Source organism: Pan paniscus, chromosome 6 (genome assembly GCF_029289425.2).
Source record: "Pan paniscus chromosome 6, NHGRI_mPanPan1-v2.0_pri, whole genome shotgun sequence".
Classification (NCBI taxonomy): domain Eukaryota; kingdom Metazoa; phylum Chordata; class Mammalia; order Primates; family Hominidae; genus Pan; species Pan paniscus.
Window position 1 is genome coordinate 186,878,577 of NC_073255.2, and position 72,089 is coordinate 186,950,665.

General features: G+C 43.7%; 1 protein-coding gene across 2 annotated transcripts; it reads left to right on the forward strand.

Moving 5' to 3' along the window:
- Positions 1-17,918: 17,918 nt before the first annotated feature.
- GIMAP8 (GTPase, IMAP family member 8) lies at positions 17,919-45,494 on the forward strand. 2 transcript variants are annotated; one of them, XM_003815049.6, is made up of 5 exons: positions 17,919-19,537; positions 33,167-33,830; positions 37,316-37,361; positions 40,503-41,129; positions 43,191-45,494. In XM_003815049.6, exons 2-5 carry the CDS (start codon positions 33,195-33,197, stop codon positions 43,877-43,879), a joined length of 1,998 nt encoding a protein of 665 aa, XP_003815097.3. In that variant the 5' UTR covers positions 17,919-19,537; positions 33,167-33,194; the 3' UTR covers positions 43,880-45,494. The 2 variants fall into 2 exon arrangements, with proteins under 2 accessions (XP_003815097.3, XP_063462485.1); XM_063606415.1 differs by lacking the exon at positions 17,919-19,537 and adding an exon at positions 20,230-20,533.
- The last annotated feature ends 26,595 nt before the right edge of the window (positions 45,495-72,089 follow it).

Below are 72,089 nucleotides of genomic sequence, written 5' to 3' on the forward strand. Positions count from 1 at the left end.
CGTGCATTCCAAAACAGTTTCACAAGGCTATAAGGAAAAGAAGAAAATTAGGCAACTATTTTGTATACTGCTTATAAAAAAATACCGTTGATTTTCTTTCCTAGGTGTAATTAGCTTTTGAGTGGGAAAGCTTGTATTCCCACTTTGAATATTCTATTCAAAGTCGAGGACAGTCAAGTACCTCACATTCTAGAGAGAACATCAACAGTCCTCTTGGCAGTTATTGAAAAGGGACAGACCAACTCTGTCACCCCACTCTCCCTTCATCGGCCCACACTCAATACCAACACCAGTCTGGAGTGCATACTTGGAAGACTTGAAGGGGGAAAGATGTGAGGAGGCGCTGTTGGAACCTTGAGCTGTGGGGAAGAGAGGCTTTGCTTAGGTGCTGGGGAGACTCCAGCTCCCGCTTCAGCCCTGTGTCTGGGCCTGCTCCATGGTGGTGCTGAGGCCCTTCTGTGCCTGTGAAGCTGGACTATGAGAATTTTGTCTTTCTTGTGACTCCCTTTTCCACAGATCTTGGAGTTCAACAGGACACACAAGTCCTAGAACATTTAAAAACATAAGTAAATCCCCCTCCTCCTCCCACCTGGAGAACTTAGAATCGTCATGCCAGCTTCTGGAGGCAATGGTCTTCAGATCCGCTTGGCTGTGGCCAAACTACAGGGTGTCATGGAGAAACATAGTCTGGTGGGAGGGGGCAGATGATGAAAGCAGAAGGCAGGAAAGACAAAGACTTCTTGGTGTTATCTTCCATGGTGAGTGTGCAGTTTCCATATTCTCCAGCTATGAACTTGAACTCAATGGGAGAAATCTCCCAGTAAGATGTTATGTGGGTTGTGGCCGAGTAGGGGTGGGTTGGTCACTGTGAACTGTCTGAGACTCTCCTGTCTTAACATTGGAGAAATGGAGACTTGAAGAGGGGAAGCAAATTTCCCTAGATGACTTGGGAACGCTGGGTTATGGGGAGTTGGGTTTGAACTTGGACATTCAGTTTTGAATCCATGTGCTCACAGAGGGGTAGAGAAGGCTCTAGGGCATGAGAGTCAATTACTCAGCAGAGAAGGGAAAGGGAGAAGATTTCACACATTCCTGCCCTTCTGAGTTGATTTCAATCCTATCTGAGTAATAGACATCATTATGGTTAATATTTGTCTCTGATTGCTCGTCTTTGTTTTGATTCCCCCTGAATTAAGGATTCAAGGGCAAGTAGTTTATTTGAGAGTGGATCCCGAGAAACCCTGGTGGGGGAGTGGGAAAGTGAGAAAGAGAGGAGGCCACTGGAGGGTGACTGGTAAGTTCATTTCCACTTTGGGCCACTGAGCTTGATCCTGCTGGGGAACCCTGGCAGGTGCGTCTCAGATGCCAACCATGGAGCAAGAACACAAGGGTGTTCTTGCCATCTGGCCTTGGTGGCAGCATCTCCCAGGGGCACTGTGTCCCTGGTGCTCTGGTCTGTGGAGAGTCATAGGTGCTCTTGTTAAGCATCTGTGTGCATGGAGAGGAGAGTGCTTGGGAGGGATAGGGGGTGGCATCAAGGGCATCTGCAAACCTCAGGCAGCTGGAGGATGGCCAGGTGGCTGCCTCTCTGTAGCTCGTGTCCTGAAGTGTCTTTCTGTGCCCACTTATTTGTGCTTGACCTTGGGCTGCAAGTTTCTGGATAGTTACAGGGGGTGGCTCCAGCCACCCTGTTGGGTGTCTTACCCTGTCCAACCCCTGATCTTTATTGTGGACCAGGCTATAGACAGATCTTTGTCAGCTGCCCCTGTGAGTCTTCTGTGCAGACATCTTCCTGTGGAAGAGTTTGTCTCTGGTCACTCTTTCAAGTCTCTGCTGTGGCCACAGCTTTCTTATCTCTCACTTTGGGGATCTCAGGAAATGAGACACCAGGAGGTGTCTGCTGTACAAAATCCTATTTGCTCAAGGAAACTGCATATCTCAGCTCATGTTTCTTAATCATTTTTCTGATTCTAAAAAGTCCATGACAAAACTTCGATAGGAACACAGTTCTAGCATTTGGGATTGGAGGAAGAAGTGTATTCAGCATTCTACCTTCTTCCTGATTCTGTGAGTTTAGACCTGCTTCCACTTTCAATCTCTCTCATTGCAGGCTGAAGAGGACTGGCCTTTCAGTGGCCCTCGTGGAGCAGTAGGAAGCTGAGCTGGACTCTCTGCCACATCGTTCGGTTCCCACAACAGCCTGGTAGGTCGGGGTAGTCACTTCCATTTGGGAGATGAGGAAGTCGAAGGAGAGAGCTAGAGTGAGCCAGAACTTAGGGCTGATCACAAATTGGATGAGTAATTGAGATAACTAGGATGGCCCCTAGCTAAGGCTGCAGGCAATGCCCCAAGGAGACTGTCACCTTTTTGTTACAATTTTCCAGGGTGTGATAGGACTTAGGAGGATGGTGTGTCTGTCCCTAGGACTGTAGGTTGTTCTGGAGAAAAACAAAATTTTAAGGACTTTTTCTTTGTGCATATGCCTCAGGTAGGCATCATGTGGGCCTAGGCAATAGGACCTAGGAAGGAGACTCCCCTGTTCCCAGGCCTGCTGCTCCTACTAAGGAGGCTGAAGGGTCCCCACCCCAACTAACCACAGAGTCAGACGCATTCTTCCTAACACACCTTCCTCCCGACCCCCCAGCTTCCCTCTTTGTCACTGAAGTCATAGACTTTTTTTTTGAAGAATTATCAACCTAAATAACAAACGGAAGTGATTCTCCAAAGATGATGAATTTATTTGGAAATGAGCAGCGTGATTGTGATACGGAGTGCCCGTGCCACAGCAGCCATGGGCGCATCCAGGAGGCTGAGGCAAGGGGAAGCTTTTAAGGGCACAAGGAAGACTGGGTGTGGTGACTCACGCCTGTAATCCCAGCACTTTGGGAGGCTGAGCCGGGTGGATCACTTGAGGTCCGGAGTTCAAGACCAGCGTGATAAACATGGTGAAACCCCATTTCTACTGAAAATACAAAATTAGCTGGGCATGATGGCACATGCCTGTAATCCCAGCTACTTGGGAGGCTGAGGCAGGAGAATCGCTTGAACTTGGGAGGCAGAGGTTGCAGTGAGTCAGGATCGTACCATTGCACTCTAGCCTTGGCAACAAGAGCGAAACTCGGTCTCAAAAAAATAAAGGCAAAAGGAGGAGTGCACAGGAGTTGTTGAGTTGTTTTTGAACAAAGAGAACATTGGTTACTTGGGCACAGGAGTTGAGGTCAGTTTCTTAGTGGAGACAGCATGTGAGGTGAGAGTGCTCCAACATGTGGCTGGCCGTCCAGTGACTCCTGTGGCAGGCTGCAGTTGGGAAGGCCCTTGGAAATAGTCCTTATTACAGGCATATGTGTGTCACAGCCTTCAGAGAGTCTTCGTAATAGTCCTTTTTTTTTTCCTTTTCTTTTTAGAAATGGGGTCTTGCCTTGTTGCCCAGGCTGGAGTGCAGCAACGTGATCATAGTTTACTGTAGCCTGGGCTCAACTCCTGGGCTCCAGTGATCCTCCCGCCTCAGCCTCACAAGTAGCTGGGACCATAGGTGTGAGCCACTGTGTTTGGCTGTAATTGTTGTTATTGTAGGCTCATGTGCATGAGGACCCTCCCTTCTTAGGCTCCTAACTCTACTTTGCTTGGGTTTGAAACAAGTGACTCCAGCGTGAAATGGACAACTGGCACAGAATAGAGCATTTCAAGGGTAGATTAGATGGCAACTTAAAAAAAAGGTAAAGAAAAATTAAAGAAAAAATTAAAGGTAAGGAAAAATTTACACTTTCTAGGAACTTCACGGAGGAAGGGAAACATGAGACAAAGAAAGAGAAGTGGTTATCAGAAACTAAACTGCACGAGGCTTGTGAGGTTTCTCATGTTCCTCCTGGAACTTCCTCCCAGACTGTATTCTGCCATCTGCTCTGGGGTCATGAGGCAAAGGGCCCCTCTCCTTTCATGGCCTAGAAAGCGTGGCTCTGAGCCATTCTTTGGGCTGAGGTGGGTGTCTGGGGTGCTGGTGGGGACAGCCAGGCCCTGCCTTCCTGGGTACCTCTTGCTGCTTGTCAGCAGGCCCTGCCCTCCATACTGTGAGGGATTGAAGGATTAACTCCAATTCTTTCCTGTCCTCCATTCATACCCATGCCATTGTTCATCTTGGGCGGACTGTATTTCCCTGCCCATTGAGTTTTGGTTTGGTCTTGTGACTTGCTTTGGCCACTAGAATGGGGCAAAGTGAGAGGGTTCCCGTTCTCAGCCTGCCCCTTGTAAGACCCTGCAGGCTTCTGCTGGCCTCCTGGGTTTCTGCCCTTGCCTGGGGGCTTTCCCTGGGTGGTTTCGGTTCCTTCTACTTGGTACCTGAAATGAAGACACGTGGGACAAAGCCACTCCAGCTGACCTAGAGATCAACAAGATGAAGCCAGTAGACCCACAGATGACTGAGAAATGTGTTTATTGCTGTATCTGTGCCATGTCGATTTTTGTGGTTGTTTGCTGTATGTCACTATTTTGGCAATAGCTATATATTCCCTTTTCCTTCTTCTCTGTGCTCTGGTCTGAATTAATGCCTCTTTGTTTCATCTCATTTCCCATTGCTTTTCACTTTATTACAAAAGCACTGCAATTTATACATTGAAGCAGAAAAGAAGGGTGGAATCCCCATAATTCCATACCCTTCCGTGAATACAGTGGTGTCCAGACTGTTGGAATATATTCATTTATTCTCTCTTCATATGTACATTTAAAAGATGAATCAATTCTTTCTTTTTTTTTAAAGCAAATTGTTTCATTTAACAATACATGGTAAATACACTTGGTGTTAGTGCTGTCCTCAGGGTTCTGTGGAGCGTTTTACAGTCTTCTTTTTAGCACCCTCCTAAAGATGTTGAAGGAGGCGGGTGATGGGGTTGCCTGACTCCTTCACCAGGAGCATCCTCACATCCATCTCTTTCACACATTGGGGTTTCACATGCGCGTTTATTTGCAAAACAGGGCTCTGCTACAAAAATCACCAGTTGAAAATCACCAATCTAAAAACTGCTTTTTATGTGTTTTAATGATATACCACGCAACATTATTATAACCAATCCTTTATTTGAAAATTTAGGTTGTTTTGGGTTTTATAATTAAAATCACATGCTTATGGCATATATTTGTGTATACTCTTAATTATTTCCTTACAATAAATTATTAGAAGTGGACATATAATTTCTATAAGTGTAGGTATAAAATCCTGGCAGTAGAATTTCTAAAAGTGGAAAGCATATGTTCATGTAAAGGCTGCTAAATTGCCAAAATACCCTCCCCAAACCTTATCAGTTACTCTTCCACTGGCAGTGATGCCAGGTAGAACCTCTGACTGTTTGGCAAATGAACGTTTGTATCTTGTAGCTTTAAATTACTGTTCTTTACTAATTAAATGAGGCTATTTCTTCATATAGTTATTACCATTTGCATATCTTGTCTTGTGAATTTTTTGTTTATGTGCTTTGAGCATTTTTTTTGACTAGGATGTCATCTTTTTCTCATTGATTTATAATACCACTTATATATGCTATGTTAGAAAGAATGCTGGATTATAATTTGATGTATTAAGATGGTCTGGCTGGCATTACAGATTAGTAGAGAGTAGAGGATGAAATATCCAATAAGCAGTGCTAGGACAACTAATTATTTATATGAAAAAATAAAATTTTGTATATATAATTTTTTAAATTATAAGTTTTATAATTATAAATTATAAAAATAAGAACACTCTGTTGCTCAGGCTGGAGTGCAGTGGTGCGGTCTTGGCTCACTGCAACCTCCACCTCCCAGGTTCAAGTGATTCTCCCGGCTCAGCCTCTCGAGCAGCTGGTAGGTGAGCCCCACAATGCCCCACTAATTTTTTGTATAGAGATGGGGTTTCACCCTGTTGGCCAGGCTGATCTCGAACTCCTGACCTCAAGTGATTCACCCACCTCGGCCTCCCAAAGTGCTTGGATTACAGGCGTGAGCCTCTGGGCCGGTCATAAAATTACATTTTTATCTCACTCTGTTCACAAAAAATTCCACTGTGAAAAAAATAAAGCTTCCAGAAGAAATATGAGGAAGATTTTCCAGTTTTTAAGGTACACAAGAAAAGCACAAATCATAAGAGAAAATATTGATAATTTTGACCAGATCAAAGTTCTGTATAACAGAAGACATTATAAACTACATCAAAATACAAGCCACAGACTTTGAAAAGACACCTGCAAAGCATAAAATAGTGAATTATTAGTACAGATGCTCCTTGATTTATGAAGGGATTATGTCCTGATAAACTCATTGTAAGTTGAAAATATAAATGTAAAGGCATTTAATATATCTAACCTATGGAACATCATAGCTTAGCCTAGCCTACCTTAAACATGCTCAGAACAACCACCCGAGCCTATAGTTGGGCAATAGTCATCTAACACAAAGCCTATTTTATAATAAAGTATTGAAAAATCTCATGGAATTTATGAAATACTGTGGAGCGTTATGAGAAAGTATTGTATTGCGTATTGCTAGTCTGGAAAAAGATCAAAATTCAAAATGCAAAGTACAGTTTCTGCTAAATGCATATCGCTCTCTACTATTGTAAAGTTGAAAAATTGTAAGTCAAACAATCCTAAGTGTAAGTCAGGGACTATCTGTACATAGAACATAGAAAAATGGATGTGGTGTCTCACACCTATAATCCCAGCACTCTGGGAGGCCGAGGTGGGAGGACTGCTTGAGCTCAGGAGTTTGAGATCAGCCTGGGCAACATGGCGAAAGCCCATCTTACAAAAAAATACAAAAATTAGCTGAGCATGGTGGTGCAAGCCTGTAGTCACAGCTACCTGGGAGATTGAGTTGAGAGGATCACCTGAGCCCAAGAGGCCGAGGCTGCAAAGATCCGAGATTGCACTACTGCACACTAGCCTGGGCAACAGAATGAGATCTTGTCTCAAAAATAAAGAAGAAGAACATATAAAAATGTGGAACATAAAATATAGGATATAAGAAACATACAGCATATCAAATGCCTATAACTTAATAAGGAATGTGCAGACAACCCAATAAAAAATTGGGCAAAGGATATGAACAGGCAAGACACAGAAGACATTTAAACATTTAAAGCATGCTCATCCTCACAGCTAATCAAACAATCTGATACCATCTCACACCCACCAGTCTGGCAATAAAGTCTGATAATACCAGCTATTGGTGAAGATGTAGAGAAATGATAACTATCAACCACTGTCAAACACAAATGTAAGTTTTTATAAACAGGACAGCAATGTGATGATATCCAGTGAATTTAAAAATGTGCATTCCCTAGGACAAAGAAATTTAACTTTACAGTATAGACTCCAGGGGAGCTCTCATCTGTATTTGTGTTAATTGTAACCTTATTTGTAGTAGGAAAAATTGGAAGCAGCCTGTAGGTTCATCACTGGAAGGGTATATAAAGGGTTACAGCTGTATCTGAAATATTTTCACTTAAAAAATCTGGAGCAAAAATGACAAACTACTTAGACTTAATGAGCTGGGTGTTGAGTACACGGGTTATTTTCCATGCTTGTTCACACACTGTGCAATACCTTGTTTTAAAAAGATGATATTGTATTAGGAACCCAGGAATACCCTGATCCAGCTCCAGACCACAGTCAATACTCCTTATTTTGTCTAGGCTGACCCTGGGGCTGGAATCTGTGGCACCTTCAAAAAGAGTGATGTGGAGGGTAGAAAGAAGCGTCACCTGTGGCAGGAATTGCAGAGCAGTAAGGAAAATGGCCATAGGGAAATCTCATTTGTTTTATGACAGTTTTGAGATATAATTCACATGCCACAAAATTCAACCATTTAAAGTGTACAAGTCAATGGTTTTTAGTATATTCACAGATATGTGCAACCCAGCACCACAGTCTGCCTCATAACATTTCTATCGCCTTATATAGAAACTCTGTACTTTAAGGATCACTCTTCCTCCTCCCATCTCCTCCCAGCTCTAAGCAACCACTCATCTACTTTCTGTCTCTATAGGTTTGACTAATCTGAACATTTGAAGTAAATGGAATCATATAATAGGTGGCCTAATGTTTTCAAGGTTCATCCATGTTGGATCATATATCAGTACTTCATCCCTTTTTGGGGCCAAATAATATCCTCTTGTATGGAAATACTGCATTTTGTTTATCCATTTATCAGTTGATGTTGAGTTGTTTCCACTTTTTGCCTATTATAAATAATGCTGCTACAAACATGCATGTACTAGTTTTTGAGTAGACATGTTTTCCTTTCTTTTGGGTAAATATGTAGGAATGTCATTGCTGGATCATTTGATTATGTTTCACCATATGAGGAACTGCTAGACTGTTTTCCAAAGTGACTGCACAATTTTACATTCCCACCAGTGATGTATGAAGATTCCAATTTCTCCACATTCTCACCTCTTCCACATTCTCCTGATCCTCACTCTCTTGTTATCTGACTTTCTGATTACAGCCATGCTTGTGGGTATGAAGTCGTGTTCTCTTTTGGTTTTGATTTGCATTTCCTTTATGACTAATGATGTTACACATCTTTTCATGTGCTTATTGGCTATTTGTGGGACTTCTTTGGAGAAATGACTATCCATATCATTTTCCCATTTTAAAAAATTGGGTAATTTGTCTTTTTATTATTGAGTCATAACATTTCTTTATATAGTCTAGAGACAAGTTCCTTATGAGATATGTGATTTTCAAATGTTTCTCTCATTCCGTGGGTTGTATTTTCACTTTTTAAGTAGTGTCTTTTGAAGTACAAAAGTTCTGATTTTGATAAAGCCCAATTTATCTATTTTTTCTTTTGTTGCTTATGCTTTTGATGTCATATCTAAGAACCTATTATCAAATCCAATCATGAAGATTTGCGCCCATGTTTTCTAAAAGTTGTATAGTTTTAGCTCTTATGTTTAGGTCTTTGATCCATCTTGAGTTAATTTTTGTATATGGTGTGAAGCGAGAGTTCAATGTCATTATTTTATATGTGGCTATCCCATTATCTCAGTATGATTTGTTGAAAAGACTACGTTTTTCCCCCATTGAATGGTTTTGGCACTCTTGTTGAAAATTAATTGACCACATATGTGAGGGTTTATTTCTGGACTCTTAGCTCTATTTTATTGATTTATATGTTTATCCTTATCTCAGTGTCACACTATCTAGATTACTGCTGCTTCGTAGTAAGTTTGGCAATCAGGAAGTATGAATCCTCCAGTTTGTTCTTTTGTCAGAGAATTTTGGCTAGTCTAGGTCCCTTGAATTTTTATATGAATTTTAGAATTAGCTTGTCAACTTCTACAAAGAAGCCACCTGGGATTCTAATAGGGCTTTCTTGAATGTATAGATCAATTTTGGGAGTATTGCCATATTAACAATCTTAAGTTTTTTGATCCGTGAATATGGTATATTTTTCATTTATGTAGACCTTTAATTCTTTCAACTATGTTTTATAGTCTTTAAAGTATAAATTTTAAACTTTTATTAAATTTATTTCTCTTGTTCTTTTTGGTGCTATTATAAATGGAATTGTTTCAACTTTATTTTCAGATTGTGCATTGTTTTGAGATATAATTGGTTCTGTATATTGACCTTGTATCCTGTAAGCTCGATGAAATTACTTATTAATTCTAATAGTTTTATTTAGTAGATTCCTTAGGATTTTCTGTGTAGAAAATTTCTATGTAATTTGTGAATAGAGATAGTTTTATTTCTTCCTTTCAAATATGGATGCCTTTTTTTTGTGTGTGCTTAATTGCCCTGGCTAGAATGTCTACTTAATGCTGAATAGATGTGGCAAGAACAGCCATCCTTGGCTTGTGTCTAATCTTGAGGGAAAGCATCCGATCTTTGACTATTAAGTATAATTTTATCTGTGTGTTTTTTGGTAGATTCCTTGTATCAGATTGAGGAAGTCTCCTTCCATTCCTAGTTTATGAAGTGTTTCATTACAAAAAAGCATTAGATTTTGTCAAATATTTGTTCTGTATCTGTTGAGATGGTTATGTGTGTGTATGTGTGTGTTCTTAAAAGTCTTTTGATATGGTGTAGTACATTAATTGATTTTCAGATGTTAAACCAACCTTGCATTCCTGGGATAATTCCCACTTTTTCATGGTGTATAATTCTTTTTCTATATTTATGGATTTGGTATGCTAGCATTTTGTTGAGGACTTTTGCATCCACACATCTATATTCATAAGAGATATTTGTTGTTCCCTTCGCTTCCCCTTCTCCTTCTCCTTCTGCTTCCTCTTCCCCTTCCCCTTACCCCTTGCAGGTCTTCAGGAGTGCCTTTCACCAGTCCTTAGTCCTGGCCCACTGGCCTCTTGGGTCTGCCTTTCTTTTCAGCTTCCACAGGGAGCTTGGGGTGTGGGAATCTGCTCTGAGGCTCCTGTGCTGCCTGCCCAGGATCCCTGGGGAGCCACTTCTCTCAGGGGTCTCCCAGCACCTTTGCTGTGCTGCTGGGAAGTGGGATGTGGCCCCTTCTCTCAGGGCTTCCTGGCCTGCCTCTCACTTGCCTTTCTCATTCCATCAAGTATGTGGGTAGCGGGAAGGGGAAACTCTGGGGCCTGAGGGTACCCCCTACCTTCATCTTCCTGGCCATGTGTGTACTCACATCCCCTCCTCTGGCCATCTCTCTGAGGCTGATGCTGTTGGAAACAAGGTCAAGGCGCCTCTCAGGCCTTTTCTTCTTCTGATTCTATCCCTCTCTTCCGGCAAAGAGCAGGAGCCTGCTAGTGCCTACATGGGAGGGCAGGGCCACCAGGGCGACAGTGTTGTGTGTGCGAGTGGAAGCACAGGGAGCTATCTATTGTGATGAACCCCAGCAAGGAGGGAGGAATGTGGCTACGAGCGATGCCTGGATTGCTGCTTGATTTTTCTAACACTTTCCTACTTCTCGCCTGCAGATGAAGCAGCAGCAGAAAAAATGGAAGCCATTTTGGTTAACGGGTCACATCTTAGCAGTTGGCAGCGTAAGAAGCGGAAGGATCCACTGGTCAGAAATGGAGATTGAGGAGAAACTGAGAGCACGGAGGGCTTCAGGGGAGAGCCTGTCCTTTGGAAAAGCAGGCAGTTTGCACTCGTGGTAGATGAGTGGGGAGGCCGCTGAGTCTCTCTGCCCCTTTGCACATGCTGCACCCGTTTAGTTTGACGTCGTGGAGAGCTCCTCCAGGCACGGGCTGTGTGAAAGGGTTTAAAAGTTTGGGGGCATGGCTGGGGGTCCCCGCATGAGGGGTGCTGTGTAGGCTCCCATCTTTTCTGCCGGTCATGCTGGGAGCCAATAGCACCGGCTCCTGACGTGGGGACTTGCCCTGTGCCATGACGTGGGGACTCGCCCTGTGCCCTGCGCCCCGGTTCCTGCTGGTTCTGTGCCTTCTGGACTCATTTCCTTTCCAGGGTCCGCAACCGCTTCCGACACAATCACTATTTTGGCTGCGGCCACAGCTTCATTCGCTTCAGCTGTGAGATTTTCTCAGCGCAGAGAGCACAGGGAAGCTGGGAGGAGTGCGCCTAGATGGGTAAGGACGGTATTTTTGGCAGCAGTTCCGGGGACCCTCCCCTGATCAGCCTGCACTTCCGCCCTGGGTTGAGGGGAGCATTTCCAGCGAGGGGGTGAAGAAGGGAGAGCAGCTGGGGAGAGCCAGGGGCTGAGGGCCCTTTGCTTTCTGAAGTGTGGCGTCATCACGGGTGCTGAAGGAGACACAGGGTGGCTGCGTGATCAGTCTCTGCCCTGGAATCTCTGTGTTCAGCCCGTGTCGTCTTCTTAGGAGTGAGGGAAGCTCCCACTGGAGAACACTTTCTGGTCTTGAGCCCCCCGATCTCTTGATCCCTATGGCAGTGAGCCCCGACTCTTGCTCTGGTCGCCACTGCATCATCTGTGGGTGTTGGCAGGAACCTGAAGGTGTTGGAAGGGGTTGAGGGTAACGCATAGCCTGTGCTAGAATATGTGGGGGAATGTCCACAGGAGACGGGATGGAAGAGAGAGAAGAGGACGCCCCTGCTTCCAGGGGCAAGTGGGTACAACCAGAGGATGGGACAATGTTCCCCTGGAGAATGGCCCAAGCTCCATCTAGACCTGGCTGGTCCCAGTCCCAGGCTTGTCCTAGGTCCTTGGCATCCGTGCTGGTAGCAACCCCAGGGCCACCCTCAGCGTCTCATGACGTCTACCCTTCTCTGGCCCCTGTAGAAATTATGTTCAAGAGAAAACACCAGGGGGTCACAATGATAACAACAATAACACCACCACCTGTGCCCCGTGGGTGTGAGGCTGTCATGGAGAAAGCAGAGCTCCTGAAGGGGCCTCAGCTGAGAAAGGGCTAGAATTTCCTGTGTGGGTTGTGGGGAGTGACTATGGAATTCAGAGGTAGAGCGGAATCTACTTGGGCTGTTGTGGCAGGAACCTAGACTCCAGAGGGACCCTGGTTAGGCTCTCAGAGAAGGGAGCCCCAGAAAGTGAGCCAAGGAACGGGCCTTTGTCCCCAAGGCTGGAGCCACAGGCTCTGTTTCCCTGGCCAGAGGCAAGGGGGGCCCTTTGGGGTCTCATGGTTCAGGTGGCCTCTTCTTTCTTAGGCCTCTTCCTCCAGATCCCCACTCACCCCACGGGGCACAGCCCCATGTGTGGAGTCGGCCTTGACTCTGCCCTTCAGTCTCCCTGCCCAGAGCCGGCTGCACCGGCTGTCATTCCCCAGTCCCGCTTCCCGCAGGCCCCTACCCAGATACTGATGCTGTGGCACCCACCACCACATGGGGGACCCTGGGCAAAGCGTTAGTGCTTGACAGACATTGGGTCCTCCGGTCCCCCTCCAGTGCCATGAGCTAACAGTTGTATCCCCATCACACAGATGACAAAACTGGGAGGCAGCACGGTTCATGAGCTTGTGCAAGTTCACACAGGGCGTGATTGACGGGGCTGGGATTCAGATGCAGGTAGGACACTGCCTTATCTCAGGCTCTGCTGCTCCCCAGACTTCTTGGCCCTGACGCTCCTTTCGAGGTTACGGAACTCTCTTGAATGTCTCTGTTGGCTGCAGCCAGCCAATTAATTACCCTGCATGAATGGGGACTATGGGTGACAGTTTCCTCTGTCCCAAGTTCTGGCTGAAGTCTCCATTCTATTGGGTTAGGGGCCAGATGCCTGAGGACCTGCAGGAGGCCAGGGCTGCATGCTGAATGAGAACTTTACCTGGGCCACCAAGTCCTTCTGAGCACAGGTGCTGCTCCCTGCAGTCAGGACATGCTGGCCGGGGTCTCTGACCTTCACCTGGAATGCTCCTGGAAGCCCCTGTGTGACAATCTCCACCACAGTCAGCTGCAGCCTCACAGGCCTTGTGTCATTTCCCGCTATAGGACCAGGGAACCAGGCTGACCAGAAGACCTACGAGGAGAAATAGAAAGCTTGGGAGGTTGAAGTGGAAAGCCAGGTGTCCATTTCTCTGCCTGCAGAATGAGTCCCCAGGGAGCCCAGCAGCCACGGCAAGGTGTCAGGGGCCCTGTCACAGCTGCGGGAAGGCCACATGGGGGGCAGCTGTGGGCATGGGGCCAGAGCCCAGGAAGCTGTGGCTCTAGGGGAGGGTTTGTGCCCCTGGGATGTCTGAATGCAGCTCTGGGGTGGGGCCAGCCTGGGCCTGGAGCTCCTGCAGACTGGTCTAGTGCCAGGCCCGGGGGAAGGCAGAGTCAGAGACTGGGGGACTTTGCTTCTGCTCACTGTGTCTCCAGTGTCAGGAGCTGGCTCAGGACTTGTGAATGTCCACATCAGAAGAGGGGCTTAAGCCGTGAGGATTGAGGCCTCCCTCCAGACCTGAGTGGGTGGGGAGGGGAGAGGGTGAGGGCAATGGCCACACCTGCTCCATCCACTCCCTGGAATAAAGGAGTGGTGTTTTTTTCATTCCTCACTCACTCATTCTTCCATCCCTGGTGTGCCAGGCCCCGTTTTGGTGCTGGAATAGAGTCATAAGCAAGACAGACATAGTCCCCACCTTCAGAAAGCTTTTGTTTGGTGCAATGGTGTGGAAATGCATCTTGAATATTACAGAGGAACAATTTGGAGTGGAGCTCAAGTCATTCCAGAAACTCTCACTTTTTAAAAATTTTATTTTATTTTGTATTTTTGTATATATTTTTTGAGACAAGGTCTTGCTCTGTTACCCAGTCTGGAGTGCAGTGGTGCAATCATAGCTCACTACAGCCTATACCTCCTGGGTTCAAGTGATCCTCCCATCTCAGCCTCCCAGGTAGCTGGGACCACAGGTGCATATCACCAAGCTCAGCTAATTTTAAAACTTTTTTTGCAAAGATGGAGTCTCTCTATGTTTCCCAGGCTGGTCTTGAAATCCTGGCCTCAGGGGATCTTCCCTTCTTGGCCTCCAAAAGTGTTGGGATTACAGGTGTGAGCCAACACATCCAGCTGTCCCCACTTAAAATTTTTTTTTTTTTCGAGACAGAGTCTCACTCTGCTGCCCAGGCTGGAGTACAGTGGTGTGATCTTGGCTCACTGCAACCTCCACCTCCTGGGTTCAGGTGATTCTCCTGCCTCAGCTACCCGAGTACCTGGGACTACAGGAGTACCCCATTAAGCCAGGCTAATTTTCTATTTTTAGTAGAGACGGGGTTTCACCATGTTGACCAGGCTGGTCCTGAACTACTGACATCAAGTGATCCACCTGCCTTGGCTTCCCAAAGTGCTGGGATTACAGGGGTGAGCCACCGCACCCGACCCTCACTTTTTATAGGTGAAAAAATATGGAGAATTTGGGGAAATCCCAGGAAGAAGAACCAGTAGTGAGGTGCTGGGAAAACCCTGGGATCATATGAAGTTGCTGTGGAATTTTACAGGAATTGCCCCTCCCTCTCTGTTTGGGTGATCCTTCTCTTTTGGTGGATTTTTTCATTTCAAAATCAGGTCTCTTGCCAGCTTTTAACTACCATTGACTCATAGTTTTTACCTTCACAAAGCTGTTTGCTACCACTATCAGTCACTCAGAGTTTAAGAACTTTCTATTTCCACTCCTGATTATTGTCTGTGGGCCTCTTATGACTGCCTGTATCTCTCTAGAATCTTCCAGAAGCAACTTGACTCTTTTAGGCCTTTGCTGCCAGCTAAGAAGGTGAAGAAAAGTCACCGCTGCAATAAAAAGAGGGCACTTTGTCTTACTTGGCAATAAACCACCACCAGCAGCAGCAGCAATAGCAGCACCCCCACCCCCACCAAACCCAAAACAAACAAGAAAAGAAAAAGGAAACCTGTAAACAAAGCCCAGGGGAGCTGTGTTGAATGTAGGTACAGAGTGGGGTTGAGGGCTGCAGCTGGGCACAGGGTGCCTGCGCTCCAGCAAGAGTGCAGGCTGGAAGAAAGTCATTCTTTATCATCTCATTGGCCCTTGGATGGTGTCGAGAAGATTTAGCAATATTTTTATCCTCTTTATTTTTAGTCGTTTTCAGTGAGAGGATTGGCATGAAGAATCCTTGGGACACAGGAATCAATCAAGACCTTTGGATGCCCCTGCCTGCTCTGTCTCTAGAAGCCTCAAGCCCAGCATCCCCACGCCGACGTGCTCATCTCTAGCAAAACACCAGCCTCTCAGCCCTCTCTCCATAAAGGCCACTAGAAAGTACTGTGATGCCAGGCTGCTCCACATCCAGGCAGCCTGGGTGACCACTGCCCTTTATGAGAATCAGAAAAAGGTGTCTCCCGAGTAGTTGGAATTACAGGTGCGTGCCACCATGCCTGGCTAATTTTTGTATTTTTAGTAGGGATGGAGTTTCACTATGTTGGCCAGGCTGCTCTTGAACTCCTGACCTCAAATGATCCACCCGACTCGGCCTCCCAAAGAGCTGGGATTATAGGAGAAGCTAAAAGTTTTAAAATAAGTATATTATTTCTGAATTACTATAACAGACATGGACTCCATTTGAACAAGATACTTAATTCCATCAAAAAATTGTCAAAATATACAAATTTAGTCACAAGACACTTTACTACCATCTACCAAAGCTGTAGTAAACACACACATTTTCCATCTTTGAAATGAAATAACCTATAATAATGTTTTCCAAAATAACAAAGATGTCTCTGCAGTGAATAGCACTCCCTTTGATGTGGCAACTGGGTCAATCGTGTTAACAACTGTGAATTCATCTTTTTAAGAAATTCTTTTGTTGTTTCTTTTCTTTTCCGCGACAGTCTCACTCGTGTTGCCCCGGCTGGAGTGCAGTGGCGCTATCTTGGCTCACTGCAGCCTCCGCCTCCCGGGTTCAAGCAATTCTCATGCCTCAGCCTCCCGAGTAGCTGGGATTATAGGCACGTGCCACCACACCCAGCTAATTTTTTTGTATTTTTAGTAGAGACGGGGTTTGACCATGTTGGTCAGGGTGGTCTCGAATTCCTGACCTCAGTTGATCCGCCGGCCTCGGCCTCCCAAGGAAGTGCTGGGATTGCAGGCAAGAGCCACCAGGCCCGGCCTTATTGTTTCTATTTGTAATAAATCTGTTCCCCTTGCTGCTGTCTCTGCGTTAGTTCTCCTCATTTCTAGCTTGGGTGCTGCAGCAGCCTCTGACTGGTCCTTCTGTCTCCAACCTGACTGCGTTTTCCCGCACCTGCGGGGCTGTCTTAGGGCCCCGATGCCGGTGGCGTTTGCCATTCTCCGTCTGCCTGAGGCGTCCTCCCTCCGTCATCTGACAGGCAAATGTTACAGCCCTTCAAGACTTAGGCATTACCTTTCCCGCGCGGCCTTCCCTTCACTGTGCCTTACAATCTTCTCCATGGCAGGACATAGTGAAACTCCGTCTCTACCACTCCGTCAGTACCTGCCACAGGAAATGGCGGGTTTACGGATTTGTTTATAAGTTTATTTCCCCAATTGGTTGTTTTTCCATCTTGCGGGGTTTACATCGTCTCCTCCTCACTTGCGTGGCAGCCTGGACGCATCTCTATCACAGCACATTACCTCGTTTCGTGACCACAGCGTAGTCTCTTCCCCATCCTCAGACTGAGTTAGGGCCCCTTTGAGTCAGGTATTTGCCTTGCTAATCTTTGTGCCCTCTGTGTCTAATACGGTGCTTGGTCCTGGTAGATTTCTCCTTGCTTGCATAACATGTGTCTTCCTGGCTTATTCGATTTCTGGAAGTCTAGAACTTCTCCCCAGTGTTTCACCTGCCTGCTGAGTCAGGGCTCTCGGCCCGCTGGGGAGCATTTTGCAGCACTTGTCATTAGCCACAAAGCCACTAGGGGGCAGGGAGCCCCCATCATGCCTCAGATCGGTGCCAAACCAGAACCCGGCAGCCTGCCTTCTGCACGGAAATCAATTCTCTAGGAGCTGATTTGCTGAAAGATCATTTTGCAAAATGGTCAACTCAGCAAATAATTGACTTGCTGAATCTTTGAGGAGTTATTTGCAGCTTCAGTTTTACTTAGAGCAATCCCTGGATGCTTAATATTTCATTTAAGAATGAGTGAGCCTTTTCTTCTCTATTTTGGGGAAACAGTTTCTTGCTGAGCCTCTGCCTCTGTTAGTACCCCAGCGGGGATGAACTGCAGTACCTGGCTTTGGGTTTTTGTCTTTTCATTATAATGAGTTGGTTTTATGTGCGTTGACCTACTATAAAGGAAGGGTGGGGTTCTTCCAAAATAGATCCTCTTTCAATGAGGAGGCAGGTAGAGTGGGACATGGGAAGGGCTTTGTCAGCTTTCCCAATCAAGATGTGTCCTGTGTGTCCCCAAACCTCTTCTTGAGCCATCCCAGCATAACCAGGGTTTCCCTCAGGTTCATAACAAGGTAGAGCAGTCCTCAAGACCAGTCCAGGGGGAGGGTGGATCCCTCGGGATGTGATAGGCTGACAGCAGCTCCCCAAAGCCTGTGGTTTTGACTACTGTAGAGACTTCATATCTGAAGCATGCCCCTCTACTTCAGCCACCCCCACTGCTCCTCCTTCTGCAGGGTCCCTTTGGAAAGCTCAGCACCACCTCAGACATTTGGAAAACTGACTTGAGCTCCAGTCCCTTGAGGCCCTAGCCTCTGCATCCTGTGAAGAGGGCCCTGCTGTGCAGAGTGCAGAGGGTCCCGCACTCACTTGGATGAACCTCTAGGGCATTCTGCTCAGTCTCAGAAGGGCAGACACTGTGGGACTCCACTCACATGAGTATCTGACGTTGCCAAAAATCATAGAAACAGGCCGGGTGTGGTGGCTCACACCTGTAATCCCAGCGCTTTGGGAGGCTGAGGCAGGTGGATCACTTGAGGTCAGGAGTTCAAGACCAGCCTGGCCAACATGGTGAAACCCCGTTTCCACTAAAAATACAAATATTAGCCGTGTGTGGTGGCGGGAACCTGTAATCCCAGCTACTCGGGAGGCTGAAGCAGGAGAATTGCTTGAACTCGGGAGGTGGAGGTTGCAGTGAGCCGAGATCACACCATTGCACTCCAGCCTGGGTGACAGAGCAAGACTCTGTCTCAAAAAAAAAAAAGAAAAATCATAGAAACGGAAAGTAGAACGGTGGTTACCTGGGCTGGGGTTCGGGGAGGTGAGTTGGGGTGTAATGGGGAGAGTTTGGGTGCTGCAGGATGAAAAGTCCTGCAGATCTGGCACACAACCATGTGAATGTACTTTCTACTGTGGGCTATACACTTAGAAATGGTTAGGATGGTACTATTAATGTTACATCATTTTTACCCTGGTAAACATTTTTTCAGAAGTCTTCCTCCGTGTTTGACTTCCTTATGAAGTAGAGACCAGGGAGTTTGGACACTATGTTCTTTCACAAAAGGGATTTCATTTTGTGAAATATTTGAAAGCATCGAAGTCTAGCATTTCACGTTTTGCAAGCTGGGGAAAAGCATTCATTCCCTGAGAAGCAGCGTTGGTCTGTCAGGCTTGGAGTTCCCCGGGTTGTGGGTTTTAGGGAAGGGAAGGGAAGCGAGGAAGGACTTGTGAGAGGAAGTCCTAAAGGCCACTTAAGGGCACAGAGAGGCCCGGAGCTGGCTTTGCTCAGAGCTTGTAGCGGCGCCACAATCTCTGTCCTCTCAGGAACAGGAACTGGCTTGACGTCCTTTTCCTGCCCTATCCAAGCCCCTGTTCTTGCAGCCCTTCTGAAGCTCAGCCTGGCACCGGCCCCGGCGCCCCAGCCCCTGGCCAAGCCTCTGCTGTCATTTCTCCTCCCTCCTCTCAGTCTGCAGCTGCGGGACGGGCCGGGCTCCTCAGTTTCTGCTGTGTTGTGACCCCACGAGGCGCTCAGCACCCAGGGAAGGCGCGTGTGTCCCCGATGCTGGCTCCTCCCTGAGCCCCGACGGCTCTTGAGGTTCTGAGCCTGTGGCCAGCACAGGGAACTTCCTCTCCGACTGCATTTATGCCTCTGTGGATGTGAAGGCTATTTCTAGAAATCTCTTCCTTTGCAGAAAACACCCGAAACCCTCCTGCCAGGAAGACCAGGGCCTGGGAAGAGGGTCACTCTCCGGCCATTCTCCCCTCACCCTCCTCACCTTCCTCACATCCTGTGCCCTGGGGGACCAGCAGCTGCTTCCACCCAGGTGAGAGATGGAGGGATAGAGCCAGGTGGATTGCGGAGCCTCGGAGACTGTGGGACGCCATGGGACACGACCGCAATGCATGTGTGACATGTGCACACGTGTGTAGATGTGTGTGCGCTGGTGCATGGCTGTGGGGGAGGATGGGCTTGGCACCAGGAAGGCAGCCTGCTCAGCCATGGGAGAGGAGGCTGCCTGTGGGGTTGAATGGCAGGGACCCTGGGAAGCTTTCCTCCTGGTCCAAAGCGTGTCTCCCCAGCCTGCTGGGGAGTAGATTCGGCAGGATGGGGACAGAGGCACATTCCCAGACATCTATGAGAGTGGCTGTCCTAAAAGAAGGCGTGTCGGGGAGTGGGTGTGAGCCCTGAAGAGGAGGAGGGCTGAGACTGGCACAAGGGAGGAAGAAGCAGGCGGAAGGAGCCTGTCAGATGCCCCATGAAGCTAGATGGTGCCGCAGAGCAGCCCCCAGGAGGAAGCCAGCGGAGCTCCTCCCGCAAAGCAGGGGGTGGGGGATGCTGATTTTTCCACATCTGCTTTTCTGATCTTTCCTGCCCCTTGCACAGTTAGGATTCTGTGAACTGGGCATTGGAGGGGTCAAGACCTTACCAAAAGCAATATTTCTGATTTCACCTACATTTCAGCCAACCTGGTCCTCAGCAGTTAACCTCTTCCCTTCCTCTTGATGGTTGCCCTGCTGGGCTGGGTCTAAGGTCTTCCCCACGCTGGGCTCTGGAGGCATCTCCAACCACCCTGCTCTGTAAGTGGGAACTGCGATTAGATGTGGGATGAATCCCCGCATGGCTGGATGCTGTGCTCAGATGCCTGAGTCCACGTTTGCCTTGGGCTGTTTCCTGAGAAGGAGGCGGAGGCTGCCTTTACAGTCTTCAGTGAATTATAGGAAGAACGCTCTCTTTTTCTCTCAGTTGCTCTGCTGGGGTCTCCAGAGTGGCCTGGGAAATTGAGCAGAGGGAAATGTGGGCTGGCAGAGCATGAGTGAGGGTGAGTTTGGGTACCTTTTTGTCCTTAAGTGCACTTTCTACATGTTGGGGTGAAGTGCTACTGGCTGGGAAGCTGTATGTGTGGTAGGAGTGTGCATGTGTGTGTGTGTGTGGGTGTGTGTGTGTAGGTCCTGACATCATGTGGAGCTGCAGGCAGGAGTCCAGCCAAGACTCATTGGTTTGGTCGTACTCTGCTGGGGAACCAAGCAAGGCTGTGTCGCTTAATTGGGAAAGAAATTTCTTTCTTCTTCAGACCTGTGGGAGGCCTCTGCTTCCTTCAGCTTGCTGTTTTCTCACTAGTGTCTTTTTTTCTTAATTTGCAGAGACATCTCACTTCACTTGCATATATATGTGTGTGTGTATGTATATATGTATGTATATATGTATATATGTGTATATATGTATATATGTGTGTGTATATATGTGTGTGTGTGATATATATATATATATATGCGAGTGGAACTACAGGCACCCACCACCATGCCCGGCTAATTTTTGTACTTTTAATATAGACGGGGATTTCATCATGTTGACCAGGCTGGTCTCAAACTCCTGATCTCGAGGGATCTACCTGCCTTGGCCTCTGAAAGTGTTGGGGTTACAGGCGTGAGCCACTGCACCCGGCCTCCCTCTCAGTTCTAAAAACCGTTTTTCTTCTTTTCTTCACATTTCTGTCTCTCCTGTGATCGTTCATTCCTTTACCTCCACGTATTGGGCATATACTACATGCCAGGCACAATGTCAGGGCCTGGGGACACAGAACAAAACAGGCATGTTTGGAGTTTCAGCACATGCTGTTATGGAGCTTTGTACCAAGGGTAGTACAGAGAACATTTAGACATTTAAAAATAAAATTAATAAATAATTATAAAATATAAATAATATCAGATAGAATCAATGTTATGAAGAAGATTGAGGAGAGAGAGGAGATAGGGCATTAGTGAGAGCTTCTCTCCATAGGGTGTATCTGGGTGAAAGATGCTCTTAGAAGATCCCCGGTGCTGATTAGGTTTGAACCCACCGGAAATATTTTTCCCCTGGTGGACCAGTTCTGAGGTTCTGAGGTGTTTGAGGCTGCAGTGGGCTCTGCCCCGTGCCGTGCAGCCATCCAGATGATTCCAGAGAGAGGCCTCTGCCAAGGCCCTTGTGGGCTTTGCCTCGCCCTTTTCGAAAGTGGGCCCTGCCACTGCCTTTACTACCTCCCTGGGTCATTCCCTGCAGTGCAGCCTCTCCCCTGACTGCCACAGACCCCATTTTTTGAAAAGGTATGAACCACCAAATCGCTGCACAGAAAAAGGGCTTTCCCACTCTTCACTTTCTTCGGCATATCTGCTGCATTTTGCTTGTTCTTCAAGTCAATAACCATCAACTCAGAAACAAGTATTTATCAGATACTTTCTTTATGTTGTAGATACAGTGGTGAGAAAAACAGAGCAAGTCCTTATTCTCATGGAACTCACCTGTAGTGGTGGCAGACTAAAAAGCACTAAGCAACTAAATGCAGATGTGAAGGGTGACAGTAGTGGGTGTTGGGTACGGGGTGGGGGGCACAGAGGAGTCACGACTCTTAGGGTGGCAGTGGTGGGTGCTGGGTATGGGGTGGGGGTGCCCGTGGGGCATAGAGGGGTGGACAGCTCTTAGGGTGGCAGTGGCGGGTGCTAGGTATGGGGTGGGGGTGTCAGTGGGGCACAGAGGCATGGACAGCTCTTTAATAGCAGGTGGAGGCTGGAGAGGGCCTCCTGTACCAAGGGGACAGTGTGATAGAGACCTAAGGGAAGTGCTCAGGCACATGTCTTGCACATGTCTGCAAGGGACAATGCCCCAGTTCAGATGAACAGCAAGCATGTTTGAAGTACAGCGCAGGCTGATGTGACTATGGCACACAATGTGAGGGGAAGGGGGTGGGAGATGAGGTCAGAGGGCAGCTGGGCACAAGGTAGGGTCTCGTGACCACTATAAAGGCTTTGTCTTTTACTTTGAATGGGTGGAGAGTCACTGGGGGTGGGGGGAGGTTTAGAATGAAGCGTGACATTACCTGTCTCTTGTTTTAACAGGAGAGGAGAACTGTGGCTATTGATGGACAATAGACAGCTGGAGAAGGGTGGAAACAGGGGAGCAGTGTTAATATTACTGCAGAAGTCCAAAGAGGAGCTGATGACCAGTTCAATCTGGAAAAGTTAGGAAAGGCTTGACATGGAGCCTCAGAGTCCTTGGGCTAAGTGATGGAGAATGGGTAGGAACGTTCCAGGCAGACAGGAGGATGGGGTGCAGGCAAGGGTGTGCTGGACCATCTGGGAAGCTGTAGCTAAGGTGTCAGTGGAGAGATGGGGCCTTGATTGTGGAAGGTACCACAGTAACAGGCTGCACATTCTTTTTGAGCCTACAGGAACACTTACAAAAATTTCACTAAGCCAAAAAGCAAATCTCAACCAATGACAAATAGTTTATACAGACATTGTTCTCTGGCCACAATGCAGCATTTGAAATAAAAAGGTAGTAGATGTCTCAATACATTTTTAAATTTAGTAATCATTTACCTTTGGGTCAAAAAGAAATCATACTTGAAATTAGAACATATTTAAAACTGGTCAACAGGCCGGGCGCAGTGGTTCATGCCTGTAATCCCAGCACTTTTGGAGGCTGAGGCGGGTGGATCACCTGAGGTTGGGAGTTCGAGACCAGCCTGACCAACATGGAGAAACCCCATCTCCATTAAAAATACAAAATTAGCCAGGTGTGATGGCGCATGCCTGTAATCCCAGCTACTCGGGAGGCTGAGGCAGAAGAATCGCTTGAACCAGGGAGATAGAGGTTGCAGTGGGCCAAGATCGTGCCATTGCACTTCAGCCTGGGCAACAAGAGCGAAATTCCATCTCAAAAAAAAAAAACAAAAAACAAAAAACTGGTCAACAAAAAAGAATGGAGGAAAAAACAACAAAAAATGGAGGGTGCTAGAGGAATGAAGACACAGACACAGAAACAGAGTGCAGAGTGGGATCAGGGGGCTGACAGCCTTCACAGCTGAGAGCCTCGAACAGAGTTTCACCCACCTATTTATTGACAGTAATCCTGTGATAAATATCTTTTCTGCAGTTTATAGATTAACTAAAAGTATTCCTTAAGGAGAACAAAGGGACAGGCTGTGGCTTGTTATCTGCAGCAGGAATATGTCCTTAAGGCACAGATTGCTCATGCCATTGTTTGTGGTTTAGGAACACCTTGAGCGATTTTCCACCCTGGGTGGGCCAGGTGTTCCTTGCCTTCATTCAGGTAAACCAGCAACCTCCAGCGTGTGTGTCATAACCATCATGAGCATGTCACAGTGCTGCAGAGATCTTGTTTATGGCCAGTTTCTCATGGCCTGTTTATGGACAGGCTTGGGGCCTGTTCCCAGCAACAATGCTTAAATTATGAAAGAAAGGGTTGATAAGAGTGGATTAAAATTTAGTGTTTTTGTGTGTATGACAAAAGACATATTTAGAAACCTAAAAATAGGCCACAGACTGTGAAAAGATCTATGAGATGTGTAGAATCAACAAAGGTTTAGTAACCAGAACATATACATCATTTCTACAAAGCAATAAATTATACTAAATATCCATAGGGACAACTGGGAAAAGAATATTAACTAAAAATTCACAGAAGGGCCAGTCCAAATAACCAACAAGCACATGAAAAAATGTAAAACGTAAACTCTGACAGCTGAAAACATTCGTGAAATACTGTTTTACCCCTGTCAGATTGGCAAGATCTTGAAGGTCTGATGAGATTAAGGTCTGAAGAGATGCAGACATCCTGAGGCCAAAGCCCCAGCAAGCTCCACAGGCTCCACCTTGCTCATGGGCAGTTCTTTGAGCTGCACTCGGCCACTCTCCACTCCAGCTGCACTGCCTTCCCTGTTCCTTCCCCAACAGGCCCTGGCCTTTGAACTTGCTGCTCCCTCTGCCTGCAACACTCTTTCCTCAGAGAGCCATACGCCTGGCTCCTTCACCTCCTCACCACTTCTGTCTTGCTTAGATGTAAGGCACTGAGCACTTTAGCACCTTTCCCATGTGCGTTAGCCAGGGTTCTCTAGAGAAACAGAATGAATGATGTGTGTGGTGTGTGTGTGTGTGTATGTGTAAGATACTTATTTGAGGAATTGGCCTTCATGATTGTGGAGGCTTGATGAGACCAAAATCTGATAGGGGAGGCTAGCAGGCTGGAGACTCAGGAAAGAATTGCAGTTTAGGTCCAAAGGCAACCTGCTGTAGAACCAGGAAGAGCCAATGTGGCAGATGAAGTCCAAAGGCCATCTGCCAAATGATTCCTTCTTGCTTGGGGCAGGTAAGCCTTTTATTCTAATCAGGTCTTCAACTGATTGGATGAGGCCCACCCCCACAAGTGAGGGCAATCTGCTTTACTCAGAGTCCACTGATTTTAATGTAAATCTTATCGCAAAACACCCTCACAGAAACATTCGGAATAATGTTTGCCTAACTATCTAGGCTCCATGACCCAGACAAATTGACTCACAAAATTAACCAGCACATGTCCTCACCTTATCCATCTGGAATCCATACACTTCTCCTTAAACGACACTTAATCTCCCAATTAAAGACAATAACAAGGTCATAAATCCATCTAACATGATACAACTGTCCTGCATACAACTGATATGCACTAATTCCTTCTCCAGAAAAAGAAATAAAGTCTTTTTATCCTTCTCTTTGATATCCTGTAACTTAAGTACTATGATGTAAAGTTAACCATACTTACATATTATAATATAAAATCAATACATCTTTTGTTACATGTTAGAGGGATAAGAGAGGGAAGAAAACAGAGATATTTTACACATATACATTCATTACAAAGTAAGGAGGAAATACTCATAACAATTATAATCCTCATTCCTGTAACTAGTCATGTGGTCATAACTGGTATTGATAACTACCTCCTTTTACCACCCATGCTGTTTTCCCTTTACCATCATCAATGAGCTCAGCTGGTTGTGGTTCTTTATCTGGGGAGGTGGAGGGTGACCCAGACCTTTATTCCTTAAAAATCTGAGTTATTAGTAGCCCTGCCTGGATTGGGTTGTAATTTTCCATTGACTTTAATCACAGGACGTGGCTACACTAAGAGATGCCCTAAGGGATTTCCTGTATTCCATATTCTTTCTTACCTCCATTGTAGAGTAGTAGTCCAATTTCCCCTTGTTAGTAAGGATCAATCACCCCACCCAATACCAAAACTCCCTTCTTGATGTTGATTGAGAGGCATGAGGAGCCCAAAGTGGCCAGGTGGCATTCTTAACTTCTAGTTCAATGGAGTCATTGTTGTATCTCCAAGTGGAAGCATTTCTTTTTTTGGAACTAAGACCTCTAGGCCAGCATAAGACCTTGAGGATGCAAAGCAAAAATGTTGCTAGTGGGTCACTAGGAGTAATAGTGAGTGGTACCACTCCTGTTTCTACCCCTTGATTCCTGGATCCATGAATCTTGGCTATGGGAGAAACAGCATCATATATTGGATGCTGATCCAGAGCATATAGAGCCTCCTGGAGAACCTTGCCCCAGTCCTACAAGGTGGTATTGTCACGTAGCTGGTGCTATAACTGAATCTTCAGAAGACCATTCCACTTTTCTATCAATTCAGCTCCTTCAGGATGGCAGGGAACATGGTAAGACCAGTGAATTCCATGAACATGGGCCCATTGCCTCACTTTATTTGCTGTGAAGTGAGTTCCTTGGAGTGAGTTCCCGTGAAGTAAGCCTGTATGGAAAATCATGGCAATAGGTAAGGCATTATGTAAGCCCAAGGATTGTAGTTTTGGCAAAAGCATTGTGTGCAGGGAAGGCAAATCCGTATTCAGAGTAAGTGTCTATTTTGATAAGAACAAAACACTCCCTCTTTCATGACTGAAGTGGTCCAATGAAATCAATCTGCCATAGGTAGCTTGCTGATAACCCTGGGGAATGATGCCATTTCAGGGACTTGGTATTTGCCTCTGCTGCTAGTAGACTGGGCACTCAGTGGTGGCCATAGCCAGATTGGCCTTAGTGAATGGAAGACCATGTTGCTGGGCCCATGTATAATCTCCACCTCTGCCATCATGGCCACTTTGCTCATGAGCATATTGGATGATGTCAGGGGTGGCTGGGGGAAGAGGCTGACTGGGATCCACAGAATGGGTCATTTTATCCATTTGATGATTATTTTAATAAAATCTTCCTCTGCTGAAGTCACCCTTTGGTAAGCATTCATATGGGACTAAATGTCTTCATGTTTTCTTCATGTTTTTCACCCATTCTGAGAAGTCTACCCACATACTTCTTCCCAAGACTTCCTTGTTACCAATTTTCTAATCATGTTTCTTCTAGGTCCTTGACCATCCAGCCAAACCACTGGCCACAGCCTATGAATTGGTATATAATTATACTTGCCATATCTCCTTTTAAACAGAATGAACAACCAGGTACACTACTTAAAGTTCTGCCCATTGGGAGGATTTTCGTTGACTACTGTCCTTCAGAAATGTCCCAGATTGGTGCTATAGTGATGAAGCTGTCCACTTTGGGTAGTGCCTGCATATTGTGCAGAACTATCTGTAAACCAGCTCTGAGTTTTCTCTTCCTCTGTCAATTCATTGTAGGAAACTCCCCTATGAGGTCATGAGTGCAGATTGGGAGAGAGAAGGCAGTATAGCAGGAGTAGGTATCATGGGCATTTGGGCTACTTTTTCATGTAACTTGTGCATTTAGGGCCTACTTAGGCCCAATCTCATATATACCACTTCCATTGGATGATGGAGTCCTTCCGTGCACACCCGACTTTACTGTATACTCAGGTTGCACGTCAACTTGGTGGCCCATGGCTAAGTGTTCAGTGTCTACTAAGGCCCAGCGGCAGGCCAAAAGCTGTTTCTCAAAAGGTGACTAGTTATTCATAGACAATAGCAGGGCTTTGCTCCAAAATCTTTAGGGTTTGTACTGTGAGTTATCTATAAGGGCCCGCCAAAGGCTCCACACAATATCCCATATTGGCTACTGATACCTTAAGCACCATTGGAGCTAATAAATTATATGCTCAAACCATATCAGGATAATGCTGACATAACAGATGGTCTAGCCTGGAAAATTCTCTATGTGCTTATAAGAAGAAAGTGCATTGTGTAGCTGTTGGAGGAAATGTTCCGTAAACATCTGTTAAGTCCACATGATCTGTGGTGTAGATTAAGTCCTATGTTTCTTCATTAATTTCCTATCTAGATTATGTGTCCAATGTTGAAACTGGGGTATTAAAGTCTCCACCTATTATTGTATTGGGGTCTATCTCTCTCTTTAGCCCTAATAATATTTGCTTTACCTGTCTGTATTAGGTGCACATACATTTATAGTTATTATACTCTCTTGCTCAGTTGATCTATCATTATATAATAATCTTCTTCGTGTCTTTATGTTTTTTATTTAAAGTCTATTTTGTCTGATAAGTATAGCTACTCCTGCATGTTTTTGGTTTCTGTTTGTGTGCAATACGTTTTTTTTAATCCCTTCACTCTCATTCTATGTGCTTTACAGAGGAAGCGAATTTCTTGTAAGCAGCATATAGTTAGGTCTTGTTTTATATTCCATTCAGCCAGTCTATACCTTTAAATTGGTGAATTTAATCCATTTACATTTAAGGTTGTTACTGATAGATGAACTTACTCCTGTCATTGTTTTGCTTTAAATTGGTGAATTTAATCCATTTACATTTAAGGTTGTTACTGATAGATGAACTTACTCCTGTCATTGTGTTGTTTTTGGATTGTTTTGTATATCCATTTTGTCTCACAAGTCCATGTGTAGAGAGTCCACCAACAGGCTTTGTGTGAGCAAGAAGGCTGTTTATTTCACCTGGGTGCAGGTGGGCTGAGTCCGAAAAAGGAGTCAGCAAAGGGTGGTGGGATTATCATTAGTTCTTATAGGTTCTGGGATAGGCGGTGGAGTTAGGAGCAGTGTTTTGTGGGCAGGGGGTGGATCTCACAAAGTACATTCTCAAGGGAGGGGAGAATTACAAAGAACCTTCTTAAGGGTAGGGGAGATTATAAAGAACCTTCTTAAGGGTGGGGGAGATAACAAAGTACATTGATTAATTAGGGTGGGGCAGAAACAAATCACAATGGTGGAATGTCATCAGTTAAGGCTATTTTCACTTATTTTGTGGATCTTCAGTTGCTTCAGGCCATCTGGATGTATACGTGCATGTCACAGGGGATATGATGGCTTAGCTTGAGCTCAGAGGCCTGACACATTGTTCCTTTATTTTACTCTTATTGCTTATCCTTGAAATTTGGTGGTTTTCTATAGTAATAACATTTGATTCCTTTCTCATTCTCATTTGTATATCTGCTCTACCAATGAGTTTTGTACTTTGTGCATTTTCATGGTGGTAGATACTGTCCTTTCACTTTCACATGTAGGACCCCATTAAGCATTTCTTGTAGGGTTGGTCCAGTGGTAATAGATTACCTCAGTTTTTGTTTGTATGGGAAAGGCTTTATTTCTTCCTCATTTCTGAAGGATAGTGTTGCTGGGTATAGTATTCTTGGCCAAAATTTTTTTTTCCCAGTACTTTGAATATATCATCCCATTCTCTCCTGACCTGCAAGGTTTCTGCTAATAAAACATGGTGTTAGTCTGATGGAGATTCCTTTATATGTGACTTGAGACTTTTATCTTGCTGTTTTTAGAATTCTTTCTTTGTCTTTGACTTTTGACAATTTGACTACAATATGTTTCAGAGAAGATGTTTTTGGATTGAATCTATTTGAGAATCTTGAATTTCCTGTGTCTGAATGTCTATATCTCTCACAATACTTTGGAAGTTTTCAGCTATTATTTATTACATAGATTTTCTGTGACTTTTCCCATCTTGTATCTTTCTGGAACTCTCAAAATTCAAGTATTTGTTTATTTTATGGTGTCCCATATGTCATATAGGCTTTCTTTATTCTTAAAAAAGTTTTTTTTATCCAGACTGAATTATTTTAAAAGACTTGCCTTCAAGTTCAGAAATTCTTTCTTCTGCTTGATCTAGTCTATTTTTGAAGCTCTTGGTTATTTTTTTTATTTGGTTCATTGAATTATTCAGGTCCAGGATTTCCATTTGGTTCCTTTTTTTTAATAATATCTATCTCTTTATTGAATTTCTCATTTAGATCATGAATTGTTTTTTCTGATTTCTTTGTATTGTCAATCTGTGTTCTCTTTTATATTATTGATGTTCCTTAAGATCATTATTTTGAATTCCTCTTCAAGCATTCCAATATTTTCTTTTCTTTGGGATCTGTTACTAGAGAATTATTGCGTTCCTTTGGAGATACTATGTTCCCTTGCTTTTTAATGTTTCTTGTGTTTTTACACTATGTGCATCTGGTGTAACAGTTGCTTCTTTCAATTTTATGCATTGGCTTTCACAGGGAAAGACTTTTTTCTGTACACATATCTCTAGTGTTGATTGGGTAGGGTGCTTTGGCTTTGATTCTGGGTAGGTGCAGTAGTGTAGTAGAAATCATATGATTTCTTTGGCTGTAATCAATGTCAGTGATGTCTGCAAGTTCCTCAGTGGTTTAGCCTGTGGTTGTTAGTGAAGGCTGTGGTAAGATTTCCTGGGGATAGAGATACCAAGTGGGCTCACCCTTGGGCCCTGGGTGATGCACATGAGCACCAGTATTGGTGACTATGGGCTATGTGGGTCAGTACTCAGTCCTCTGAGTGGCATATATAAACACTGATAGTGGCAGGTGGAGGACCCGAGTAGGCCAGTATTTGGGCTCCCAGGTGGTGTGTGTTGGCCACAGCAACAGGTTTGGTGGGCCAGTCTTTGGGCCCCTGGATGATATATGTAGCATTGGCAGTGCCGGTAGCAGTGGTGGGCCAGCCCTTAGACCCCCAAGTGGCATGCATGGGCGCTGGTGGTGGCAGTAGTGGGCTGGGCTGGCTGGAACCTGGGCCCCTGGGCAGTGTGTATAGGTGTCAGTGGCAGCAGTGATAGGCAGGATAAAGTAAATTATTTTACTACTACTTGTTATTTTCAATATTTGGAGTAGTTTCTAGGGTAAACTTTCCTCATACAGAGTTTACATTAGCTTCAGATGGACACATAAGTATGATAAAAAGGAAAAGAACCTAAAATGCTCATTTACATGTAATAAAAACACTACAAATTGATACGATTCTTTGTAGACGGCAGATCATTTTCCAATCATCATTTTGCATATTTTCCAACTTATTTTAAGGACTATGTTATTCTTACTTAATGAGAATATATTTTACAAGAGAAGTTATTGCCAGATGATGCAAATGTATGTGTGTATGAGGAAATTATGGGCTGAACATGGTGGCTCATGTCTGTAATCCTAACACTTTGTGAGGCCAAAGCCAGAGGATTGCTTGAGGCCAGGAGTTTGAGACCCACCTGGGCAACATAGAGAGACCCCATCTCTACAAAAGATTTTACAAAATTAGTTGGGCATGGTGGTGTGTGCCTGTAGTTCTAGATAATCTGGAGGTCGAGGCAGGAGATGACTTGAGCCCAGAAGGTTGAGGATGTAGTGAGCTGTGGTCCCACCACTGCACAACAACCTGGGCAACAGAGAGAGACCTTGTCTCTAAAACAGAAAAAAAAGAAAAGAAATTATAGGCATATTTTAACAATTTATGTTAAATGTGCTATTTATGTATGATGGAGCCACAGATGGAGACAGATTGTTTTCTTTAAAATTTTCTAAATATACCAAATTCTTTAGAATAAACACTAAACTTCATAATCAGAAAAATATAAAGAATGAAGAGGTTATGGCACAGAGTGATCAGATAATGAGTGTAAGCACATTGTGAATTGGCAGCTAAGGGATCTTTGCCCTCTGCTGGAGCAGTTTTGATGGAGTGGTACCAATCTGTCCCAGTGACTGACTCCTCCCTGGACTCCCACAACATTGTCCTCATGTGTGTCACATTCTTCTTATCTGCTTGCTGCATCTATGCCTTTTATTTGTTGTTGTTCAGTCTTTTCATACAAGTGACAAAAAGGATGCTGGAGCAGGCTTGGTGAGAACAGGAAGGGAACCCATCAAGGGGCAGAGACACTAGAAAGGGTGTGAAATAACATGAATAACTTTCTGACTTCACCATGGACCATGGAGGGGTGGCCATCCAAGAGGGTGCTGTATGAAGCTTTCATAGGGAGAGCCACTCTCTTGTAGATCTGCATAGGTAAACCTTCCCAGGTGAGGGCATCATGGCCAGCTTTGCAGTCTTGGAAACTAAGTTTTTAAAGAGAGGAACACAGGATCCCTGGTGTAACCCTGTGTGGGAATCACAGCTACTTGCTGATGTACCCTAAAGGGAAAACCTGTGATTATGGTAGAGGGGAGTTTTTTTTCTCGCAGCGACAGTTTTGCCATGAATTTCCAGGCCTCACTTGATTTCAGGTCAGGGTCTCTCGGGAAATCCAGAAGAAATTGTACAAGGCAGGATGATTGAACAGGTACAGCAAATCAGCTCAAAACATATGTCAAACAAGGTGGGGCCTGAATAAGTAAATACAGATGAGTAGTTCACTTGGCTGGAGCATACAGTGTGTTGAGGAGAGTGGCTACAAGAAGAGCTGACTCTGTGGGCTGGAAACAGATTGCAAAGAGCTTGGCACATTAGCTCAAGAGTTTTGGGTTTGACTTGCCTGGCAGGTGGAAGCCTTTGCAGGGAGAATATTAAATCCAAGCAGCACTATCTATATACTGAAATCGTACCACTTTGCATTTAGGTAATATGTGGAAACTTGCAAGGTACTTTCTCATTTGTCATCTCATTTGAGTTTTATAAAAATATCCTTGAAGTAGGTAATACCGCTTCTATCTTATGGATTAGGACACTGAGACTCAGAATGGTTAAGTGGCCTCTACAGATCTCAGCTAATGGGTGCAGAGCAGAAGGTGAACCAGGTCAGAGTCCAAGACCATGGTCATACCCACCACATCATGCTTCTCTGTTAACTTCACCTGGCACTGGGTGCATCACGAGTCCCACAAATGAAGTTTTCTAGTTTGTCTTCTGTGATATTATTTTCAGAGTATCATGTATACCATATATTATATTTGCTTGTATGCTCTAGACATTACTACTTCATTGCATTTTATAGGGCAATGCTTCCCAAACTTGGCTACTCATCAGAATTACTGTGACATTTGATGAATACAGATTTCTAGGATCTTTCCTTTGAGATTCTGATTTAATAGGTCTAGGTTGGGTCCCAGAGATCTGTATTTTTTAAACATCTGACCATTACTATTAATTATGAGATTTCCTTCAACTTTGAAACATGCTTATTTACTATGGTTTCTAACATATCTGACTCCTTGTGGTTCCTAATGGTAAAAAAAAAAAAAATTTAAGGAACTAAAAGAGATCTCTAGGTTTGTCTCAGAGATGAGGGAACAGGAAGATCCTGGGAAAGTGTTTCTTGTTCTAATCTAGTCTGGGTCTAGAACTTCAGTAGCTCAAATTCATTGGCAGCAATTTGAGTCAAAAAGAGAATGTCTTTTCTTGCTGTTTTCCTGTCCACTCTGTGTGGGAGTTGAACATTAATGTGTTGCTTTCTGTCCCAACAGAACAAGCGGGAGCCTGTGTCAGGAAAGCATGTCAGAGCAGAGCTGCCAGATGTCCGAACTGCGGCTCCTCCTCCTGGGGAAATGCCGCTCGGGAAAAAGTGCCACAGGAAATGCCATTCTGGGCAAACATGTGTTCAAGTCCAAGTTCAGTGATCAGACAGTGATCAAAATGTGCCAGAGAGAGAATCGGGTCCTGAGAGAAAGGAAGGTTGTGGTAATTGACACCCCTGACCTTTTCTCCTCAATAGCTTGTGCTGAAGACAAGCAACGCAACATCCAACACTGCTTGGAGCTCTCTGCTCCCAGCCTCCATGCTCTGCTCTTGGTAATTGCCATCGGCCATTTCACGAGGGAGGATGAGGAAACAGCCAAGGGCATCCAACAAGTGTTTGGAGCTGAAGCCAGGAAGCACATCATTATTGTCTTCACTCGGAAGGATGATTTGGGGGATGACTTGCTGCAAGATTTCATTGAAAAAAACAAACCTCTCAAGCAGTTGGTTCAAGACTATGAGGGCCGATACTGCATTTTCAACAACAAGACCAATAGTAAGGATGAGCAGATCACCCAGGTGTTGGAGCTCCTTCGCAAGGTTGAGTCTTTGGTGAATACGAACGGAGGACCCTATCATGTGAACTTCAAAACTGAAGGCAGCAGGTTTCAAGTAAGAATTTTGTTAATATCTTGAAAGATCTCTATGTTGCTGAACTAGTGGGATGAAAGTGGGTATAAATAAATGAAATATTGCATTGTGTGATGGAACATGGGTTTTGTTTAATAAGATATTTATATATAATTTGCAGGAATAAGAGGTATCGGATTTTAGGGTACTTTAATTATCAGCCTAAGGACTTTAGGCTTTATTAGCAAATTAATGGACAAATTTAAGCCTTTATCTTACTTGGTCCCTCATATTCTTCAACACACAATGATTTGTTTGACTCTCTCTTCCCCTGACTTCAATATAATTGCCCTCTCCTTGTTCATTTGTTTTATTTTTCCCTCTTTTTCTGGCTATTCCAAAGATCGCTGAGTCCTTCTCTAATCTCTGACGTCTAAAAATGAACATCCTCAGGGCTTGGTTCTGGCCTTCCTCAATTCTTTGTACTCTCTTCTCAGATGATCCCACACTTTTATGGCATTGAGCTTCATCTACTACTAACGGTTTTCAAATGAGTAGTAACTCTAGTCCAAATCTGTCCTCTGAGTTCTTCCTCCTTTACACAATTGCTGCTTGGGGTCTCCACTTGTCTCTCTTATACTTTCTCACACTTAACATGTCCAAATTTTTGATTTTCTCTTTTAAATCTATTAAGACTTCTCCTTCATGCTTCAGAAAAGGGCTGTGCTGTTCACCATGCTCTTTGTACCCACACCCCAGTGTCAGCTCTGCTACCCTGGTAGCTCCCCTTGGAGAGCCAAGAAATCATCAGGTCTTGCGGGATCAATATACCCAGAATCCACCTGCTTCTCTCCATCCCACTCCCACCACCTGGTCCAAGCCTACATCGTTTCTTGCCTATCCTATTTTAACGTAATGATTTTCTCCTTATGTATTCTTGGGCTGTATCCCACAATCCATCTCACACATTACAGCCAGGGTGAGATTTTATTTAAGCTTTTGATGTGAAAGGAAAATGTATTTGTAACTAAGGAAGATACAAAAATGCAGTCTTTTGCCTTAGAGGTGCTTACACTTTAACTGGAGTGGCTGATGCATAAGAAACAAAGCACTCCTGGCTGAGTGTGAGGGGGATGCTAGCACAGAGGATTTGGCAAGGGGAAGCCCCAGAGGGTGTACAGCAGGCACACACTGAGCCTGATGCGTAACATCAGTTACGCATGTCCGTACTATGGAATAAATTCTATCTACTTAAAGAATGATGTAGTTCTATCTATATTGACTCCTACAGATGTACAGAATGCATTATTAAGCAGATTGTAGAACATATAACTTAATAAGTCTCCATATGTTCATGTATGCTTGTATGTATTTGTAGGAACATAGAAAAAGTTAGAAGGATATATACCAGTTAACAACTGTTACTTTCTGGTCAGAGAGAGACTGCTCAGAGGGAAGAGTAATAAGCCCAAGCAGCATGGAAATAAGAGAGAAATCATTTACTGAATGCCCACTGAATTCCAGACAAAGACATAAACTAATTAAGTCCTCGTGACAACCCTATGGACAGATGCTCTACACATGAGGAAACTGAGGCTCAAGAGGGCTGAAGACACTTGCTCTCTTATCTCCTAGCCTGAGTGCTCCCTCCTCTGTGACAATCTGTCTCTTCCTTGAGGGCTGCATGGAACAGGGATGTTAATAAAGAGAAGAATGGGTGTGTAGTAAGTTTCCTACAATGAAACCGTCTGGTTTTACATGCTCCAGTGACTTCCTGCTGATCATAAGGTAAAGTTCAGAACTCTTAATTTGGCTTGACTCCTTGCCCTGTGCTCCACTGTCTATGCCTTGGTCCTGCTGGCCTTCCTGTTTGCCCCTGAGTTACACTCACATCCACTCCTGAGCCTCAAGCCTGCGATTCTCTCTGCACTGACACTTGCTCTCCCCCCTCCCACCCTGTGCCAGGTTTGCTTTTATTTCTCCATCTGCATCAGCTAAAAGTCACTTCCTCAGGGAGTCCTCCCTGACCATCTTGGCTCTCAGGCCTTGGAATGAGCCCCACAGCTTCCTTTCCTCATGGCAATGTCACCACCACATCAAGTGATTTCACTGGTTGTCTCCCTACCAACTCCATGAAGGCAGAAGAAATCATATCTGTTTTGTTGACTATAGCATCTTAGTTTTGTCTTCTGTAAAGCAGAGATAATAATCACATGTATGTCAGGAATTGCTGTGAGAATTAAATGAAATGCTTACAAAGTTGTTAACAAATGCTTGAAACTTGGTAGGTGTTCAGTAATGCTGTTATGATGATGATGATGAAAATGCCTGAGGATTAAATAAATTAAGGAATCATTAAGAACTTTAACAACCCAGAGACTGAGTTAGAGCCATACTTTTAGAACTCTATGCCCTGGAAATAAAAAAAAATGGTATACATAAAGATATATGTACAAGAATAGTTAGCACAGCATCATTTGAAACAGTAAAACCAGAAATAACCTGAAGATTGATCAATGAAAAGATGGTTGCATCAGTTACGCATGTCCGTACTATGGAATAAATTCTATCTACTTAAAGAATGATGTAGTTCTGTCTATATTGACTTCTACAGATGTACAGAATGCATTATTAAGCAGATTGTAGAACAAATAACTTAATAAGTCTCCATATGTTCATGTATGCTTGTATGTATTTGTATGAACATAGAAAAAGATAGGATATATACCAGTTAACAACTGTTACTTTTCTGGTGGAGTGGGAATGCAAAGATCATTAATTTTTATATTATGGACATTTACCTCGTAACAATCTTTTGAATTTAGAGAACACTAAATAATTTGAACTGGGCTATGTAAGGTTAAAGAAATCTGATAATGGCAGCTAAATGGAGAGGATGCAGGGAGAGGGATGGTTGAGGGTATCAATGATATTGGGCAAAGCCAGGCAAGAAAGCTGAGGGAAGGTTTCCTTGGCTGGCATGAAGATTTAACAAAGATAAGGTTAAAATGAAGTCTAGGAAGCTTCTAAGACTAGGAGGTTCATCAAGATTGCATACTGTTTTTTCACCTCCTTTCTTGATTCCACAACAATAAATATTTTGGAACTAAGTATAAGGATTCCCCAGGCAGGAGAAGGGGATGTCAGTTAGGTGTTTGGTTCTCTATCCTGTTGTCTCCATTTGCCAGACTTGGGGGGGTGGGGGACGGGATTCCAAATTATACTGGACAATTAACCTCAGGTTAGAAGAAGCTTCTTTTCCATACTGGGAGCAGTGAGGGAAGGAGACGTTGGAAACATCACCTTCTCTGAGAACCAGTCCTAGCAGCATCAGGGGATCTAAGGATCCACTGCCATTGTGGACAGGTCCACAAAGACCAACAAAGACCATGACCAGGGCCTTGATTTGACCACATCTGACTCAGCAGATCACTCTGAATTAATACTTCAATTTTTTTTTTTTTTTTTAGTTTGTGGAAGATGAGGTTTTAGATCTGTGTGCACTATTTTGTTCCTTTATTTTCTAGGATTGTGTGAATAAAGCTGCATCTCAAGAGGGAGACAAGCCACATGGTAAGTTGATCTTTAAGAAACATTAAGCTCACACTTGTATTCTTTTGAATGCATTCTGCAGCCAAAGTGAAGCGGAAACATTATCCATATAAACCAGAATAAAAATTCACCCTGGGGACCTAGCTGAGGTTGGTTCCCACAACCTATCCCCTAGGAAACTCCTAACACTTGTGAGTAGGTATAGCACCAGCAAAGTTCCTGGACCCAGCGAGGGTGTCCTTGGACTTTTCTGAAGTGTTACAGAGCTGGGCTTGCCTCTTGTGTCTTCTTTCCTAACTCAGACTCTTCTTTCTGGCCTTGGATCCGGCCCTGCCCAAGTTTTGACTCCTCCCAGGAAAGCAGAAATCACTCCTTCATGGACAACACCAACTTGGAGAATTCTGTGATGGGGTGCAGTATTCATGTGATGATTGCCAGTAATGATAGATCCTGCACATCTGCATAAGTCAATATGTATAGATCTACCTCTTTGTGTATAGTAGATGCAGTTTGTTTCACAATGTGGACACACACAACAAATGCAACCATGCCTTTACTGATGGATTTGCAGGTTATTTCTGGGTCAGCCCTGTGCAAGCTCTGAGTATCCAGTCATGAATAAGATAGACAAGATCCTTTTTCTCATGGAAATCTCCCAAATAATAAAATCATAATTTTAATAGTATTGCTAATAATTGTAGCTGAGGCTGGGTGCAGTGGCTCATGCCTGTAATCCCAGCACTTTGGGAGGCCGAGGTGGGTGGATCACTTGATGCCAGGAGTTCAAGACCAGCTTGGCCAACATGGCAAAACCCTGTCTCTACTAAAAATACAAAAATTAGCCAGGCATGGTGGTGCGTGCCTGTCGTCTCAGCTACTTGGGAGGCTGACACATGAGAATCACTTGAATCTGGGAGCGCAAGATTGCAGTGAGCTGAGATCATGCCACTGCACCCCAGTCTGGGCAACAGAGCAAGACCCTGTCTCAAAAAAAAAAAAAATTGCAGCTGACATTATGTCCTGGGAAATAACTTTCATATATATGTAATTTAATCTTCATAGCATATTCATATATAATCCTCTTAAAATACACCAGTTCAATTCTTGTAACAATCTTGTAAAGAAGATGTTGTGAGCCTCATCCTCATTTCACAGCTGAGTGCACTCAGCCAGAAATACGTGTACTCAGGCAGAAGGGTTTCAAAATTCTGGCAATGCCCTTTGGCCGAGACCCCAGGAACATACGTGTGACTGAACAAAAGTGCGTTTATTGACCTGTGGCTGTGAGGGCCCAGCACACCGTGGGGAGTCACAGGGCTGTCAGAAACGGGGGGCAGGGAAGGACTTTTTATAGGATGTGGGCTCATGTTAGATGATTTTGAGGAAGGTTCCAGGAAGTGGGACTTTGCTCCAGGATGGATGCGCTTAGGAAGTGGGGGGTAGTTCCACAATGAAGTGTTTGAATAACTCTTCTGTCCAAGGTGACAAGGGTGGAGCGAGGCTAAAGCTATCAGGAGGCAGCTGTCATCTATTTAGCCAGTGCAGGGGATGTTCGGGCAATGCTGTTGTTTTTGTGTGCTCAGATATGATTGCAGAGTGGTTGTGGTTGTGGAAGACTCGTGTCTGATTTTCTGTAATACTGTGGATGAGAGACAGGAGGGTGCTATGGCCTTGCTGTGGAGGCCAGACCAGCTCCTGGCTCTCAAGGGCTATTTATTATCCCTTCTCACTCCTACTTTTAACCACTGCACTGTATGGTCTCTCTAAATTGAAGAGAGTCCATATTCGAAATAAATATAAAATTATTATTTTGGTAAGAAGAGAGGAAATACACATGGCAGCTGATTTGTATAGTTTTGTGGGGAGCAATTTAGGTGAAGTTCTCTTGAAGAAGTTATATTTGCATAGGAACCTGAGTAGCCAGCAGGAGATAGGGCAGGAGGCAAAGAAAGTGCTGTCATATGGGCAAAAGTCCTGAAGTCTGTAAAGGAGAGTAGGGGGGAGTGTGAGGGAGGGAGGGGCACTTCCAGGCCTGACTCAAGTTCTTCCTTAACTGTGAAGCCTTCCATGCACACTTCCGTGCTAGTCAGGTCCTAAGGGCTTTGCAGGTGCTGTTTCCTTTAGTCTTTTCGACCTCAACATGGGCATTAGATTCCCATTCTACCAACATGGAAACAGATTCGCAAAGCAGTAAGTTTTCCAAGGCAATACAGCAAGGGCCTTTGATGCTGTGTCCATCCCACCTTCCCAACTTGCTGCTCAGACCCTTCCCACGAAGGCTGTTGATGACTCAGCCTCAGAGAAAGCTCCCTGCAGTTGCAGACTCTCCCTTTGGCTCAGTTCATAGGTCTGGTGTTGATGCTGCCTCAGCCAGGGGACGTGTGGAGAGATAGTTGTAGGGTGCAGGTTTGCAGGTTTTTACAGCAATTTATTGAGGTACGATTTACACAGAGTAAAATGCACAAATCTTAAGCAAACAGCTTGATGCCTTTTTCTATATCTATACATATGGGATCCCCATCTAGATAAAGATATAGAGCATTTCCATCATCTTACAGATTCTTGCTGCCCCTCGCCAAAGAGAAACACTATCCAGATTTCTATCAACATAGATTAATTTGGTCTGTTCTTCAACTTCATATGGTAGAATCATCTAGTATGCAGTTTTTGTGTCCTGCTTCTTTTACTTAGCGTGTTTTTTTGAGATCCATCTATACTGCATATCGCTAGTTCACTTTTTTTTTAATTGCTGAGTGTATTTGATTTTATACCACCAAGGGGCATTTGAAAATCGGATTCTCCCTGCTCCTGCCTTAGCCCCTGGGCTTACCTTTGGTAAGTACTTACCTTTGGTAGGCCCCAGTACTTACCTTTGATAACAAAATGAGGGGAACCCTGAGGACCTAGACCAATGAAGGCCAAAGTTGGCATGTTCATGTTCCTGGGGAATCTTAAGCTCCATGAATATCTCTTAGTTCACTCCTGCCCCTGTTTGTGGCTTTCACCTTGATGGAGAGCTTCTGGCTGAGAGTAGAGTTCTACTGGTTTACAGTGTTGTTGCCATTCTCTATACAAGTTTGCAGGGATGAGAAATCATAAAACCTGCCCACATCCATATTCCACTGCAGGAAGAGACTCTGAACCTGTCCATTTGTCCCACAGGCCCAAGGGAGAGGCAGCTGCAGTCCACAGGACCCGAGCAGAATCCGGGGACATCAGAACTGACAGTGCTCCTTGTGGGGAAACGCGGTGCTGGAAAAAGTGCAGCAGGAAACAGCATTCTGGGGAGGCAGGCCTTTCAGACCGGATTTAGTGAGCAGTCAGTAACCCAGAGCTTCTTGTCTGAGAGCAGAAGCTGGAGAAAAAAGAAAGTTTCGATCATTGATGCTCCGGACATCTCATCTTTAAAGAACATTGACTCAGAAGTTAGAAAACACATCTGTACAGGCCCCCATGCCTTCCTGCTGGTGACACCACTGGGCTTTTACACTAAGAATGATGAGGCAGTGCTAAGCACCATCCAAAACAATTTTGGAGAAAAATTCTTTGAGTACATGATCATACTTCTTACCAGGAAAGAAGATTTAGGGGATCAGGACCTAGATACGTTCTTAAGAAACAGCAATAAAGCTCTCTATGGTCTCATCCAGAAGTGTGAAAACAGATATAGTGCCTTCAACTACCGGGCAACAGGAGAAGAAGAGCAAAGGCAGGCAGATGAGCTCCTGGAAAAAATTGAGAGCATGGTGCATCAGAATGGGAACAAGCATTGTGTTTTCAGAGAAAAAGGTAAAACTGTGAATAGGATATATATTTTTATATATGTCATTTAAAAAATAGGTATAAAATATACAAGAACTTTTTATTTTCTAAAAGGCATAGAGAAGATAAAAAGGACAGGTGTCCTGTTCCTATGTTAGTCTGCTTAGGATGACAGCCTCCAGCTCTATCTATGTTACTGCAAAAGACAGGATTTCATTCTTTTTTATGGCTGCCTATTATTCTATGGTGTATATGTACCTGTACCTAAAATAAAAGTTGAAATGAAACAAAAAAGAAGTTGAAACTGGCAGAAAAATAAAGGAAGAATAGGTCTGTTCTATGGACTAACTCTTTTCTCTTTCTTTGCTTCTCAAATTGTACTGAAGTTATAGCTTTTCCATGCGCATTCTCTTGAACCGGTCTTTAATTTTTTCACGATCTTTACTATCTCTTCAACTGGATAGTGTGAGTGTCTTGAAGAAAGGAGCTGATGCTTTCCAACCCTTTGTTTCCCCACAGTGTACTGTTGCCCAGAGCTTGGCACACTGCTCTCTTTGCTACTTAAGAAGGACTCCTCATCCACTTAGTGCTACAGGTTCAGTTGACCTATGCTGAGGTCCTTCCCATTCTTACTCATCCCGTTTTTTTTTCTGCTTCAAACATCCTCACCCAGGAAGAAGATAAAACCCAAAGGAGCATATTTTCTTACTGAACCCTCCTTTAGAAGTATAGATACATGGGAAAGTCAGGAGAGGCTTTGTGTAGAAAGCCCAATTTGAAACAGGTTTTAGAGAATGGGTAGGGATTAAATGGCTGAGCAGAAAGCTGGAAGATATTCCAGACAGTACACCAGCAATTTGAAGCAAAGAGGTAGGACTAAGCATGTCACTTGTTAGGGGACAAAAAAGAATAATCTTGGTGGAGATGGGGGTTCACAGCTCTAAAGGACATCTTCCAAGAACATTGAAGATTAAGGCATTGAACATTAAGAACACTGAATTAGAGAATATGGGATGGGGAGTGGGGCCGGATTTCAGAGGTACATGAGAAACACACCCTCTGTAGGTACAGAAGTAGGGACTGAAATATATGACAAATATGGGAGTGTTGGAAGATTAAGCTATTGTTCATCTGCTGGGCATAACTATGAAGTTGAAGTTTCAGCATAAACAGGTTAATAATTTCCCCTTGAAGGAAGAGCATGGGATGTGCTTTCTTCCTCCTTTGCATTGAAGTAGATATTAGCTATTTGATATGAAATTCATAATGGAAGAGAACTATGAAGAGACTTGAATGAGCACTGGACTGTCACAGTGCAAGTGCAAAAGCATAAGAACAATCTCCAAAGAACGCATATTGTAAGGTCTCTATGTGTCTGTAAATTCCATTTATAGGGAAATTCATTCTCTTTCTCCATCATGGACACCACACACCCAACAGTGTTACTGGATATTCATTATTATAACCATGCGGTTTCTTCTGACTCATCAGTGAAAGGCAATTAAGTTCAATGTGGTTTTAATGAGAAATGAATTTTTACATGTCCTAACTAAGAAAACTGGTAATCTATCAGTGATATGTAGAGTTTCTTTTTCATGAAAGTCAATTTTACAGAATAATTCTTTAAATACTGTAAGGAGATGTTGCTATAGTTAGCAGTAGTTGGGAGTGAGAAGATGTAGTTGTAACAGGAACAGAAGACAAAGGGATGAGATGTGTAGATGGGACCCAGCTGAGGGGAGCAGAGAGTAAGAAGGCCAGGGGACACTCACAGGTGCCAGGGAGTCTGGAAGGTGCTGCAAAAAGGGAGCAGAGCCGATTCAGTGATAGGAACAGTGCCACATTGGTGGATGAACCCTGGACGCAGACTGTATGTAGTCGAAGTCCTGCCATGAGTCCACAGAGTGAGTGAACTGGGCCAAGTCATTCCCGTGTTTGGAGATCCCCCTGCTTGGGTGAGAAGGAGGCCTTGATGCTGTTTGAACATCCTGTTTACTTTAGTGATGTAATCTTGCTTCATGGGATAACTTTAAAATCCAATTTCAGATCAGCCCATGGTCACGAATCTTTCCCACTTTCCTTTGACAGAAACCCTGAACATTGTCCTTGTGGGGAGAAGCGGGACTGGGAAGAGTGCGACCGGGAACTCTATCCTGGGGAGCCTCGTTTTCACCTCTCGGCTCCGGGCCCAGCCAGTCACCAAGACCAGCCAGAGCGGCAGGAGGACATGGGACGGACAGGAGGTGGTGGTTGTGGACACTCCTTCCTTCAACCAGATGCTGGATGTCGAAAAGGACCCATCCCGGTTAGAAGAGGAGGTCAAGCGCTGTTTGTCCTGCTGTGAAAAAGGGGACACATTTTTTGTCCTGGTGTTCCAGCTGGGACGATTCACTGAAGAGGACAAAACAGCGGTGGCGGAACTGGAGGCCATCTTTGGAGCAGACTTTACGAAATACGCGATTATGCTGTTCACCCGGAAGGAAGACCTAGGGGCGGGGAATTTGGAAGACTTCATGAAGAACTCAGATAACAAAGCCCTTCGGCGCATTTTTAAAAAGTGTGGGCGGCGAGTTTGTGCTTTTAACAACAAGGAAACAGGCCAGGCCCAGGAAACCCAGGTGAAAGCTCTTTTAACAAAGGTCAATGATCTGAGAAAAGAAAGTGGGTGGTCCGGGTATCCCCATACACAGGAGAACGTCAGCAAACTAATTAAAAATGTCCAGGAAATGTCCCAAGCCGAAAAACTCCTTAAAAATTTAATAGGTATTTTACAATAGGTAGCCGAAGTGCCTGGGGTCTCCTCAATTAGAGACACCCTCAGGTTGGGGGGAGGGGCGGGGCATGGTACAACCTGTGGGAAAGGAAGCGGGTTCATGGCTTTGAGGGCCTGAGAGGCAAATGCATCCCGCCTTGTGATGTATCAGCTATTTGTAGATAAATAAATTGCAGGCGGGGGCGAATAGTAGGGTATTATAAAGGAGAAAGAAGATACAAGGTGGTGAAATCTGGAAAAAGATTTCAGACATTAGGCTGATAATAAGTGGTAGAATCAAGTCACAAGAATCACCTCACCTGTGTAGGTAGGTTGGAATCAGGATAGACACTGTGATCAAGGCTGAGGCCACCTGGGATGAGAATATAGATAGTCGTACAACAACCCAGGGGATCCAGATACATGAGACCAGGGCAGCATTCAGCACACTCCTGGGCATGGCGGAAGTAGGAAGCAGATTCCAGAGGGCCTCCCTGTTGTCCAGGGCTGTTGGCTCCCTGAGCTCTCCTGTCTCCTTTGGGATGCGACTTAGGGCTAGAGTGTTCCTTTCTTCACACGTTAGCCATTCCTTACGGTTCTTCACGTTCCACGCCTAGATGTGAAGTGGGACATAGTCTTCCATTGCTGGCTGTCCCTGAGGAAACAGATATGAGTCTTGGAGGTTCTGAATGATTTTATTGCTAATTATCACAGTGACATAGACTAGAACAGAAATTAGAAGCATAGTAAGATTGCCAAAATCAGAGAATCTTGCAAAGTTCTGTAATTCTAAGTGTTGTTCTAGATTTCCTCTAGAGAAAGTTATTAGAATCTCCATTGCGTTTCTCTTTCTCCCTCTCTTTCCCTTGAGGTTAGGAAACAGGTTAAAACTCAGAGAACTCCAATAATAATGGTTTAAAAACATCAGGGGCTTCCTGTATCTCCTGTCAGGAAGCCGAGGAATAAGCAGGCTGGGGCTGGTGGGCGTCAACATCCCAGTTTTGTTCTATCTTTGTGTCCCACCTGTACTGGGATGTGGCTTCTACACTCGAGTTTGCTTCTTGGTTTCAAGACAGTGGTGTTCTTTCCATAGCTGAGCAGATTATTTTGAGAGGTGGGTGATATGTGAGCGAGAAATCTGGAACCTTCTTCTGGGTAGATACAGGATAAGACAGATACAGGGTAAAATGTTGAGCACTTTGTACATGCTTTGAGAGCATAATCTTTGTCATCTGTTTTTTTCCCCTAGACAATATCAGGTTACCGTCAACATTAATCCATTTAAAAGGACATGGACTGTTGCCATTAATACTTTTGGATTCCATATAACCCTTAACACGATAACTTCTAGAAAATGTGTGTGCCATAGACACAAAGAAGGGAACAATAGACACCAGGGTATACTTGAGGGTGGAGGGCGGCAGGAGGGTGAAGATTGAAAAGCTGCCTATTGCGTGTTATGCTGGTTTCCTGGGTGACAAAATTACCTGTACATCACACCCCTGTGACACACAACTTACCCATGTAACAAACCTGTGCATGTACCCCTTGAACCTGAAATAAAAATTGGAAAGTAAAAAAAAAAGTGTGTAAATATATTTAGTTGAATCAAATAATAAAAATGAATCAGATTATGAATTCACATTCTCTTTCTGATTTCTATTTTTATGATTTAGGGAAGGAGCATACCTTCATGAAGAGACAATTGAGATGTTTAGATACCTGGACTCAGGCGAGGTTTTTGTATCTTTGGTGCCTGAGGACCTTCATTTAGACTGGGTGACAGCCATTTGTGTGGCAGGTCCCTGACAGCTCAGTTATCTTTCACTCTGGACATCTAAGTATAGCAAGGACAAATAAATGTAACCAGTATTAGAACCAGAAACATGGGAGGAATAAGGTCTGAAAGGCATTTTGTGCTTCTTCCCTGAGCTTCCCTTCTGCTTGAAGGCAGAAACAAATCCCAGTGTGCTACCTATGGCTGAGCAGGTGACACTGGGAGCTGCACAAGGTGGGTGATGTGTGGGCTAAGCAATGTGGCATCCTCTCACAGGCTGGCTCTAACATACCTTGCTGTTTTCCTTCAGGTCCAAGTCTGAACGGGGCGACAATACTGCTGTGTCAGTTTCTCTGAGAAGTACATGCCGAGAAAGAGTTAGGAGCGCAAGAGGTTTATTTATGGGGAAAGCTCATGAAAGACAAAAGAGGGAAGAAGCCAAATTGGGTAGGGAAAGCCTTCAGACTGTCATTTAGACTGGACACTTGCAAGAGAAAAGTGGGGAGGAGCTGAGTTGGGCAGGGAGAGCCTGGCAAAGCCCAGGCCAGCTCAATAGGGAATTCTGGGGCAAAGACAGATCAATAGCCAAGTCCTGCATTGGACAGACACTAGGAGCTCTGCTGTGCTCAGCTTTAGGCTGGGGACTGGCTGGAGAAAGCATGGCTTCAGCTCAGAAGCTCAGGTGGGGCCTGACAGTGTTGCAGCTGGAGCTGAATGGCAAGTTTCTTCTTGAAGTGAAAGCCTTCAAGAGTGGCATCCCTTCCTCATTGCCATAATTGGCGGACATCCTCCATGTCTCACTGAAGACCCTCCTTGAGCTGGAAGTCCAGAACTGATATTCTACTCTCTCAAACATATGTGTCCTACCAAGGCACACTATCATGCTGGCCACCTATTGCTTGTCCTGCCTCTTCAATGTGACATCATTGAGGTAATGTGCTAGTTCTCAATTGGAAACAATTTTGCCCTGTAGAAGACATTTGGCAATTCCTGGAGAAATTTTTTTTTTCTTTTTTTGGAGACGGAGTCTCCTCTGTCACCCAGGCTGGAGCGCAGTGGTGTGATCTGGGGTCACAGCAAGCTCCGCCTCCCAGGTTCATGCTATTCTCCTGCCTCGGGCTGCCGAGTAGCTGGGACAACAGGCGCCCACCACCACGCCTGGCTAATTTTTTTTAAAAATTACTTTTAATAGAGATGGGGTTTCACTGTGTTAGCCAGGATGGTCTTGATCTCCTGACCTCGTGATCTGCCCGCCTTGGCCTCTCAAAGTGCTGGGATTACAGGTGTGAGCCACCACACCCAGCCTCCTGGAGAAATTTTTAGTTGCCACAACAGGGTGTGGGTGCTACTGGCATGTGGTAAATAGAATCCAGGGATGCTACTGAACATCCTAAGATGCACACGACAGTCCCCCACAACAGAGTTATCTGGACCAAAATGTCAGTAGTCCCAAGGCTGAGAGACCCTGATACAGTGGACCAATGTGATAGACTGCAGGATGTACAGATGGTCCAGACCTCTTTTGGTTAGAGAGTGGGAGAGGTAACTTCTAAGGAAATGTTTTTTGCCTATTTACAGTGCCTCTGTTTTGCTAATGCACTAAGAACATGCTTATTTTTCACAAAGCGTCATCCAGCACCCCCAGCCTCCTCTCCTTCCTCAGAGCAATCCTTTTCACTTCATTTCTCTCTTTTCCTGCACTGAGCAAGATTTACTGAAGAACAAGGCTTTTGTGATGAACTTAGCATAAAGAGTAAAAAAAAAAAAAATAGTTTCGTGATTCCATGACGACAGAAAGTCCCATAAAATTTGGCTAAATTTCTGCAAGGGAGTCAGCTAAGTTGCTGACATGATCTGTGAAGCCTGCCAGCAAGCTCACTTCCCTAGAAGAATCCCCAGGCCACTTGGCTATGAGCCTCTTCTCCTCCTCCCTCAAATGAAGCATCCACCTTTTCAGTAAAAACTCTCTCCTTCCTAGCCCATCCTTACATTAGCTTGTTCCATGGGCCCACTGGTCCAGCCTCTACCACTAGCACACGATCATCCTCCCTAGCAGATGAAGGCATCGGCAGGCCCACCTCCCGTTCTCCCATGAGAGGCAGCTTGATGTTCATGAGAAACCTCCGTGGCCTTCACTCTTGCACCTCTGTATTTCTGTGAATACACACAGGATGTGCTCAACAGACTGGTGTAAAATCTAGTTGTGAACAGCATGATCAGCATGATACATTTTCCTCCAGCTACAAACAGTTCCTGTTTATTGCTCTTCACTTCACATCGTCCTCATGTATGCTGGTGGGTGGTAGTGTGGCGGGCTTGGGTTTCCTGACCCACAGATTATAGGGCAGCGTGTAGGCTAGACTAAAAGGGGTCAAGCCAGGGCCAAGGTGTCATGCCTAAAAGACCCTCTGGGAATATATTTGTAATTTGTCCTTCGAAAATCATCAGTAACCTGAAGTTTAAAATGACATCATGTCGACAATAATTATGAATGTTTTCCTAGCTTGCAACCCACCTGCTCTTGCAGCACTATGGGCTGCCAGCAAGTTCCTGTTTCCCTCAATTTATTTCTGAGGTTTCCCAATGGATGAGTTACATTAGCTACCGAAAATTTCTGTCACTTGTCACGTGGTGTTTATCTTGGTTTTACTTTTGTCCTGATCCAAATCCTTCTCCACTGGGTGCTGCTTACTAGGCACTGTTAACTACAAAGCATGCCTTTCAATCCTGTTGGCCACCACAGCTTCAAGTCAACACTGCAAGGTCTACTGGGTATTGGAGCATGCGCTAAACACCTTTGGTCTTTCTTCTATTTGTGTTTTCACTGGGTAATGAGGTTCTCACGGGCACCACCTTTGGCTCCACTGGCTGTTCATCCCTTCCTTCCTGGGTTTCCTATTTTGCAAATGGTGCCATAATCTGTCCAGTTGTCCATGCCAGAAGCCTTGACTCTTTCTTCCAACAAATAACAAAAGAGTTGTGTATTATAAAGCCTTCATATCTCTCTGGAGCATCCACTTTTTTTTTCCTTATCTCTACTCGAGTTATGGTCACCATTGTTTCTGGACTGGATTGTTGCAACTGTTTCTTTGGATTGAACCTGTTTCGAGGCTTGCTTCTCTCAAATTACCTTTCACACTGCAACCATAATGCTATATATTTATAAGACAAATATAATTGTGAGATGATGTCAGTGGGAATAGCAGAATAATGTCTCCAAAAATCTCCACAAAGATAGAGAACACTGTCAAAAAATAGTCAGAATCAACTTTTTTTTTTTTTTTTTTTTTCAGAACTCTGGGTATCAACCCAACGCTTGAAGCAATATTGAGAGTGTTCATTCAAGAAAAATAGTAAGAATAGTGAGTTCTGTCATGTTTCAACTTGCCCCTTTCTCATTACCTCCAACTCTGTGGTAACCTTGAAAACCAAAAAACTAAAATCACTACGAAAACTAGCAGCCTGGAAGCCACTGAAGGGAGCTGAATGGAGTTAGAGCCCCTTAAAAGTCCCATTTCTAGAAAAATGTCATTATTTGACCTGTCTAGTGGTGACCTAGGAGATCCCACTTGCAACTCAGGAATGGAAAACCAAATAGTGTATTTTCTCATTTCTTAGTGGGAGCTAAGCTATGAGGACGCAAAGGCATGAGAATGATATAATGGACTGAGGAACTGGGAGGGGGGCAGATTGGGAGGGGGATGAGGGATAAAAGACGACACTGGGTCCAGTGTACTCTGCTTGGGTGACGGGTGCACTAAAATCTCAGAGATCACCACTAGATAACTTATCCATGTAACCAAAAACCACCTGTACCCCAAAAACCATTGAAATAAAAATTTAAAAAGGAACAAGGTAATGAAAAAGAATAAATATAGTACTAATTTAAAAGAAAGAAAAATCCTGAGATCCTCCCCACTGTTTCTAAGAGTCCTCTTTTTCCTCAGCCTTTTCTCTACCTCCTCAGTCCTACAGAATTATGCACTGTTTCTTTGTTGGTGCAAGACTCCAAAAGCCTAAAATGTGGTGTTTTTACTGTTACTTTAAAAAAAAAACACACACCCTGGTATTCACACACACAATTATTCCTATTCGACTTTTTCTTTTTCCTGTTGTTTTAGTTTCAGGAACTTTTACTGGAGATTCTGCAGAGAACATGCAGAGTCAGCATGCAGCCTTCCTTCCTCATTTTGATCACTCTTCCTTTTGCTCCTTCCTCTTTTAAAAAAGTGTAAGACGCTTTTATTTGTGTCTTGAGAGACTGTTCTTTAGTGGATAATAATATCTCTGTTTTAGTCTGTCAAGCTTTGGTTAAAAAAACTCATTCCTACCCCCTTCTACGTTACATTGAAAGGTAGAAAAAGTCCATTTAATAAACATTTAAAAACCCCACATATTCAGAATATTGGATACATTATAAATGATCATCAAGTATGGGCATAAGAATGTTTAGAGTACCCCATCAGGTTTAACAAGAAGATATATTTATACTGATTTCTGGCATTCAATTTATGTTCTTTAAATACCTAAAAGACTCATTTCTAAATCTTCTAGCTCCTGGAGAAGGGCTGTCTCTTTTTGAATTTTCTCCAGCTGCTTTTTTTCCTAGCTGTTTGCCGGTTGCTGCTTGTTATTTCAGTTGTTTGATTGTTTTCAGTTTCTTAGGTTCTCATGTTTTCCCCGCTATCTTAAAATCTCTTCATGTTGGCTGAGAGAAGATATTTTGGGGTGTGTTTCCTGTTTTGCAGCGACTGGCCTCATGCTTCCTTTGTTCTTAGGGGATGTTTTGGGAAATGGCTTGTTATTTGCCCTTGTAGTTTCATATTCTCTGCGGCCCCTCCTCATGTAGCTTAAGATCAATGACTTGTTCATTTCTTCTAACTGGAGTTCTAAAAGTCATTGCAATATTGGCTCCTCACAGGGTACTTAGAACTGCTTAATAAGTTATTGATTTTATTGGAAATACTATGTCCAGAATTTTTCGCTAAGGATTTCTGCATTTGATGGCATGATATTCTTGTGCAGGATAGACCTAATATAATGGAAAATCTCGCACCATTATTAACACATAACCTGGGGGCACATGTAGTAGTTGTTGCAAGACAGGTTCAGTATACAAGTATCAGTCATGTATTACACCATATTAATAGAATGAAGGACAAAAATTGCATGATCATCTCACTGGATGCAGAAAAAACATTGTACAGCTCTTTATCTGGGCACCAAGAAAAGTATGTAAAATTTGAAGCCATAGGTTTGGAAATAAGTTTGTGGTTTTTAACATCCCACAATTTTTCCCCTTGATTTCCAAACCCCTACAGTAGTAATATGTATGAATACAGTGGTAATATGTATAAAGACTATAGTAGACTGTATTACAAGAGCCAGTTCCAAAGTCAAGTTTACAATTACATAGCAAGTAGAGAATTGCTGCTTTGACAAGAGTTTTCCTAGAGGGCCCAACTCATTATAAATGGGATCACTCTTCAGTATTTACATTATAGCATTTTATTTGTTGCAATATAGAAACAGGTTTGTTATTGACAGTAGGAAACTATGGTTTTGTCGACATCTGCACTACCTATTACCAACTCACCGGTAGCTTTTAGATTGTATTTTAGTTCTCACTACTAATGTTACTTTGCCTCAAACCAGGAAACAGGTTCCTTCTCTTGGGTTCCTAGATCTCCCTACACCCATGTATAGGTAGCCTGCCTGGGGCTTCCTTTTTCCATATTATAAGCTGTCTGGAGTAGGTCTATTTTGGGCAGATTCCGGCTAATCTTTCCTCTTCAGGTTTACTTTTCTCAGTCTAATGTGGTATGGATGTTAGCTGAGTTGTACTGTGGGCTCATGCTACTCCATTTCGAAAGAAAATTTGGGAAGCCTCATTTTGAACTTTGATTCTTGTTGTGTTCTTCACTCCAACATCTTAGGGGGCTCTGTGTGTTGGATGAAAAGGTGATCATTTGCCCAACCGACTCCATTCTTTATGTATATATGCTTTTTTTTTTTTTGAGACGGAGTCTCGCTCTGTCGCCCAGGCTGGAGTGCAGTGGCGCGATCTCGGCTCACTGCAAGCTCCGCCTCCCGGGTTCACGCCATTCTCCTGCCTCAGCCTCCCGAGTAGCTGGGACTACAGGCGCCCGCCAACACGCCCAGCTAATTTTTTGTATTTTTAGTAGAGACGGGGGTTTCACCGTGTTAGTCAGGATGGTCTCGATCTCCTGACCTCGTGATCTGCCCGCCTCAGGCTTCTAAAGTGCTGGGATTACAGGCGTGAGCCACCGCGCCTGGGGTATATATGCTATTATTCAGAGCTATGGAGGAAAGAAGGGGCTCATCGGCACTCTGAATCGAAACAGTAACACCTGGAATGTGAACAGTGGTTCGAAAAGTATTAACATGCTTACTTTTTGGAATTTCTTTTTTTTTTTTTTTTTTTTCTTTTTTATTGATCATTCTTGGGTGTTTTCGCAGAGGGGGATTTGGCAGGGTCACAGGACAATAGTGGAGGGAAGGTCAGCAGATAAACAAGTGAACAAAGTTCTCTGGTTTTCCTAGGCAGAGGACCCTGCGGCCTTCCGCAGTGTTTGTGTCCCTGGGTACTTGAGATTAGGGAGTGGTGATGACTCTTAACGAACATGCTGCCTTCAAGCATCTGTGTAACAAAGCACATCTTGCACCGCCCTTAATCCATTCAGCCCTGAGTGGATACAGCACATGTTTCAGAGAGCACAGGGTTGGGGGTAAGGTCACAGATCAACAGGATCCCAAGGCAGAAGAATTTTTCTTAGTACAGAACAAAATGAAAAGTCTCCCATGTCTACCTCTTTCTACACAGACACAGCAACCATCCGATTTCTCAATTTTTTCCCCACCTTTCCCCCCTTTCTATTCCACAAAACCGCCATTGTCTTCATGGCCCGTTCTCAATGAGCTGTTGAGTACACCTGCCAGATGGGGTGGTGGCCGGGCAGAGGAGCTCCTCACTTCCCAGTAGGGGCGGCCGGGCAGAAGCGCCCCTCACCTCCCGGACGGGGCGGCTGGCCGGGCGGGGGGCTAACCCCCCCCCACCTCCCTCCCTGACGGGGTGGCTGGCCGGGCAGAGGGGCTCCTCACTTCCCAGTAGGGGCGGCCGGGCAGAGGCGCCCCTCACTTCCCCGACGGGGCGGCTGGCCCGGCGGGGGGCTGACCCCCCCACCTCCCTCCTGGACGGGGCGGCTGGCCGGGCAGAGGGGCTCCTCACTTCCCGGTAGGGGTGGCCGGGCAGAGGCGCCCCTCACCTCCCGGACAGGGTGGCTGGCCGGGCGGGGGGCTGACCCCCCCACCTCCCTCCCAGATGGGGCGGCTGGCCGGGTGGGGGGCTGACCCCCCCGCCTCCCTCCCGGACGGGGCGGCTGGCCGGGCGGGGGGCTGACCCCCCCACCTCCCTCCCGGACGAGGAGGGAGGACGCTCCTCACTTCTCAGACGGGGTGGCTGCCAGGCGGAGGGGCTCCTCACTTCTCAGACGGGGTGGTTGCCAGGCAGAGGGTCTCCTCACTTCTCAGACAGGGCGGCCGGGCAGAGACACTCCTCACATCCCGGACGGGGCGGCAGGGCAGAGGTGCTCCCCACATCTCAGACGATGGGCGGCCAGGCAGAGACGCTCCTCACTTCCCAGATGTGATGGCGGCCGGGAAGAGGCGCTCCTCACTTCCTAGATGGGATGGCGGCCGGGCAGAGACGCTCCTCACTTTCCAGACTGGGCAGCCAGGCAGAGGGGCTCCTCACATCCCAGACGATGGGCGGTCAGGCGGAGACGCTCCTCACTTCCCAGACGGGGTGGCTGCCAGGCAGAGGCTGCAATCTCGGCACTTAGGGAGGCCAAGGCAGGCGGCTGGGAGGTGGTTGTAGCGAGCCGAGATCACGCCACTGCACTCCAGCCTGGGCGCCATTGAGCACTGAGTTAACGAGACTCCGTCTGCAATCCCGGCACCTCGGGAGGCCGAGGCTGGCGGATCACTCGCGGTTAGGAGCTGGAGACCAGCCCAGCCGACACATCGAAACCCCGTCTCCACCAAAAAAATACGAAAACCAGTCAGGCATGGCGGCGCGCGCCTGCAATCGCAGGCACTCGGCAGGCTGAGGCAGGAGAATCGGGCAGGGAGGTTGCAGTGAGCTGAGATGGCAGCAGTACCGTCCAGCTTTGGCTCGGCATCAGAGGGAGACCGTGGAAAGAGGGGAGAGGGCTACTTTTTGGAATTTCTAAGCACATGAACATGGCTAAATTCTGTTGGAGGCACCCGTCTGTCCTCAGGCGAAATTAAGATATGTTTGGTTATAAAAGAGATGCCAAGAGAAAAATAAAGGTAATATTCAGATTCAGATATTTTAAGAAAATGGCTTTGCATAAATCCAACAACATTGCAAGCCAAGATTTTGTCTATCAACAGTCATGCCTGGTAGGGCAGGCAATCTGTTTTTCTGTTTCACTCCAAGAACATACCAAAATATTTCAATCACATCTATCTTCCCAAAACCTACTCTGATATTAGCTTAATATGACAAACGATTTCCCCTTTTAATGAATGAATGAATCACCTCTAGCTACTACTAACTCTTAGTACACAATTTTTAAAAACAGTCTCTGGGGCTTCTGATATTTGTTTTAAGTTTTAATCATTAATGGATGACTGTTTCTGAAAATCCACTTTTCCCCTTACATTTGTGAGATAAAATAAAAGAGACCGTAAACGTCAGATAAGGTTCAGCCAGAGAATTATATTCTGTACAAATAATGGTATAACAGCAATCTTTGGTTGTTGGGGCAGCTGCAACACAGCACAGTTGTTACCTTCAACTTCCTTTGTAAAAAAATAAGTTTAAGTGTAAAAAATATATTATGACTTTATGATAAGGAAGGCTGGGGACTCTTTTCACATCTAATTTTTGAATAAATAATATATTTACATGATTCAAAAAACAAAAGAATATGAAAAGGCAAATTTAAGATGTCTTGATTCCACCTTGCCTGCCTGGTTCTCCCACAGTTTTCTAAAGTAACCATTGTTTCTTGGGTATACTTACATTGTTTCTTTCTAAAAATGTAAACAAATTGCAGTACACGTTCTTAATTCCTTTCTTTCTTTCTTTTTTCGGATACAGAGTCCCCTCTGTCACCCAGGTTGGAGTGCTGTGGCATGATCGTAGCTCACTGCAGCCTTGAACTTCTGAGCTCATGGTCCTCCTGCCTCAGCCTCCAAGTAGCTAAGACTACCAGCAAGTGTCTTCATGCCCATCTGGTTAATTTTTTTTTTTTCAGAGATGGAGGCAGGGAGGGTCTCACTGTACTGCCCAAGCTGGTCTTGAGCTCCTGTCTTCAAGCAATCCTTCCACCTCAGCCTCCCAAAGTGTTGGGATTATAGTTGAGCCCATGTGCCTGGCCATAGATTCTTAATTCCTTCTCTCTCTCTCTCTTTTTTTTTTTTAACATAAAAGGTAGCATACTGTTTATATATATGGCTCTATGTCTTGTTCTTTTCACTTAACAACATATCATGGGGATTGCTCCATCTCAGTATCTAGAGAGTCTCCTTATTTGTTTTATACAACGATATAATAGTCCTTTGTGTATCAATACCTGCATTTGTGTTAACCCATTTCATTTGGGATATTTCTAAAACTTTGCAGTTTCAAACAGTACTTCATTGTTTGCTATTATTTCCCTCCACATTGGTTATGCCACTCTGTGTTTTCACTAATGAAGTGTGAAGGTGCATGTTTGTTCTCATATCATGGGTTTTGAAAATCTGATGGGGAGAAATCATATCTCAGTGCAGTTTGAAATTGCATTTCTCTCCATGTGAGTGAGATTAAGCATCTTTTCTATATGTTTAATATCAGTTTTTTTCTGTTAAAATTTTTTCATATATTTTGTCCATTTTTACAATGAATTGTTGGACTTTTGCATCTTTACAATCAGCAAACTTTATTTTTTAGAGCAGTTTTAGATTCACAGCAAAATTGAGTGGAAAGCACAGAGTTCCCAGGCACTCCCTATCCTCACACATGCCCAACATCCCCAACTATTGACATCCAGCACCACAGTGATACACTGGTAACAAGCAGTAAGCACAGCCTGACACTCTACACAGTAAGAGCTTAGTCACTTGTCTATTCTACGAGTTACAAATATTATTTTTCAGGTTGTCATATTTTAGTTTGTTTTTGTTATGTAGAAGTGTATCACTATTACATAGGCAAATTAATCAAATTATGTGTATGTCTGGTTTTTGAGTCATGCCTTCCACATGTATAGATTTTAATGGAATTGTTTTCTATTTCTTTCTAGGACTTAAAAAATTTTTTTCTAGCATTTAAATGTTTTATTCGTTTGTAATTCATCCCGGCGTTTATCAAGCAATTCTTCTCCCTTGCCTGCATAAACTGTTCTTCCAGCTACTAAACAATTGAAGAGGAAGAGAATATCTTAATAAAAAATATTCTAGCTACTTAACAGAAAGGACATGTGAGAATACGATATCACCATTTTGCAACATACAATAAGGTAATGGATCTATACAATGCTCATGAATAACTGCTAACATAAAAAGAGAAAAAGCAAGGCATCAAGTGCCCCCAATGGAAATATACAACATCATCTATGAGTAATATTGTAAAAAAATTGAACTTGATTGTGACCTCTCTGATCAAATCAACCACAGCTAAATTCCAGTTTATAAAAATGTATGAGACTGAGGAACATGGCAAGTGATATTAAACAGAAAAATTCAGAATGGAGAAAAATCAATAGTACAAATTATATGGTATTTTTAAATGAATACATTGGAAGAAAAGAAATGGGGAAAAATCTTTTGTTTCATGCCATGATAGAGTAATGGGAATTGTTATTTACCCTCCTTCCATAAACAACCAGAAAAATGGTAAAATATATAAAGGAACTGTTTCCTGACATTGGACAATAGGCTTCTCAGGACTGATTCATGAGATAGGTCAAGTGGGTGGAAAATGAAAATAGATGTCAACTGAGATTTCCACAAAAGAATAAGAGATCAAAAATAGTAAATACTTGGATAAATATAAAATATTCTTTTTATCATTTAAAATTTCTTTAGACGATAAATGCTAGATTCTTGAAACCATTTTCATTGAATGTACCTTTTATGTAAATGTAAAATGTTTAACAGCAATAATGCAGAAGGTAGAAAGAAGGGAGTGAAAGTATAATATTATAAAGGTCTTATAGATGAAGTGACATAATATTTACTGACGGTAGAATGTGATGTTACAGAGAATAAAATAAGGTGCAGATAATAAAGCAATAGTGGGAATAAAATGAAATTTTAAAAAGTTGCCATAAAAGGCTGGGCATGGTGGCTCATACCTGTAATCCCAGCACTTTGGGAGGCCAAGGCAGGTGGATCACCTGAGGTCAGGAGTTTGAGACCAGTCTGGCCAACATGGTGAAACCCTGTCTCTACTACAAAAAACAAAAAACAAACAAACAAAACAAAAATTAGCCTGGTGTGGTGGCATGCTCCTGTAGTCCTAGCTACTTGGGAGGCTGAGGCAGGAGAATCGCTTGAACCCAGGAGGCGAAGGTTGCAGTGAGCCAAGATCGCGCCACTGCACTCCAGCATGGGTGACAGAGCAAGACTCCACCTTAAAATAAACAAAAAAGTTGGCATCAAAAAGAATAGTTGGAACAAATAAAAACAAATAGCAAAATGATGGATTTAAACACAACCATATTGATAATCATATTAGATGTAAATTTCTAAATGCTCCAATTATAAGACACATTGTCAGATTGGATAAAAAAGCAAGACTTCACTGTATGCTATCTAAAGGAAAGTCACTTTAAATATAAAAACACAAATGGGTTAAATGTAGAAGAACTGAAAAAGATATACATCATGCATACATTACACATACAAAAACGGCAATGGCTATATTAGTTATCAGACAAAGTGGGCTTTAGAACAGTGCTATCTCTTCATCAGGCATAAAGAAGAACACTTCATAATAATAGTATAATAATAATGCTACAAAATTAGTTCATCAACAAGACAATAATAATGGCTGTGCATCCACCTAATTAATAACTAACGGCTTCAAAAAATAACAGAACTTCAAAATTCAAGAAGTGAAAATTGACAGAAATGGAGAAACAGACAAATCCGCAATTATAGTTGGAGATTTCAACATGCCTTTCTTAATAATGTATACTGTTTCCAAACATCTACAAGGACCTTTTTTTCTTAAGATTGAGCACAGATGACCAAAGAGAACTGTGTTTCATAATTCAGATTCCTGCACACCAATCTTTGACATGAGGTTTCACTTCCCAATTTCCCATACTCTTATTACTAAGTAGGTGGGTTGGGATCTGAAGAGATGCATGAAGGGACAGGAGAATGAACCATTTTAGATTAGGGTTCCAGATCTTGCACAATGGGTGGCTTTGTTTATGCATCTAAGCTCCCTGGGCCTCAGTTTTCTCCTCTGTTAGAAAATAATAGTACTCTCGCATCATTGATGCAAAAATCCTCCATAAAATACTGGCAAACTGAATCCAGCAGCACATCAAAAAGCTTATCCACTATAATCAAGTGGGCTTCATCCCTGGGATGCAAGGCTGGTTCAACATATGGAAATCAATAAACACAATCCATCACATAAACAGAACCAAAGACAGAAACCACATGATTATCTCAATAGATGCAGAAAAGGCCTTTGACAAAATTCAACAGCCCTTCATGCTAAAAACTCTCAATAAATTAGGTATTGATGGGACGTATCTCAAAATAATAAGAGCTATCTATGACAAACCCACAGCCAACATCATACTGAATGGGCAAAAACTGGAAGCATTCCCTTTGAAAACTGGCACAAGGCAGGGATGCCCTCTCTCACCACTCCTATTCAACATAGTATTGGAAGTTCTGGCCAGGGGAATTAGGCAGGAGAAGGAAATAAAGGGTATTCAATTAGGAAAAGAGGAAGTCAAGTTATGCTTGTTTGCAGATGACACAATTGTATATTTAGAAAACCCCCTTGTCTCAGCCCAAAATCTCCTCAAGCTGATAAGCAACTTCAGCAAAATCTCAGGATACAAAATCAATGTGCAAAAATCACAAGCATTCCTATACACCAATAACAGACAAACAGAGAGCCAAATCATGAGTGAAATCCCATTCAAAATTGCTTCAAAGAGAGTAAAATACCTAGGAATCCAACTTACAAGGGATGTGAAGGACCTCTTCAAGGAGAACTACAAACCACTGCTCAATGAAATAAAAGAAGACACAAACAAATGGAAGAACATTCCATGCTCATGGGTAGGAAGAATCAATATCGTGAAAATGGCCATACTGCCCAAGGTAATTTATAGATTCAATGCCATTCCCATCAAGCTACCAACGACTTTCTTCACAGAATTGGAAAAAACTACTTAAGTTCATATGGAACCAAAAAGAGCCCACATTGCCAAGACAATCCTAAGCCAAAAGAACAAAGCTGGAGGCATCATGCTACCTGGTATTAATTATTCTTACAAGTTTTGTGGAATCCACTATTGAAGGCATCAGGGCCTGGGTTTTCTTTGTAGGTAATTTTAAAATTACTAATTGAATCTATGTGTTATATGTCTCTAATGTACTATGGAAGTAGAAAGCCTGTCAGTGGTTTTAGATCAAACTTTGGTCACATTGCTAACTCCTCTTTTCTTCCTGTTGATTGAATGGATTTTGTAGAGGTTTATTTTCCCCTTTTTATTGTTATTTTTTGTATTACAATAAGAAATTGCTAAATAGGGACCCAGGTAGCAGTTGACATTGTCTTCCAGGTTATTATATTTATGGAAGACATTGTCTTCCAGGTTATTTATATTATAATATAAATATAATATATTTATATTATATTTAGTGGAAGTCCTTGGTCTTCCACTAAATGCAAATGTGTTATGCTTGTAAAGGATAAGAGAACTGCTGAAGATCAGTTCCAAGATGGCCGAATAGGAACAGCTCCGGTCTGCAGCTCCCAGCGTGATCGATGCAGAAGATGGGTGATTTCTGCATTTCCAACTGAGGTACATGGTTCATCTCACTGGGACTAGTTGCACAGTGGGTGTAGCCCACAGAGAGTGAGCTGAAGCAGGGCAGGGCCTTGCCTCACCCAGGAAGCACAGGGGTTGGGGGATTTCCCTTTCCTAGCCAAGGGACACCTTGAAAGACTGTACTGGGAAAATCAGGACACAGCCAGCCCAATACTGCACTTTTTGAATGGTCTTAGCAAACGGCACACCAGAAGATTATATCCCATGCCTGGCTCAGTGGGTCCCAAGCCCATGGAGCCTTGCTCACTGCTAGCACAGCAGTCTGAGATCGAACTGCAAGGTGGCAGCCTCCTGAACAAAAGGCAGCAGAAACTCCTTTTCTGCAAGGACTTAAACGTCCCTGTCTGACAGCTCTGAAGAGAGCAGTGGTTCTCCCAGCATGGTGTTTGAGCTCTGAGAATGGACAGACTGCCTTCTCAACTGGGGCCCTGACCCCATGTAGCCTAACTTGGAGACACCTCCCAGTAGAGGCTGACTGACGCCTCATAGAGCTGGGTGCCCCTCTGAGATGAAGCTTCCAGAGGAAGGATCAGGCAGCAATATTTGGTGTTCTGCAATATTTGCTGTTCTGCTGCCTCTGTTGGTGATACCCAGGCAAACAGGGTCTGGAGTGGACATCCAGCAAACTCCAACAGACCTGCAGCTAAGGGACCTGACTGTTAGAAGGAAAACTAACAAACAGAAAGGAATAGCATCAACATCAATAAAAAGGACATCCACACCAAAACCCCATCTGTAGGTCACCATCATCAAAGACCAAAGGTAGATAAAACCACAAAGGTGGGGAGAAACCAGAGGAGAAAAGCTGAAAATTCTAAAAACCAGAGGGCCTCTTCTCCTCCAAAGAATCACAGCTCCTCGCCAGCAATGGAACAAAGCTGGACGGAGAATGACTTTGACGAGTTTACAGAAGTAGGCTTCAGAAGGTTGGTAATAACACACTTCTCCGAGCTAAAGGAGGATGTTCGAACCCATCACAAGGAAGCTAAAAACCTTGAAAAAAGAGTAGATGAATGGCCAACTAGAATCAACAGTGTAGAGAAGACCTTCAGTTACCTGACAGAGCTGAAAACCATGGCATGAGAACTACGTGATGAATGCACAAGCCTCAGTGGCTGGTTCAATCAAGTGGAAGAAAGGCTATCAGTGATTGAAGATCAAATTAATGAAATGAAGTGAGAAGACAAGTTTAGACAAAAAAGAGTAAAAAGAAATAAAGCCTCCAAGAAATATGGGACTATGTGAAAAGACCAAATCTACGTTTGATTGGTGTACCTGAAAGTGACAGGGAGAATGGAACAAAGCTAGAAAACACTCTCCAGGATATTATCCAGGAGAACTTCCCCAACCTAGCAAGGCAGGCCAACATCCAAATTCAGGAAATACAGAGAACATCACAAAGATATTCCTTGAGAAGAGCAACCACAAGACACAAAAATGTCAGATTCACTAAGGTTGAAATGAAGGAAAAAATGTTAAGGGCAGCCAGAGAGAAAGGTCGGGTTACCCACAAAGGGAAGCCCATCAGACTAACAGTGGATCTCTCAGCAGAAACCCTATGAGCCAGAAGAGAGTGGGGACCAATATTCAACATTCTTAAAGTAAAGAATTTCCAACCCAGAATTTGATATCCAGCCAAATTAAGCTTCATAAATGAAGGAGAAATAAAATGCTTTACAGACAAGCAAACATTGAGAGATTTTGTCACCACCAGGCCTGCCCTAAAAGAGCTCCTGAAGGAAGCATGAAACATGGAAAGGAACAACTGGTACCAGCCACTGCAAAAACATGCCAAATTGGAAAGACGATCTATGCTCGGAAGAAACTGCATCAACTAACTGGCAAAATAACCAGCTAACATCATAATGTCAGGATCAAATGCACACATAACAATATTAACCTTAAATGTAGATGGGCTAAATGCCCCAATTAAAAGACACAGACTGGCAAATTGGATAAAGAGTCAAGACCCATCAGTGTGCTGTCTTCAGGAGACCCATCTCACATGCAGAGACACACATAGGCTCAAAATAAAGGGATGGAGGAAGTAATACCAAGCAAATGGAAAGCAAAAAAGCAGGAGTTGCAATCTTAGTCTCTGATAAAAACAACTTTAAAACAACAAAGATCAAAAGAGACAAAGAAGGCCATTACATAATGGTAAAGGGATCAATTCAACAAGAAGAGCTAACTATCCTAAATATATATGCACCCAATACAGGAGCACCCAGATTCATAAAGCAAGTCCTTAGAGACTTACAAAAAGATTTAGACTCCCACACAATAATAATGGGAGACTTTAACATCCCACTGTCAATATTAGACAGATCAATGAGACAGAAAGTTAAGAAGAATATCCAGGACTTGAACTCAGCTCTGCACCAAGCAGACCTAATAGACATCTACAGAACTCTCCAACCCAAATCAACAGAATATACATTCTTCTCAGCACCACATCACACTTATTCCAAAATTGACCACGTAGTTGGAAGTAAAGCACTTGTCAGCAAATGTAAAAGAACAGAAATTATAACAAACTGTCTCTCAGACCACAGTGCAATCAAATTAGAACTCAGGATTAAGAAGCTCACTCAAAACCACACAATTACATGGAAACTGAACAACCTGCTCCTTAATAACTGCTGGGTACATAACGAAATGAAAGCAGAAATAAAGATGTTCTTTGAAACCAATGAGAACAAAGACACAACGTACCAGAATCTCTGGGACACGTTTAAAGCAGTGTGTAGAGGGAAATTCATAGCACTAAATGTCCACAAGAGAAAGCAGGAAACACCTAAAATTGACACCCTAACATCACAATTGAAAGAACTAGAGAAGCAAGAGCAAACACATTCAAAAGCTAGCAGAAGGCAAGAAATAACTAAGATCAGAGCAGAACTGAAGGAGACAGAGACACAAAAAACCTTCAAAAAATCAATGAATCCAGGAGCTCGTTTTTTGAAAAGATCAACAAAATTGATAGACCACTAGCAAGACTAATAAAGAAGAAAAGAGAGAAGAATCAAATAGATGCAATAAAAAGTGATAAAAGGGATATCACCACCCATCCCACAGAAATACAAACTACCATCAGAGAATACTATAAACGCCTCTATGCAAAACTAGAAAATCTGGAAGAAATGGATAAATTCCTCGACACATACACCCTCCCAAGACTAAACCAGGAAGAAGCTGAATCTCTGAATAGGCCAATAATAGGCTCTGAAATTGAGGAAATAATTAAGAGCCTACCAACAGAAAAAATTCCAGGACCAGATGGATTCCCAGCCAAATTCTACCAGAGGTAGAAAGAGGAGCTGGTACCATTCCTTCTGAAACTATTCCAATCAATAGAAATGGAGGAAATCCTCCCTAACTCATTTTATGAGGCCAGCATCATCCTGATACCAAAGCCTGGCAGAAACACAACAAAAAAAGAGAATTTTAGACCAATATCCCTGATGAACGTCAAGGCAAAAATCCTCAATAAAATACTGGCAAAATGAATCCAGCAGCACATGAAAAAGCTTATCCACCAAGATCAAGTCTGCTTCATCCCTGGGATGCAAGGCTGGTTCAACATACGCAAATCAATAAATGTAATCCATTACATAAACAGAACCAAGGTAAAAAAACCACGATTATCTCAATAGATGCAGAAAAGGACTTTGACAAAATTCAACAGCCTTCATGCTAAAAGCTCTCAATAAACTAGGTATTGATGGAACATATCTCAAAATAATAAGAGCTATTTATATCAAACTCACAGCCAATATCATACTGAATGGGCAAAAACTGGAAGCATTCCCTTTGAAAATTAGCACAAGACAGGGATGCCCTCTCTCACCACTCCTATTCAACATAGTGTTGGAAGTTCTGGCCAGGGCAGTGAGGCAAGAGAAAGAAATAAAGGGTATTCAGTTAGGAGAAGAGGAAGTCAAAGTGTCCCTGTTTGCAGATGACATGATTGTATACTTAGAAAACCCCATCGTCTCAGCCCAAAATCTCCTCAAGCTGATAAGCAACTTCAGTGAAGTCTCAGGATACAAAATCAATGTGCAAAAATCGCAAGCATTCCTATACCCCAATAACAGACAGAAAGCCAAATCATGAGTGAACTCCCATTCACAATTGCTTCAAAGAGAATAAAACACCTGGGAATCCAACTTACAATGGATGTGAAGCACCCCTTCAAGGAGAACTACAAACCACTGCTCATGAAATAAAAGAAGACACAAACAAATGGAAGAACATTCCATGCTCATGTGTAGGAAGAATTCATATCATGAAAATGGCCATACTGCCCAAGGTAATTTATAGATTCAATGCCATCCCCATCAAGCTAGCAATGACTTTCTTCACAGAATTGGAAAAAACTATTTTAAAGTCCATATGGAACCAACAAAGAGCCTACCTTGCCAAGACAATCCTAAGCCAAAAGAACAAAGCTGGAGGCATCACGCTACCTGACTTCAAACTATACTACAAAGCTTCAGTAACTGAAACAGCATGGTACTGGTACCAAAACAGAGTTATAGACCAATGGAACAGAACAGAGCCCTCGGAAATAACACCACACATCTACAACTATCTAATCTTTGACAAACCTGGCAAAAAGAAGAAATGGGGAAAGGATTCCCTATTTAATAAATGGTGCTGGGAAAACTGGCTAGACATATGTAGAAAGCTGAAACTGGATCCCTTCCTTACACCTTAGACAAAAATTAATTCAAAATGGATTAAAGACTTAAATGTTAGATCTAAAACCATAAAATCCCTAGAAGAAAACCTAGGCAATACCATTCAGGACATAGGCATGGGCAAGGACTTCATGACTAAAACACCAAAAGCAATGGCAACAAAAGCCAAAATTGACAAATGGGATCTAATTGAACTAAAGAACTTCTGCACAGCAAAAGAAACTACCATCAGAGAGAACAGGCAACCTATAGAATGGGAGAAAATTTTTGCAATCTACCCATCTGACAAAGGGCTAATATCCAGAATCTACAAAGAACTGAAACAAACTTACAAGAAAAAAATCAAACAGCCCCATACAAAAGTGGGCAAAGATATGAACAGACACTTCTCAAAAGAAGACATCTATGCAGCCAACAGACACATGAAAACAATGCTCATCATCACCGGTCATCAGAGAAATGCAAATCAAAACCACAATGAGATACCATCTCACACCATTTAGAATGGTAATCATTAAAATATGAGGAAACAACAGGTGTTGGAGAGGATGTGGAGAAATAGGAATGCTTTTACCCTGTTGGTGGGAGTATAAATTTGTTCAACCATTGTGGAAGACAGTGTGGTGATTCCTCAAGGATCTAGAACAAGAAATACCATTTGACCCAGCCATCCCATTACTGGGTATATACCCAAAGGATTATAAATCATGCTACTACAAAGACACATGCACATGTATGTTTATTGTGGCACTATTCACAATAGTAAATACTTGGAACCAACCCAAGTGTCCATCAATGATAGACTGGATTAAGAAAATGTGGCACATATATACCACAGAATACTATGCAGCCATAAAAAAGGATGAGTTCATGTCCTTTGTAGGGACATGGATGAAGCTGGAAACCATCATTCTGAGGAAACTATTTCAAGGACAGAAAACCAAATGCCACATGTTCTCACTCATGGGTGGAAATTGAATAATGAGAACACTTGGATACAGGGCGGTGAACATCACACACTAGGGCCTGTCGTGCAGTGGGGGATATGGGAGGGATAGCTTTAGGAGAAATACGTAATGTAAATGACGAGTTGTTGGGTGCAGCATACCAACATGGCACATGTATACATATGTAACAAACCTGCACGTTGTGGGCATGTACCCTAGAACTTAAAGTATATTTAAAAAATAAGAATATATAACAATAAAAAAAGAGAACTGCTGATGCCTCTTTATATTTCCAGATAGTCATTTATAATATTTCACAGCTTAGAAATGTGTCATTTAAATACTATTTTCAAATTATCTTTCTTCATAACAAACAATTAAAAAACATTGAGCCTGCTCCACTGTTTATTAGCTATGTAAGTTTTCAGAACTTCATTGTTAGGACTTAGAAAAGTAGCAACACACATAAGCACCTGTTCCAATTCACAGCAATTTTTATTTTGTTTAGCTCACGTCAGAGTCCAAAATGATAATGATTGCACCTCTGAATAAGGCACTGGTGTGGGTTTGGAGACTCAGAGGAAAACTCTTCTGCCTCATCTCTGGGCCAGCACTAACTGGAAGAGGGACCAAAAGAGGAGACAGAGCACAGTTGAAAGCGACCTCCATGGTGATATTTCTTCTTGGCCCTGTCTGTCTCTTTCAAATTTCTTCTGATTACTTTAGCAGATGCAAAGATGGAGACATGGGCCTTGTAGCATAACCTTTCTAGCCTGTGATATGACCACAGCTTTAAGTGATGGGTAAAACAGAATGGGGAGGAGGTAAGGCAGGAAATGGCTGTGGCTGGGGCAGGATGCATTTGTTTTTTAAATGAATGAGTGAATTTACAATAAATCATCTTATAGCTCATTTCTTGAGGATATAAGGGATTATGGGAAACAGAAAAAGAAAGGGTGTTAAATTGAAAACAAAATGAGGAAATTAAGATAATAGTGGAAATTGCACAAACCTAATTATAAATTCTAGAGAGAGGGTAAGATACTGAATGCTATCTGGTGGCTATGGCAACCTCTTAATTATTTCCCCAATTTCTGTTCTGCTAAGCATCTTTTGCTTCCACCATTAGTATTATGGAATGGCGAAGAATTCAGGAGTGGATAAGCAAATCCTGGGTTTTAGAGGGGTGGGGCTAAAAAGACTGTGTAGGCAAGTATGGAAGGAATCTAGGATGTGGTGAGAGTAGCAGAAACCTATGGAAGAAAAATACCTGCTTCCTTGCTTCATGCTTCATTGGCTGTTCTGTGCCAAGTAACAAATAAAGCTGGTATCTGTAACTGTCTGCACATTACTCATATGACCACAGGGACTCAATAGCACTGGGAGAAGAGGGCTTGTACTAATATTGCTCCCTCATGTCGGACTCTTCAAGAGAAGTCCCAGGACTATTCTGTCCCTTGTGGCCTCCCTTTGAGGATTATTGTTCTCTGCACCACTTTGTAGGTTTATAACTATGTTCTGACCAACATACCACCTTATAGGTTTGTAACTATGTTCTGACCAACATCTGAGAAGTACTGTGGGTAGGTGGGCCAGGGCTCATGATTTGAGAGAGTCTGGGAATTTGTACTAATTTGGTAAGGCCTAAAGATACTGGGGCTTAGTAACATTATTTTTTCCCTTCAAAGCCATAGATATTACTAGTGGCAGAATCAGACTCACACACTTTTCAACTGACACTGCATTTTGTATAGTAATGGGAGACATCCAGTACGGATATGGTAACATTAGAATCTACTACTGAAGGTCATGGAACAAAACAGGTGTCATTGGGCTAACAGAAAGATACTGCTTACTCTTAAACAACTCAGATAAAGTTAGTAATCTTGTGCTGACAGTGTGCCCCAGGGAGAAGTCCCCTGTATATTCAATTGCATTAAAGCTTGTTTTGTTTTATTTTAAGGGATAAAACCCTCCTCTTTAGTGATAAAACAGTGGTTTTGATATAAATTGGGAATTCTGTAAGAGTAGGCAATTGGCTCCTGCTGGTGAGACTGGGACATGCTTTTAGGCAGAGGTGGCCATATAACCTGCTCAGCTCTTCCTGTTTCAATTGTCTGCCTGCTCCTCATAGGATTCAAAGGTCTGTTTGCACACCTTAATTTCCTACGTCTGTCTTTAAAGGTAACACTTTTTTTTGTCTTGGTGTATATAAATTGATGACAAAAGTTAAATACTTCTGCAAAAGGATCTGAGTTTGGAAAGGGTAGAGTAAAAGGGAGTGGGTTGAAGGCACCTGCAGAGTCAGAGAGACCTGGCAAATGAAAAGTCCCCGAGGAACAGTCTCAGGTAGTGTCTCAAATGACCTTCGGAGAAAGCCACAGCTGCTTCTCTCATCAGTGAGATTTTCATGTCCCATCTGGGCCAGATGTGTGGGATGAGGAATGAGGAAGGATGTACAGGTGCACGTCACTTTATTGTACCTCATTTCATTGCACTTTGTGGATGATGTGCTTTTTACAAATTGAAGATTTGTGGTAACCCTGCATCAAACAAGTCTGTTGGTGCCATTTTCCCAACAGCAAGTGTTCACTTTTTTGTGTCTGTGTCACTTTTTGACAATTCTCACAGTATTTCAAACGTTTTCGTTATCATCTGTCCTGATGATTTGGGATCAGTGATCTATGATGTCCCTATTGTAATTGTTTTGGGGTGCCACAATCTGCGCCTTAGAAGGTGATGAACTTAGTTGATCATTGTGTGTTCTGACTGCTCCACCATGCAGCTGTCCCCTTGTCTCTCACCCTTGCCTCAGGCTTCCCTATTCCCTGACACAACAATATTGAAATCAAGTCAATTAATAACACTACAGGGGCCTCTAAGTGTTCAAATGCAAGGCAGAGTTGCACATTTCTCACCTTCAACCAAAAGCTAGAAATGATGAAGCTTAGTGGGGCAGGTATGTGAAAAGCTGAGACAGGCCAAAAGCTAGACCTCTTGCACCAAACAATTAGCCAAGTTTGAATGCAAAGGAAAAGTAATTGAAGGAAATTAAAAGTGCTACTCCAGTGAATATATGAATGATAAGAAAGCTGAACAGCCCTACTGCTGATATGAAGAAAGTTTTATTGGTCTGGATAGAAGATTAAGCCAGCCACAACATTCCCTTAAGCCACAGTCTAATTCAGAGCAAGGACCCCAGAATTTTATAAAGTCTGATAGAGGTGAGGAAGCTGCAGGAAATAAGTTTGAAGCTAGCAGATGTTGGTTCATGAGGTTTAAGGAAATGACCTGTCCCCATTACATAAAAGTGGAAGGCGAAGCAGCAAGTGCTGATGGAGAAGCTGCAGCAAGTTATCCAGGGGATCTAATTTAGCTCACTGATGAAGGTGGCTACAATAAACAACAGATTTTCAATGGAGACAAAGCAGACTTTTGTAGGAAGATTATACATCCAGGACTTTCATTGCCTGAGTGGAGAAGTCAATGCCTGGCTCCAAAGCTGCAAAGGGCAGGCTGACTCTCTCATTAGGGGCTGATGCAGCTGATGACTTTAAGTTGAAGTCAATGCTCACTTACCATTCCAAAAAACCTTAGAGCTTTTAAGAATTATGTTCAATCTATTCTTCCTGTGCTCTATAAATGGAACAACAAAGCCTGATGACAGCATATCTGTTTATAGCATGGCTTACTGAATTTTTTTTTCTTTTTTCTTTTTTTATTGATCATTCTTGGGTGTTTCTCGCAGAGGGGGATTTGGCAGGGTCATAGGACAATAGTGGAGGGAAGGTCAGCAGATAAACAAGTGAACAAAGGTCTCTGGTTTTCCTAGGCAGAGGACCCTGCGGCCTTCCGCAGTGTTTGTGTCCCTGGGTACTTGAGATTAGGGAGTGGTGATGACTCTTAAGGAGCCTGCTGCCTTCAAGCATCTGTTTAACAAACCACATCTTGCACCGCCCTTAATCCATTTAACCCTGAGTGGACACAGCACGTGTTTCAGAGAGCACAGGGTTGGGGGTAAGGTCATAGATCAACAGGATCCCAAGGCAGAAGAATTTTTCTTAGTACAGAACAAAATGAAAAGTCTCCCATGTCTACCTCTTTCTACACAGACACAGCAACCATCCGATTTCTCAATCTTTTCCCCACCTTTCCCCCTTTTCTATTCCACAAAACCGCCATTGTTATCATGGCCTGTTCTCAATGAGCTGTTGGGTACACCCCAGACGGGGTGGTGGCCGGGCAGAGGGGCTCCTCACTTCCCAGTAGGGGCGGCCGGGCAGAGGCGCCCCTCACCTCCCGGATGGGGCAGCTGGCCGGGCGGGGGGCTGACCCCCCCACCTCCCTCCCGGACGGGGCAGCTGGCCGGGCAGGGGGCTGACCCCCGCACCTCCCTCCCGGACGGGGCAGCTGGCCGGGCGGGGGGCTGACCCCCCCACCTCCCTCTCGGACGGGGCAGCTGGCCGGGTGGGGGGCTGACCCCCCCACCGCTTACTGAATATTTTAAGCCCACTGTTGATACTTCTGTTTAGAAAAAAATATTCCTTTCAAAATATTACTGCTCATTGACAAAGCATTTGGTCACCCAAGATCTCTTATGGAGATATACAAGGAGATTTCATGCCTGCTAATACAACATCCCTTCTGCAGCCCATGGATCAAGGATAATTTTGACTTTTGAGCCTTATTATTTAAGAAATATATTTTATAAGGCTATAGTTGCCATAAATAGTGATTCTTCTGATAAACCTGGGCAAAGTAAATTGAAAACTTTCTGGGAAGGATTCACCATTCTAGATACCATTAACAACATTCATGATTCATGAGAGGAGATAAAAATATTAATGTTAACAACAGTTTGGAAGAAGTTGATTCCAACCCTCATAGATGACTTGGAGGGGTTCGAGACTTCATTGGAGGGAATCACTACAGATGTGGTGGAGGTAGCAAGAGAAGTAGAATTAGAAGTGGAGGCCAGGTGTGTTGGCTCATGCCTGTAATCCTAGCACTTTGGGAGGCCAAGGCAGGAGGATCACTTGAAACTAGGAGTTTGAGACCACACTGGGCAACACAGTGAGATCCTATCTCGACAAAAAAAAAATAATTAGTAAGGCATGGTGGTGTGTGCCTGTAGTCCCAGCTGCTTGGGAAGCTGAGGTGTGAGCATCACTTGAGCCCAGGAGCTCAAGGCTGCAGCGAGCTATGATCACACTACTGTACTCAAGCCTGGGTGACAGAGTGAGACCCTGTCTCTAACAACAACAAAAGAAGAATGTAGGCTGAAGATGTGACTGAATTGCTGCAATCTCATGATAAAACTTGAATGGATGAGGAGCTGCTTCTTATGGATGAGAAAAGAAACTGATTTCTTGAGATGGAAATGACACTATGAGAATGAAAAGGCATAAGAATGATACAATGGACTTTGGGGACTTGGGGAAAGGGTGGGAGGGAGGTGAAGAATAAAAGCCTACACACTGGGCACAGTGTACACTGCTCAGGTGATGGCACCAAAATCTCAGAAATCACCACTACAGAACCTATCCCTGTAGCCAAACACTACCCGACCCCCCAAAACCTATTGAAATAAAAAATAAATAAAATCTCCTTCTTCATCTCAAAAAAAAAAAAAACTACTTTTGGCGAAGATACTGTGAACATTATTGAACTGACAACAAAGGATTTAGAATATTAAATAAACTTGATAAACAGCAGCAGGGTTTGAGAAGATTGACTCCAATTTTGAAACAAGTTCTACTATGCTTAAAATGCGATCAAACAGCATCACACATGCTACAGAGAAACATTTTGTGAGAGGAAGAGTCATTCTATGTGACAAACCTCATTGTTATCTTAGTTTAGGAAATTGCTACAGCCACCCCAGCCTTCAGCAATCACCATCTTGATCAATCAGCAGCTATCAATACTGAGGCAAGACCCTCCACCAGCAGAAAGATTATGACTCACTGAAGGCTCGGAGGATTGTTAGCATCTTTCAGCAATAAAGTATTTTTAAATTAAAGCGCATATATTGTTTTCTAGACATAATGCTATTGCACATGTAATAGATTACGGTGTAGTATAAACATAACTTTTATATGCCCTGAGAAACCAAAAAATTCATGTGGCTCTTTTTATAGTTACATTTGCTTTATTGCAGTTGCTGGCATTGAACTTGCAATATCTCTGAGGTGTGCCTGTAGTATCTATAAAGGGGTGAGAAGGGTACTCAGCATACAGTAAGTGATCAGCAAGTGTCGGCTAGTAGCAGTGGTGTCAGCAATAGTAATGGTAATGGTAATACTCTTGATGTCAGTCCCAGGATCGTGGTTTGGTCTCCTTAAGCTCACGTATTATACAATTTCACATCATAGGTGTCCAGATACATAAATAGAACTGAAGGCCCTAAAGGGAGAGACAGAGTTGGCGGGCTTGGAAAGCACTTACCTCATGCTACCTATGCACTGCAGACAGCCTCAGCCTCCAATTCCAAGAAAGGACTGTGCCTTATTAGCAGATATGAAAGTTCTCAGATGCTGTTGATTCATGGTTCAGCAGCTCCTCCTCTGCCTGTGTATCTGAAAACACTTCCCTCCTAAGTCTTCAAAAAAGGCAAAATCATAAGCCTTTGCTACAAAACATACCTTCCTTCAGGCAGGGATCAATGTGGGTACAGACATTGGGCCTG

Bases quoted from the DNA above. Each gene is read 5' to 3' on its own strand.
- GIMAP8 (XM_003815049.6), top strand. From the start codon at position 33,195: ATGTCAGAGCAGAGCTGCCAGATGTCCGAACTGCGGCTCCTCCTCCTG. The intron at 37,362-40,502 runs GTAAGTTGATCT...TTTGTCCCACAG, and splicing joins AGAGGGAGACAAGCCACATG to GCCCAAGGGAGAGGCAGCTG. The intron at 41,130-43,190 runs GTAAAACTGTGA...TTCCTTTGACAG, and splicing joins TTGTGTTTTCAGAGAAAAAG to AAACCCTGAACATTGTCCTT.